The 72,089-nt window shown below is 31.3% G+C and overlaps 4 protein-coding genes across 13 annotated transcripts; 2 read left to right on the top strand and 2 right to left on the bottom strand.

Annotated features, from left to right (window-relative positions):
* The first annotated feature begins 14,713 nt into the window (after positions 1-14,713).
* Positions 14,714-15,495, top strand: LOC111305828 (uncharacterized). Its single transcript, XM_022903677.2, has one exon. It carries the CDS (start codon positions 14,825-14,827, stop codon positions 15,299-15,301), a length of 477 nt encoding a protein of 158 aa, XP_022759412.1. The 5' UTR covers positions 14,714-14,824; the 3' UTR covers positions 15,302-15,495.
* A 1,304-nt stretch (positions 15,496-16,799) lies between these two features.
* Positions 16,800-28,789, bottom strand: NBS1 (nijmegen breakage syndrome 1). Of its 3 annotated transcripts, XM_022903674.2 has the most exons (14): positions 28,373-28,788; positions 28,240-28,299; positions 27,887-28,118; positions 27,591-27,679; positions 26,575-26,705; positions 22,282-22,328; positions 22,083-22,191; positions 21,245-21,331; positions 19,421-19,592; positions 18,036-18,430; positions 17,580-17,641; positions 17,355-17,457; positions 17,214-17,272; positions 16,800-16,935 (listed from the first exon to the last, which is right to left on the bottom strand). In XM_022903674.2, the coding sequence occupies exons 1-13, from the start codon at positions 28,407-28,409 to the stop codon at positions 17,219-17,221; spliced, it is 1,578 nt and encodes a 525-aa protein (XP_022759409.1). In that variant the 5' UTR covers positions 28,410-28,788; the 3' UTR covers positions 16,800-16,935; positions 17,214-17,218. The 3 variants fall into 3 exon arrangements, with proteins under 3 accessions (XP_022759409.1, XP_022759408.1, XP_022759411.1); XM_022903673.2 differs by lacking the exon at positions 16,800-16,935 and having other exon boundaries at positions 16,998-17,272; positions 28,373-28,785; XM_022903676.2 differs by lacking the exons at positions 16,800-16,935; positions 17,214-17,272; positions 17,580-17,641 and having other exon boundaries at positions 17,356-17,457; positions 28,373-28,789.
* Positions 28,790-36,072: 7,283 nt separating this feature from the next.
* Positions 36,073-43,454, top strand: PAO4 (polyamine oxidase 4). 5 transcript variants are annotated; one of them, XM_022903668.2, is made up of 9 exons: positions 36,073-36,558; positions 36,664-36,752; positions 37,176-37,289; positions 38,171-38,258; positions 38,354-38,439; positions 38,525-38,627; positions 41,380-41,477; positions 42,389-42,818; positions 43,091-43,454. In XM_022903668.2, the coding sequence occupies exons 1-9, from the start codon at positions 36,433-36,435 to the stop codon at positions 43,409-43,411; spliced, it is 1,455 nt and encodes a 484-aa protein (XP_022759403.1). In that variant the 5' UTR covers positions 36,073-36,432; the 3' UTR covers positions 43,412-43,454. The 5 variants fall into 5 exon arrangements, with proteins under 5 accessions (XP_022759403.1, XP_022759407.1, XP_022759405.1 ...); XM_022903672.2 differs by having other exon boundaries at positions 43,081-43,288; XM_022903670.2 differs by lacking the exon at positions 41,380-41,477 and having other exon boundaries at positions 42,348-42,818.
* Positions 43,455-44,553: 1,099 nt separating this feature from the next.
* Positions 44,554-70,299, bottom strand: LOC111305824 (auxin response factor 8-like). 4 transcript variants are annotated; one of them, XM_089749714.1, is made up of 15 exons: positions 69,951-70,299; positions 69,700-69,812; positions 69,502-69,616; positions 69,368-69,424; positions 69,111-69,266; positions 68,946-69,030; positions 65,440-65,530; positions 65,112-65,276; positions 64,914-65,036; positions 62,220-62,295; positions 49,914-50,061; positions 46,456-47,105; positions 46,144-46,362; positions 45,859-46,049; positions 44,554-44,994 (listed from the first exon to the last, which is right to left on the bottom strand). In XM_089749714.1, exons 3-15 carry the CDS (start codon positions 69,505-69,507, stop codon positions 44,805-44,807), a joined length of 2,157 nt encoding a protein of 718 aa, XP_089605840.1. In that variant the 5' UTR covers positions 69,508-69,616; positions 69,700-69,812; positions 69,951-70,299; the 3' UTR covers positions 44,554-44,804. The 4 variants fall into 4 exon arrangements, with proteins under 4 accessions (XP_089605840.1, XP_022759400.1, XP_022759399.1 ...); XM_022903665.2 differs by having other exon boundaries at positions 69,502-69,600; XM_022903664.2 differs by having other exon boundaries at positions 46,144-47,105; positions 69,502-69,600.
* Positions 70,300-72,089: the final 1,790 nt, after the last annotated feature.

The raw sequence follows: 72,089 nt of genomic DNA, 5'->3' as shown, positions 1-72,089 counted from the left end.
AGTAAGAACACTAATAAAAACAAGCAAGAGGCAGGGATGAACATGTTTGGAATCCAAGCCACAAATAGTCCAAAGAAATACTTAGGCTTGCCAATGATATTTAGGGGAGGGAAGAAGAAGGCACTTAGAGGAATTGCAAACAAGATACAACAAAGGGTACAGTCTTAAAGCCAGAATTTGATTTTGGATAGAGGAAAAGAAGTCTTTGTAAAAGTAATCTTACAATCAATGGTTGTATATGCTATGTCATGCTTTATGCTACCAAGGGCTCTATGTAAACATAACAATGTAGAAGTAATATATCGTAATAAATTCACAGTAATAGATAATAATCAATAATCAACAATGCAAAAAATAAATAAAATACACCAAGATTTATGTGAAAAACCCTTCAATATAGAGGAAAAAAAATCATAGACCACAAAAAAAACATTCACTATCAAATAATGGATATATAAAGTTATTCTCTAACTAAAATTAGAGCTAATCAATAATTAGAGAGACAATTAGAGAAATCTCACCAAATAGATGACTCAACAAATACACATTAGATTTGTTCCTAAAAAGCTTCAAACCTAATCTTTACTGTTCAAAATGTAAAACTTTGAATCATAAACCTACTGATAAAATTTTAACTCAATTAGATCACATATTGATTTTCGTTCAACCAACTCTCCTTTCTCTTTTTTCTCTCTATTTTTTTGGTTTTTTTTTCCTTTTTTTTTCTTGATTTATGGCACCACCTTCTTTTTTTTCACCTTAAAATAGTCCCACCTCTTTTTATTAAGTAGTTAGGACTTTCTTAAAGAAGCCTAAAAACACAAAGCCCATGGCCTTTAAATAGTTAAAAAACCCATGAGGCTGACCCATTTTTCTAACAATTTTTCCCTTCAATCTCATTAGGAAGAAATTCATCACCATAACAGTTTTATTTAGAATTTACCTTGACCAAGGAACCCATTTCAGTCAAGTTACTGCAGAGCTTAAACTTCTTCCCGAAAAGTGTTTTAATCATCAGCATATGTATTATATTCTCATCAGTATGGATTTTTTTCAATAGCATCTGCTAACCAGTGATATCTAAAATTAATGTGCTTTATTTTAGAATGGTACATGACATTCTTACTTAAATCTAAAGCACTTTGGTTTCACAAAATATCATATACTCTTTCTTATTCAACTCTAATCCAAGAAAAAAATATTCCATCCAAAGTATTTATTTATCTGCTTCGATTGCTGCAATATATTCAGCCTCTGTAGTTGACAAAGCAACACACTTCTATAATTTAGACTATTAAGACAAAGCTCCTTCTATAAAAGTGAACAATACCCTGAAGTAGATTTTTTATCATCAAGATCACCTGCTATGTCAGCAATAACAAACCCTTCTAGAACTAGTTGTAAAACTCTATAATTCAAGCATATTTTTTAAATGCCTTTCAAATATCTAAAAATTTATTTCACTGCTTCCTAGTAAACCTTTCTTGGATTAAAAAAAAATCTGCTCACTACACTAATTGTATGAGCAGTGTTTGGCTATGTACAAATCATAAGATATATTAAAGAACTAACTGTAGAAGAATAAAGAATACTAGAATAGCTAGTTACTCTTCTTTAGTCATCAGACAAGATTTTTTACTCAGATAAAAATAGTTGGCAAGTAGATTGCTAACTGATTTAGCATGTGGCATGTTGAATTTACTAAGCACTCGTTTAACATATTTTTCCTGTGACAACTATAGCTTTTCAGCTATCCTACCTTCGATAATGTCTATACTGAGAATCTGTTTTGCTAGACCTAAATTCTTCATGTCAAAGGACTTAGACAATTGTTCTTTTAACCTGCAAACTATACTAGCATCTTGTTCGACAATTAACATATCATCAACATATAATAAAAGAATAATGAAGTGACCATCAAAAATTTTTTAATATACACACAAGGATCCGCTACCATTCTTTTATAGTTATGGTTCACCATAATCAAACTTTTTATACCATTATCGCAGAGCTTGTTTCAAGCCATACAGGCTTTTCTTCAGTTTGTAAACTAAATACTCTTTCCCTTTCACTTCAAAATCCTTAAGCTGATTTATATAAATGTCTTACTATAAGTCACCATACAATAATATAGTTTTGACATCAAGTTGTTCAAGCTTAAGATTTAAACTAGTTGTTAATCTTAGTGCCACTCAAATGAAACTTATCTTCACAACTAGAGAGAAGATCTCATCACAATCAATGCTTGATTTCTAAGAAAAACCTTTCACCACCAATCAAACTTTTTACCTCACTAGCTTATCACGATCTTTTTTCAATTTGAATATCAATTTATTTTTTAATGACCTTCTATTTTTTAAAAGTTTAACAAGATCATATGTACCATTTTTTTACAATGATTTCATCTCTTCTCTCATTGCTTTTAATCAGTATTCTCTATTCGAAGTAGCCTGTACATCTTGAAAGCTCTCTGACTCTTCCTCACTGGTAACTAAAATAAAATATAAACTTGGATACCTAATAGATAGCCTGTACTTTCTAACATATCTCCTAGATTAAAACTCTACATCATCTAATATCGAAGGTAGCTCTCCATATTCAAAATTGATTGCATCTAGCTCATCACTAACTGTGGCTGGCTTATTCATATTCTCAAGTTTTGTTTCTTACTCATTTTCACTGTTTATGATGTTTTCTTATGGAACCCCTATCGATATTGAAATATCACACTCAATAGTAACCCGTGTAGTCTTCTCATTTTTCTTAAGGTCTGCTATGATTTTTTTTCATAAAAGACTATATATCTGCTTTTGACTATCTTTCTCTTCACTGGATCCCAACTCTGTAGCTAAATTTTTTATCACCATATCCTATAAACACACATTATGTGACTTTATTGTCAAGTTTTGACCTCTGTTCTTTCGACATATGCATGAATGCTTTACATCCGAAAACTTTTAAGTGAGAGTATGAAGCATTTTCTTTGTCCACACTCTTTTTGAAATGTCAAAGCCTAAAAAAATTGATGGTAATCTGTTACGCAAATAATAAACTATGTTGATTATTTCACCCTAGAATAGCTTTGGTAATTTTTTCATTCTCAACATACATCTGACATTTTTCATAATGGTTCGATTCATCCTTTCAGTTGTACCATTATGCTGTGATATTTCAGGTTTTATCATCTCATGTCAGATCTCATATTTTGAACAATACTCTTAAAAGTTTTTGGATGTGTATTCCCTACCATTATCAATTCGAATACACTTCAAGGTTAGCTTTGTCATCCTTTCACCATGGCCTAAAAGTTTTAAAAATACTATAATATTTGGCTTTTTTTCAACATATATACCTAAGTCTTACGTGAAGCATCATTAATAAAAGTAACAAAATACTTGTTACCCTCTAATGACACAACTTTAATGGGATCACATATATCAGAATAAATCAATTCTAATATATTTTTTTCTCTGAGAACTCTTACAAAAAAAAACTCTGTGATTCTTACAAAACAAATAATGATCACATAAATCGAGAGACATACCCTTGGTCAACGAAATGAGAGGCTGCCTTGCCAAAACCTATAACCCATTCTCACTCATGTGTGCCAACCTTTTATGCCATAAGTTTGTTGAAACATCATTTTCAATGGTATTTATCTGGTTACCGTTTGATTGTATCCATGTTTTATACATTGTGTAACATAGTTTTTCTTTTGCAGCTACCATAGATCCTTTGAAAAGCTTTTACTGTTCATTCTTTTATCAACTCTCATATCTTTTTTTATTAAGGACATTAATAGCAAGTAAGTTTATTCTTATATCTGAAATGTGTTTGACATTTCTCAAAGTCAACATATAGCTTATACTAGTTTGTATAACAATATCACTAATTTTAACAATCTGTAATACACTTTTGTTACTTATCTTGGTGCAACCAAAGCCTCTTGCTTTATAAATTACAAACAACTCCCTTTTAGGAACACAATGATATGCCACTCTTGTGTTAACTATTCACTCAATGTTAGGATCACCAATATGATTATAATTATCATGTGTATAAATTAAAGTAACTGAATCACTATTTGTATTCACTACTACAACATTGCCATCATCCAAACTTTTACCTTTCTTATCTTTTCACTCTTGCTTTAAAATTTTACAGTATCATTTTATATGACTTACTTTACCACAATGAAAATATTTCACTTTATCTCTAGACTTGGATCTATATTTAGACTTATTATGGCCTTTTGAGTTTTAACCTCTATTGATGTTTTTATCCTTGTTCTCTATGACCAGAGCTTGATTTTCAGAATCTAAATCTTTTTGCCTTGCTTTTTCATTAAGTATATTATCCTTTACCATCTTTAATGTTACCTTGTAATCAGGAGTTGAATTAAGAATAGTCACAACTAGAGTATTTCAATTGTTTGACAATGAACCTAAAATAAACAACATCTTCATTTCATCATCCATCTTATGCTCTATTTATCAAATTAAATATATTTTAAAAATCACTCAAGTGCTCTGTAATCAATCATCCATCTCTATACTGTAAAGTTGCAAGCTTTTTAACAAGTATAATTTTATTCATATATGTTTTTCTCTTATACAATGCTACCAATTTTTCTCAAATAATGGAAGGATCTATCTCTTACGCTACATGATGAAACACGTTGATATCAATCGAATTTTTTATTATGGCCAGCGTCTTTTTGTCTAACTTTTTCTAGCTTTCATATTTTATATTTGTTGGTTTGGACGAATCACCCAATACCGGCTCATATAAATCTTTATAGTATAAATGATCTTCCATCATAGGCTTCCAAACTAAATAATTTAATGCTATTAATTTTATCATTGAATCTATATCACCCTCCATGATCTTAAACAGAATTTACTTTTGTCTTGGACTACTTCTGTATCGATGTCTTAAAAATAACCTTCGCTCCACTTGTCAGCTTGAAGCAATAAATACAACAACACATAAGCAATATATCATAATAAACCCACAATAATAGACAACAATCAATAGTTAACAATGCAAGAAAAATAAAGCACACCAAAATTTACATGAAAAACCCTCAAGTGTAGAGAAAAAAAATCATTGACCATCAGAAAAATCTCGACTATCAAATAATGTATGTACAAAGTTTTTCTCTAGCTAAAACTAAAGCTAATTAACAACTAAAGAGACAACTGGAGAAATTTCATCAAATAGGTGACTCAACAAATATACCCTGAATTTGTTCCTAGAAAGTTTCAAATTCGATCTTCATTATTCATAATGTAAAACTCTAAATCATAAACCTACTAACAAAATTTCAGCTTAATCGGATCACGGATCGATTTTCATTCAACCAACTCTCTTTTCTCTTTTTTTCTCTCTATTTTTCTAGCTTCTTTTTCTCCTTTCTTTTCTTGGTTTTGCGACATCACCTTTTTTTTTTTCACCTTAAAACAATTTTACCTATTTTTATTAAGTAATTAGGGCTCTTTTAAAGAAGCCTAAAAACACCCAAGACTTTTGAATAGTAAAAAAACACTAGGGTTGGACCCCACTTTCCTAACACTCCAAACAAAGAACTGAATATGATTATGTGTAGATACTAGTTGAGACCAGGAAAAGAGGGGAAAGGAATCCATCGGCTCTTACAGAGGAAACTTTGCAAAGGAAAATGGGAGGGTGGCTTTGGTTTTAGGGAGATGGACCTTTTCTACAAAGCACTACTAGCAAAGCAAGGATGACGCTTATTGCATAACTCATCCTCTTTGGCATACAGGGTCCTAAAGGAAAAATATTTCCCTACATGTTCTTTTTTCGATACTAAGGAGGGAAGGACGTCCTCATATATTTGGACAAGCGTTTGTGCTAGAAGGGAGGTGTTGTCTCTTCGGGTTCGGTGAAGGGTGGGTAATCAAAAAAAGATATATGTTTGGAAGGACCCATGAATACCTAGAAAGGTTAGCCTCATTCCAGTCCCAAGAGACAACGGTGAAGTCTCGGACATTAAGGTAAAAGACCTAATAACTAACTCGCCCAGGCAGTGCGATGTGGGTTTATTGGAAAGCTTATTCCCATGCAATGTAGTAAGAGAAATTAGGCCCATTCCGTTGAGCAACCTAAGGGGTTCAAGATAAGCTAGTGTGGCATCATAATAAGGATGGCTACTACAGTGTAAGGAGTGGGTTTAGGTTGCTAATGAGTAAGGGACCAGCAAAGTAGCTCTTCTGAGAACCAAAGTAACGGACAAGATGAAGATAGCGTAAGTACAATGCAATTATGGAAGTGGATATGGAGGCCAAATATTCCAAACAAGATCAGAGTCTTTGCTTGAAGGATGTGTCCGAAATCCTACCAGTGTTTGCAAACCTAAAGAAAAGGAAGGTCTGTAAGAAAGGTTTATGCCAAAGATGCGACCTAACCGATGAAACGGCAATGCATGCAATAGTAGAGTACCAGTATGCAAGAGAGGCATGGAAGGGGCAAACATGGGTAATGGTCAGATAGGGCAATAATGGCAGAATATTAGACAATGGATATGCACTATATAGGCGGTAATGATATCCATACAGTTGGAAGGCTTCTTACTGTAGCCTGGGCAATATGATCAAGCAGAAATGACGCATTTAGAAATTGGATACAAATAAGCTACCAGTCCACTGCTAGTTTTGCATCAAATTACTTGGAGGAATATCAGAGAGCACAACTTAAAAGCGGCGAGCCAGTAATAAGAAAACAAATGAGATGGCAAGCTCTCAAGAGGACACCAGCAAAATAAACTTTGATAGAGCACTGGATACAGCAGAAGGGAATGGAGGTATAGGGGTGGTAGCCAAGAATGATTCGGGGGAAATATTGGGCGCTCCATGCAAAAAAGTTGTTGGATGTTGGGACCCTGCAACCATTGAAGCAATGGCAGTAACTAAAGTAATGAAATGAGGAACTAAAGTCTCAAATCATTTAGCCTAACGATTAAAGAAGCTTGATTTCGAATCAGACGTTCCCATCCCCTTATTTATACCAAGATTTTGTCCTCTAAATATAACCAAAAAAAAAAAAGGGGGAATTAAGATAGGTTTTCGAAACATTCAGATAGAAAGGGACGCACAAGGGATCATAGGGTAGCTTAATCATAAAGGGAAAATTTTATCCCCAGTAGGACACATAATCAATGAGGTGCAGAATTGGCTGAACAAATTTCCTGAGTGAAGTGTTGCTTTGCAAGGCATGAAGTGAATATGGTCTCCCACTCACTAGCAAAAATGGCGCAGGGATATTGTGAAACTCATCATTGGGTTATAGACTTTCTAGAAACTATCATTGTACTTGCCACGATTGACAAATTTCCTACTTAAAAAAAAAAAAAACTATAATTTTTTCTTAAAAAAATTTTGGTGGCAGCTTATAAATATTAACTAGAAAATGGTCCTAGCTATCGAGTCAAAAATTTTAAATTTTTTTGAAAATTTTAATGGTAAGTATATATATATTCGTACAAAAATTTGAATTTGAATCTTTTTAATAAATATATAATTGATAAATTGAATATCAATATTTTTTAATTTTAAATTATTGTGTTTCTTTTCTATTTTTAATTTTAAAATATCACAATTTATTTTAGACTTTTGCTTAATGATAATCATGTTAATCAATATTATTTAAAGATATAAGTTTGAATATTTTCAATTAAAAATAAATACAAATAGCACTCAAATTTTTTAAATTTTGAATTAAATTCTATTTTGGTTCCTAATTTTTAAAAAATTCTAATTAAATCTTCGATTACTCAATAATGTATTATTTTGATCTTTCATCTATATAATCGTCTAAATTGACAATTAAATGCTAACTAGCACCACATGAATGGCATCCGGTCACATTTTACATGTAGGGATATAAACAAATCTAACAAGAAAGAATGAGTGTATATTCGTGATTTATTCATTTATTTTTAGAGTTGTTCATGTTCAGCACAAAAATTGTTGATTACGTTTGAGTTAAGTTGTTTAAATAATAAGGTGTTTGCATTCGGTTTATGTTCGAATCATTTAAATTAAATGAATTTGTTTATGAATATTAAATAAATATGTTCACGAACATATAAAAATAAATATATTTATTAAAAATAAATAAATATGCTCATAAACAATAAACAAATCATAATTAAATAAATTTAAATAAACATACATACATTTATAAAATTAAGAATAAACAAACAATAAATGAAAATAAACAAACAAGTTCTAAACGAAAATTAAACAAATTTGTTCACGAATATAAATGAACTAAATAGAGGTATGTTCATGCACAGCTTGTTTAATAAACGAACGAAAAATGTTATTCAAGATCATTGGCTAAGCTTAATAAACGAATATAAACTAAACATGTTCACAAATGTTTCATCAAAAGTTTTGTTTGTTTACATCCTTATTTACATAGCAGACTAAAGGAACCAAAATAGAACTTCACTCTGAGTTTAGGAACCAAAGATGATAATATCTCGAATTTTTTTTATATTTTAGATATGTTATAGATAATATTAAATTTAAAATAATATTTTTAATTTCTTATTTTAATATAATTTATTAGTTAAATAATTATCATAACGTATAGATCCGTAGACCTTTCGCTAGACATAATTTAAGGAGTCATCACTAATCTTTTTTGTTAAGGTATGATTGGTCACGTAAGTGAATCTATCCTCCTAAGGATGTCCTATGCCTGACTAAGGATCCCTAAAATAATAAGTTATGATCAGCGTTTCAGAACTAAATTTGAAAGTTCGATTATGTGTAATAAAGATTATAATACCCTCATAACGCCTATCTAAGGATGGTACTAGTTTAATTTCATGTTATCCATACCCTCAAATATTTTTGTAATTTTTCAAATAATTTAATTATTAGAAATTAATTGGTTTGAAAATTACTTTAATCATTTAGTAGTAATTTAAGATTCACCTCAGGAATATTCATGGAGACTCATGTCCTACTTTGAAGAGGCTCTGTCATTAAATTTATTAATTTATTTTTCCAAAAAAATTACATTGAAAACAAACAATAAAATCCTTCAATTATTTGATAAGATTTTATTTCGATGCATATCTCCCAATCGTTTGGTGAAATTTTATTTGAAATCTTTTTTTTTAAAAGAGTATTTAAATTTTTCAATAGTTTGGTAAGATTTAATGAAAATTGGAACCATCCAATCGTTTGATAGGATTGAAATAAGTTATTTTTATTTTATTTTTTACAAAATTCATTATGAAATTCTTCAATCGTTTGGTAGAATTTATAGTTCAAAATTAAAATCATCTAATTATTTGATAAGATTGAAAAATTATTTTTTCAAAAATTTATAAAATCTTGCAATTTTGTTTTATCCAATTAAAATATTATGCAAGCATGAAATATAAAACAAAATAATAACCAAATATGGAAATTACCTAAACAAATAGGGCTTAACTCCAAAATGAAATCCAATTCAGGCTTAATACAAACTTGGACTTGTGAATAGCAGAGAATACTAGGCCCTTATCAATTCAAATCAAGGCAATGATCATTAGCAACTTCAAACTCAAAAGCTAATGGAATGTCCCATTCTTTCATTGTGCGCCATTGCTATTAGTTCTTTGTTTTATACTTTTTTGCTTGTCCTTACTTTACAAATTTTTATTCTTCACTTTTGTGCCGTTACTAATTTTTCCTTCTATGTATTATGGTTTTGCCTTGTCTTTTTTTTTTTTTTTTTGCTGATTGACAGTCAATGAATGTTTGACAGGAGGTTGATGATGCCGGGTGCTTGCTATTAGCTATTTGAGTATTAGTTTTGTGGGATTCGACTCTTGTGTTATATAGGTCGATCTCGGTGAAGTCTAGGCTCTCTTCTATTTGGTGATTGGTAAGACTGGGTTTGTTTTTTGGGTTTGTTTACAGGGAATTGGAGCTGGTTTTTGAGTGTTTTATGGGATGAGAAAATTGTTAGAAAAAATAAATAAGAGAAGAGAAATATTATAAAAGAATTTTGGCTTTGAAGCATGAAAAACACTTTTTTAAAGGTAATTATGCCTTTAGGATACAACAAAGCCTTAAACTCTCTAATCAGAAATAGTGAAAATAGTTATGCTGAAAGATTTATTTATAATGAATGAACAGACATAAACTTCTATTCAGATAATTATGACCTTCTGTATAATCATGACCTTTATAAATAACAATCTATTTATATTTAAATAGTTATGACCATTTATCATATGATAATTGTTTATGTTCAAACATAATTATTTAAAATATGAAAAAAAATTAATACAAAAATTAATTTTATTCATCAATAATTAAATATTTCTATCCAATGTGGGATACACTACATTTTAAACTACCAACAATCTCCCACTAGTTTGAAATGTTGGTGCTTAATTTTACCTTTCATACAAATAAATATTATGAATACAAAAAGATATATCTCGATTTAAACCTTCAATTAGCATATATATTTTAGAATTCTAATGAAGTTTATGGTATCCAGAGATTAAACCTCAACTCCTAGTGTTAGAATTGAAGATATAACACACATAATACTTATTTATTCTTCTTTTAGAGATTTATAATCGCTTTTAACACTATTATGATCATGTGCTTATCCTATTCATAAACATTTACAAGAGAGACCATAATTCTTCTTGTTGAAGTGGCACCACTTCTATGTTTATATAGGTAAAGTTTTCATTATGTCTCTGTTGCTTTAGACATTTAAAACTCCATTAAGAGTATAAAAACTCATATGAAATATAAATTTTTAATAATTGCCTTTAAATTATTAGAAAAAATAAATAAGAAATGAGGAATAATAGAAAAGAATTTTGGCTTTGAGGCGTGAAGAACACTTTCTTAAAGGTAATTATGCTCTTAAGATACAACAAAACCTCAACTCTCTAATCAAAAGTAGTAAAAATGATTATACTAAAAGATTTATTTATAATGAATGAACAGACATAAACTTTTATTCAAATGGTTGTGACATTTTATATAATCATGACATTTATGAATAACAATCTATTTATATTCAAATAGTTATAACCATTTGTCATATGATAATTATTTCTGTTCAAACATAATTATTTAAAATATGAATAAAATTAATATAAAAATTAATTTTATTCATCAATAATTAAATTTTTCTAACTAATGTAGGATGTACCACATTTTAAACTACCAACAGGAACTAGGTGATAAAATGGTCGTGGGATGGTGAGAATATGGCTAATTTACAATGGGGTTAAGGTGGTGATTGACAACTGCTAATGATTACCTTCCTCTATATATAAATTGATTTTTGCTTGATTGTGTGGGTTTATTGCTCTATTTGTTGGGTTGTGGCGAGGATTATGCTTTTTGGGTGTTTTGATGGGATAAGGAAACTTGGTGATGAAATGGCCATGGGATGGCGAGGATACAGGTGATTTAGTGGTGGTGATAGGTAGTCTGTGTGATGGTTTCTGCTTTTACCGATTGCTTTTTGTTACTTTTTTTTATGTTCCTCCTTCATGAAACTAAAGTGCTGAGAATTTATAAGGATTTCATTTCAAATTCAACAGAAATCCCGATTTGTATTTTTAAATAATAAAAATAACTTTAAACTAAATACAATATCAAAAATAAAAAATTAAAAGCCTTCTATTAAAATATAAATTGATTACAAACTAAATGAGATATCTATAATAATTTTTCTTTTTAATTAAAAATATATTTTCAAAATTAAAACCAAATTAAAAATTTTAAAATCCTTTTGAAAAATTTCCCTACCGTTTTAAAAAATTAAGTAAAACTTTATATATTAATTTTAAAATTTTAATAAAAAACTCCATATCGTTTTAAATATTAAGTAAAAATTTTTATATCATTTTAAGAAATTGATTTATTAATCTATTCATAAATTCTTTTTCTATTGAAAAATTATTTTTAATATATTAGATTGGGGTGGATCCACCTTGACAACCTTGTATTATGACCTTGATGCTACTTGCCCATTGCCACAAACCACAACAAAAATAACAATGTCTAAGATTTTAATTTTTTTAGAGTCGTGGTGGTAATTTACATCAATTTTTCTTGCATATTTTAATTACCTCTCATCTTCAAATAATCATCAATTGCACATCATAAGTTCAAACATTAGAATGAATAGGCACCATTAGTAATTTAGTGTCAAATCCTAAACCAACAATATTGAATCAACAAATTTTTTCTCTCATTTTTCTTCTTCTCCACTTTTGCAGGCAAGGTTATTCATTTGATTAATTTTAAATTGGATTATTTAAAATCAAATTATGTTATTTTATTAATAAAATTGAATGCATTAATTTCAAAAATCTAACTAATTAAATTTAACTCAATGAATTTTTTAATTAACTAAATAATAAACTATATTAAAATTAAATTATATTTTAAACTCTTAATTTCTTATATTTGAAACAAATTAAATAAAATCATTCAACAAAATATTCAAATACTAAAGTATTAAGTTAAAAATGGTAACAACTTATAAAATTAAACGGTTCATTTCATGTGTTTTTAGTTTTATCTTTGAGTTTTTTGTTATATTTCAGTTGAATCTTTGATTAATTCAAGGGTTAACTTTAGAAATATACTTTGTGATTAAGGTCGAAATAAAAGTACCCCTTAGGTTTAAAATGTGACATTTAATTATCCTATGATTTGTTTTATTATTTTTTTTCTTCAAAACTGTTACTTTTGCTATTTCCTTTCATCTTTTTTCTTCTGTATCTCAATTCATATTCTCTTTCTAAAAATTTATTCTCTCTCTAATGGTTTGGTTTTAGAGAGAATGAATTTGCCAATCCAAAAACTTTGTCAAAGTTATTTCTAACAAATAGTATTTTTGATTTAGTAAAGCCCAGACGATTGAGCAATTAGGGGCAAAATGCAAAAAAACATAAAACCAAAAGAGAATAAATTTTAGTAATGAGTAATCTCAAGCAATTCAAAAGCAAATACTCATCTAAATTCAACAACCAAAAAAATAATCAGCAAGCAATTCAAAGTCAAAATTCATAAAACAAACAGTAAAAACTCCACCAACGAAGTCTCAACATAGATCAACAACTAGTGAACACAGAATTGGCAATTAACTAAACTTAGAAAAGACCCATTTGACAATACAAAATCAACAATCATCTATTGATAAGCAACCATAGAGGCACATATTAGTAGCAAAACACCCACACACAAAATTGAAAACAAAATAAAAGTTTTCATTATAAGAATTTTTAGTATTTGATCAATTATGGGGCCTTTAGGGTTTTAAAATAGAATAAGAAATATTGTTTTAAAGTTCTTAAGTGGTGAACAATGGCAAGGATGATTTGAAAGGTTTTGGGTTTTAGTCTTTATCTTAGAGTGCTCAAATAAAGAAGAAAGTAGCGTCATATTTTATCAGATATTGAGCTTTTGCTATGTATTGGAAAGAGAAGGAAAGAGAGACACGATGCCACATAGACGAGAAAGGAGGCTAAGGCCGACGATCAATGGTAGAATAGGTGGTGGTTTTTTACCTGATTTTCTAGGTTTTGTTCTTGAGTTTAAAGTTGGTAAAGATAAGTTAGAGAATGCTTAAGGGGTTTGGTTTGGTTAGAGAGAAAAGTTGAAGAGAAGTTAGAGAAAGAATTGGTTTGATTTTAGAAAGAGATAATGAATTTTTAGAGAGAGAATATGAATTTCTAGAAAGATAATATGAATTGAGATGAAAAAGAAAGAAAATAAAGTAACGAAAAAAGTAATGATTTGAAGTAAAAAATAATAAAATAAATCTTAAGATAGTTAAATATCACATTTTAAATTTCAAGGGCACTTTTATCTCGACCTTAACCACATGCTATTTTTTTTAAGTTAACCCTTAATTCAATTATCAAATTGAATTGATCGAAAACTAAAATTCTTCGAAATTATTTTGGTAATTGATCAAAATTAATTTGATAATTAATCAAATAAAATCAGCTTGATCGATTAATTTGATTAAAACCAAAATATAAATACTCATATCTACAAGCTAAGCTTCAAGATGACACTGAATATTTGTGCGCTTGAGCTACATCTTAGATTGTAGATTCAATTAAAGATTTTTTTATTTAAATCAACAAACTATCGAAATAATTGGAAAATTAAATCATTGTAATTTAAAATTTTTCAATAAATTATCAAATACAATCATACTCAAATTCAATTTTACATCAAACTTTGACTGAAATTAAGCTTGAGTTATATATGATAGCTCTATTCTTAACTTATGACATAAATTGTGTTTAGTAATTAGTGAATTTATAATTAACATTGCACATCAATTAATGAGGATACATTCCACTTATAATTTTTTATTATATTCATATAGTTATCTAATTATAATAAAAAATTTATGTAAAGAATCATCATTTATAAATATAAATTTCATATAAAATTTTAATGAATCGCATGTAATTATAAATTATAATTAATTAATTATACTACAGATAATATATTTCCATACATCACCCCGTATTGTCTACCTTGCCGTGCTTTTGTCCTACTAAGGTAAAATGAAGTAAAGTTCTAAACCATATAGCAAATTCTTAAAAGTTAAGCACGAAATTTGTACTTTTGTAATAGTACAAGGACTAAATTTATAATTATCCTAAAAGAAAAATGGAAATTGTGAAAGGAGAAAATTATTATCAGTTTGTGGTATAAATGTGTGGAAATGGAATCGAATGGTAATTTGAAATCGCAAATCGAAAATCGCTAAGGAGGAGAAATAGCAGTGAAGAAAAATGGGAAGGTGGAGAGACCATGTGGTTGCGTTGACAATCCTGGCGGTGGGCCTCCTCTCAATCTCAGCCATCGCAAGACCCTGCAAGACCTTCCTCATCTCCTCCTATTCCTTCTCTTTCCAAAACCCTAACGATCCTTCCTCCTCCGCCTCGTCCGGATTCGTCACCATCTTCACCGAAATCCGCCAATTGAAACCAGTTCCCATACCCTCCGATCCCAATCCCAAGCCGTCCTACGTATTGAGATCTCTCCGCGAGCGCAGCAGGGACATTCTGAGCGTGGTCGTCGCTCTCCTATTCGGCGTCGGCTGTGGCGCTCTGACTGCCGCCACCCTCTACTTGGTGTGGACCCTGTTCTCGGCCCGTTTCGAGTATCATCGCGCTTGTTTGGAGGAAGATGAGAGTGATGAAGAATTTAGCCCTAAGAAGATGGGGTATGTAAACATTCCTGCTGTTAACGTTGAGGAAGACCTTTGATCAAATAACATGGAGTAGTAATTAATATTAATAATAAAAGTTCAAGGATTGATTGTTGTGTGTTTCGGCAAACTTATGTCTGTGGCTATGTATTTTATTTTAAGGCTTTTTTAATAATATGTAATCTAAATACCACTACTACTGTATTACTTATTTGGATTGGATGCTACTTGCTGAGTGCTCTCTTCTGTGTCTCTTTAGATTTGCAATAGATGCATTTTCTTTGATTTCTTTGTGATTAATTAAAAAAAAATGAAAAAATGAAAATGAATTCCCTTAGGAATTGATGGAGGTGGGGTGGCTGATGCATCGTTTTTGGGATTATGTATGAAAAAAAAAAAAAGATAATATTGACTTCATTCAGGATTCTTATTAAATGTTTGTTTTGTAATTATTGGTTTTACTTGCTCTCTATTTGATAGTAATTGAAATGCCTCATTCAGTTTTTAAGATTATTGTTACTTGCTTATTGACCATATCTTTATTTGATTGTGTGGTAACTCCCCTTTATCTGAACCTTTTGTCCTATGATCGTGCAAATATATAAGATTTTTACTTCTTGTATGTTAATCTTATTATCATTTCATTTGACTGTGTGCTGATCATTTGTCCCATTAATCATGGACTGTATGAAACAAAAGAAGTTGCTACTATGCTGGTATATTTTGGTGGTGCACTTCATTTACTCTTAATTTATGAATCTTTTCATTTTATGTAAATATATATAAATCATCTTAACCAGTGTCAATAAACACTGATTAACATTTGCCTTTAAAAGATAAGAAGCTGATAGCTAGGTTCACAGATGTTCCGAGAATCTCTATTTTCAGCCATAAGTTTTATTGTCCAGTAATATTTTGTGTCCATTTTTGGTTTGCTTTTGCTCTTCATTTATTTATTGTTCAAGTAGCTGCCAGTTTTATTTTATTTTTCTCTTTATCCTTTTGTTTTGCTGTTTGATTTGGTTTGGTTTACCGTGATAACTTATTTTCGATTCTATAAAGGTTTGATTTTAGTTATGTGTTTGATTTAGGGGTTGCTTTATATGGTTTCCGTTTGTTGTGGCAGGGTCTCCTTTTTAGGGCATTTAGTAGTATTATTTGTTAAAATCAATCATTGGTGGTTGCCTGTTTAGATCTCAATTTATTTTGTTGATTTCGTGCTTTTATGATATAATGTCAAAGTTGATATTCTATTTCTATTTCCTGCTGCGCACATTAGTTAGTACTGCAATAGTAACTTAATGTTCTTCATTGCTTGAGTGTAAAATATTTAATAAATAGGTATTTTCTAAAGTCTGAGGACAAGAGGTTGAACTTTAAGGAAAACAGATGCAATTAGCCTCTTTTATATGAGAAATAAATATTACCAATCAAATTTGAGATTTCTACAGACTTAAAATTAAAAATAGAGGCATGTTTAGAGGTATCACACAATTCACAAAGTTACTACCCCCATTGGCTATAGCAATCCGTTGATGAACTCACCTGTTGGTTTTAAATCCAAAAACCAATAGCCATTTTCTTTGTCAAAAAACAAACTTTCCCACCAACACAACGCATGGTGACTAAGGTTTTCATGGAAGAAGCGGACTGCTCGAAAATTTGGGATATGCCAATAAGCAAAATTCCGGTCTATGCAATTAGAATAAAAAACGACGTAAAAATGATGGTAAAATGTAAAAAGGCTTGTCAGAAGTCAAGAAGTCAAACATTGCAACTTAGCATCAAAATATGAATCAGAAATACATATTTTACAAGTGCATTTTTGAATCAGGCTTTAAGCAACGCAGGAATTCACAAGGCAGATTTATATTACTAATATCCTGGTTAAGCAAAATGTGTGATATGTCCCTCTATCTCTACCGAAGGAAAATGCTAATAATAGAAAAAGGAATGCACCAATGCTTCACCTTTGTCAACCCCGAGTATGAAGTCTACGAAGAGAACCAGAAAAACCACGCTGTCTTCCCTACATTATTAAATTAGAGGCTGAGCTACTAGGAATATATCATCAAATTAAATCCAAAAAAAGAAAGAGTTGCGATCCTGACCTTTTCATTGTTAAACATGTCCTCTGCAATAGCTTCAATTTTCTTTCTCTTCTTCTCCTCGTTAACAGACTCAGCCATTTCTCCACTCCCAAACTCAAAATTTCTAGGATCCAGACAACGAAACGCAACAACCATGCACATATTCACATACAAATACATTACAAGAATATTTAAACAATTAAACATAATATAGAATCCAAATAAAGCTCTGAAATAGGATCTTACTTGTGAGGATACTTAGAAAATGGAACAAGATTGTTGAAGCTATTTCCTGACTGAATGCTTGCCTATATATATTCCCGAATATAAGGGGGAAAAAATATATATATATATATATATATATATATATATAATCTAAGAAACAAAGAGTTGGAACATTTAAGATTCCAACCATACATAGCATAAGAGGGGAATTAGCAGTCAAAATGAACCCTTATTTTCCAAGTTGTATGTACTGGGCAAGGAATTTCAAGTAGACAAACTACATGTAGTAACACAGTGATGACGTGAGAAATCAGTAACAAAAAATCTCAATTTTCCATGGTCAGACGGATCCAACAATAAAATAGAAGGAATAAGGCAATGTCTATTTCTCAACACAAAAGCCAGGAGAATTAGCAACATAAAATCATGATGATAACATAGAAAAATAGAACTTAATGCATGCATGAGGGTTGTTACCTTGCGAAAGCGCTTGTAGTTTATAACTCCATTGTCTGTTCTATAGCTACTAGTGGAAGTTATATTCACATCTCTAACTATTAAATCTTGGCTATAAACAATATTAGAACTTCCATCTTCAGACTTGTCAGCCTTATTTCTTCTTGCTATCAAACAACAATTGTCATCTTTGAAGGTCACTTGGCTCTCCGATCTAGTAGCGTCGTGATATGTGGATACTTCTGCTTTGCTCACACAGTTAGGGGCTTCCATGGAAATTTCTGCACTGCTCACATAAGTCTGGGCTACTTCCTTATGGATAGCAGCATTTGCATTAACTGGTGTAGCTGCTTCATTTTCCTCATCAGAATCTGCTACCACTGTTTCGTCTGTGGAGCAAGAAGAAGAAACAAGTACTGCAAAAAGATAACTCATTAAACTTAACCTTAATATTCATAAATTATAAGTAAATGCTATTTCCAAGAAACAGAAAAACAGAAAATAGTAGAGGAATGAGTTCGAAGAAAAAGTTAAAACAAAATATTCCACCAAGCCTATTCAAAATTTTGGGAATGAAACTGTCTATACGCATGAAAATTGTAGATAATAAAACTGCAAAGCTGATAAATACTACAGAGAAGGCAGTGGCACAGAATATTTAAATATGCAGAAAAAAAAAAGTTTATCCTAAAGCAAACTTCAAAATCATGGTTTTTGGTGAATAGAAAATATTAAAATAATGCAAAATCTTATGTCAATCCAAATCCATATCTAAACTCTCCATTCCATGCTCCAAATAAATTGTTACATGGATTTTAAATGTATTTACTTCAGTTAATACTTATCTTTATTATTGATTTGAATTGAAAAAAAATTATTAAGTATTCTTTCATTTTGTTAAGCAAACTGCATACCTTGCTAACTCCGTTAGTCAAATGAGTGACATGTCCAAAACACTCAATATGAACATACCCCATGTCTAAAAATGCCATGTAATTTTTCTTTTTAATATTTTTTCTAAATTGCTTAAAATTTTAAATTAAAAGAATTTCAAAAAAATTTCAGAAAAATAAAAAATAAAACAAAGAGGGAAATTGGAGAAAAAGAGAGAGAGAGAGGATGACAGGGCTGGCTGGAGTTGATTTGACTGACCCGAGGCAGATTAGCCAATCTTCAGGCCAGAAAGGAGCGATCGGCCTGTCCTGAGGCACCCTCCCCCTTGCACTCCGTTTTCTCTCCTTTGCTCTCCCCTTACCCCAATTTTCTCTCCCTGATTTTGTTTTTACTTTTTCTTCTTTTTCTTTGTTTTATATCGTTTTCTGATTTTCTTTTGATTTCAAAAATAAAACATTTTTAGGAAAAAAAGTTAGAGGTGCACTTGTCTAAAATATAATATGAGCACTTACCAGATGATGGTATCAATATAGACTGAACCAAATTTCCAGATAAAACAGCACGGATTAACGCCATCTCACTCACTCTATATGACAAACTGAGTCTATCTAAGTGATCAAACTTGTCTGATGATCTTCCAGGGATGACATATGTAAGACAAATATTTTCTCCACACTCAAAGACCTAGAAGAAAAATATTCATTAGAAAGCCTACATGCAAATAACAAATTTGCAGGGTCATCACTTCAAGCCTAACCAATAAATCAACAGTAAAATAATTAATTAATGTTTAGTTATTGGGATGCTTTAAAGATATTTCTATTAGCAGTATTAGATTAGCATTCATCAAATAAACTCAAGCCCTTCCAATTTTTAACTTAGCTATCCGTAACATAGGAGACTTGCTACACATGCATGCATTCTGTGATTCATGTTAACCAACTTTCTTGCAACAACACCCGAATGCCACAAGAACTACTCACTACTCCGTACTGTCCCCAAATTTTCTCCTAATCATTTTACTGCTTAAAGAATAAAGAATCAACTGTATTTTAACAAATCAGCTAGAAAGGTTTGATGGTTCAAGGATCTCATCAAGGAAAATATCCCACTAAATTACCTAAGCCATCCAACTTGTACCCTACCTTTTAGGAAATTGGCAAACAGACAGTAGGTTAAGGGACAAAGGGGACGAACTTGTATTTGGAACAACTCAATTTTTTTCACATTTAAAAGGCTTGCCATCATTTATTATTATGCACTCGAAATGGTTTAGGACCTTAAAAAATACCTTGGGTAATCTCAGGTAAAATACCAAGACCATTCTCGCAATGTTTTTAATCCCATAAATAAGGAAGCACAACATACGTGATGTAGAACAAGTAGGTGAAAGACATAGAAAAAGAAATTTAGAGGGAAAATCAGAAATAGACAGAAACAATTACTGAGGAATTGAGGAAATTGGAGGAGCAATAGAAGAATTAAGGGAGAACACCAACAAGAATCACTAGAGAGAGAAAATCTCAATATTCGATATCTCAAATATTCATTATCTAGAAACTAATCAAAACTAATAAGAGAGGTATTTATAACTAAATCCAAAACCCTAATTAAATGAAAATACCAAATCTAACCCTAGAATATAAAATAAACTAAGAATTCTAAAATATCTTTAATCTATATAATTAAAGCCATAAAATATAGAATAAAGTCCTAGACAAATTAATCTCTCAACTAGCATGCCTCCATTCTCCATTAACATTGTTAAAGCAGATTCCTCCAAATATAAATAACTAGTAGTCACCTAGAGTCACACTGCCACACTAGCTTCAACATTATATACTATTTATACAAACAACAATACTCTTATAGCTACTCCTGGTTCAATGCAAATATTACCACTATTAGAAGAAGCCTTATAACTTAGCCACGCATCTTGTTTATATTCAACCAAGAGACTAGTTCAAATGACCAAATCTAAATTTACCCCCCAAACCTTTGTTGGGGATCCTGGGGTAGGTGCCATGCATGGAAGAATAAAAAGGATAAATTCTAGGGTAGAACTTCTGTCCAAGGTGACTGATGATTAAGCTTTTAATTATAGTGTTTTCACATTGTGTTAAAATACATCATAAATGCGTGACCAAGAACTTGAATAATGTTCTGTAAGAGCTTGTACAACAAATCAAATAAGTTAGGACAAGCCAGAAAGAATATGTATGTCATTACAATGATACTGTGTAACCTTTTTGTGCATGCTATATTCCGTAATGTCAAAACAGTTGACAAAAGAAAAAGGAAATAATGAGGAAGAAGCCATGAAGTATGAAAGATACCTGGCTACTTGAACAAATGTCATCAACCAAAATAGTCCTTGAGCCACTCACTTCCAGCAGCGACTGCAATCTATCCCCAAAATTGTACTGCATCAGACAACGAAAAATAAACATCTGTAGCACCCATTTCTATGTCCCCAGATACAAATTAATCTTAGGAGTGCATGTTAAAATGCAGAAACTTTTATTTTACGAATTATATTAATCCAAAGCGATTCAACAATAAAAGCTGACATATGATAAAAAGGATCTCTAGGTAAGGGTTTCAAACTTTGAAATAAAGATGAAGTGCACCACATGATAACTCCATAAAACTCTAGGACTGAGGGACAACTATAAAAATGAGTTTTTATAACAATAAAACTACACTTTAACTAAATTTTTAAGAGCTGACAAAGAAAACCATAAATAGCAAGAATTTTGAATTATCACAATTTAAGTGCAAGCATAACACTTAAAAAGAACAAAAATAAATATAGGTGCCTCATAGTTCAACTTTAACAGGTTCTTTACATCAGATCAGTGAAATCCTCTTCTATTTGCTGATACAAGGTTCATATATGTGACGTCCTCAACTTTTCAACATGCCAACATAGCAACAAAGTGTCCAGACAACCAAATATAAGATGGAAATTGAAAAGATTAAATCGTTTTCCACAAGCAAGCGGACCAAAATCAACTTGTGCATATGAGAATTGGCAAACATAAAGTAAAATCACCAGAGCAAAAGATGCATATATAAATGGCATCAATGTTCTTCTTTCCCTGCCTATTTGTGGAAGATCTGGACAAAAGAAAATAAATATCTTCAGAGCAATTAAGAGTATGAAAATATCACCATGTATGTAGATTCTAACAGAAAGGTATATCCTCCCAAACAGTTTTCACGAGTTTTTGGGTCTGAAACTTCAATGGATACTCCATCCACCATAATTGTTGGAAAATGACTAAGGGAGAAAACAAAAAAGAGTAGTTATACTATGGAAAAACTTTGTGTAAAACTAACCCACCAGATACAAAACTGAAATAATACTTACGAATGGCAGTCCGGAAACTCAGTGCCGATGCTTTTGTCTGCAACAAGCTAAATAAAGTGCAGCAGTAATTATAATTATAGGGAATAAGTACGAGTAGACATGCAACAGTTTTGAATTTGACCCAAAATTAAAACAAAGTTATATTGATTTGACCACCAAAATATTCTTGATTGTGCAAAAATGGCAGGGCAATTCCACAACCAATCTACCTGCATTAGCTATAGTAGCATTTATTAGATTCCACATCGGTTGACACTAAATGACTGAGAAAGTTATAATCTTCATTTAGCGTCATCGTGGCAGGTTAAACACTCACTTTTACTTAATTTCTAGCTAACAAAGGTATAGGTCTTTCTAATTTCTTTCACTTTTTGCATTTTACAGCACATTTCAGTTATTTGAGTGACTGAAAATTTACCTCTTCATGTACCATCAATTTTGAAAGAGTTATAAAAGGCAAAATATTAAGTCATTTGAGTTGAGAGGATGTTTACTATATTCCATTTCAGCATTTTAGCGCTAAATGTCTGTCTTCGCAAAGTGACCATTGTTTAAGAACACAAGTATTGATAATGAATCTTGGTGCCACTCAACAAAATCAGAATTGACTACAAAGATTATATGCTAATAATCAAAATAATAACAAATATTTTTCTATTAAATTAACAATTTTGTATAATTGATTTTATTGTAGATTAGTTTACTTTTTCCATTGCAAAAATATAGAACAATTTACAAGCATTGCTTAAATAAGTTAAGCTTGTCTATCCTTCTTGCTGCTTCGATTCACAGCTTTTTATCTCTATTAGCGATCCAAACATAAATAGGCTTTATTTCAAGGCTCAAATGCCTGCCAAACATATCCAAAGTATCCACGGAGAAGTGGAGAAATCAGAACCCTCAAAACTAAATATTCCAATCATTTAAGTTATTTTCCATTAATAAAACCTAAAGACTATTGAGAAAATACAGGATATAAGCACCTTCTCACAGTTTTCCTTACTTGTTGACTAGTAGAAAGATGTAAACTGGTGACTTGAGACTTAAAGGTCAGCATAGCAATTCTTTCCTCTAGTTCTCTTTATATTCTAAACTTCCTTGTGTAGTGTTCTCTAATTATTTTGGGCTGTCTCAAAATAATGTCCACTTTCCCAAATTGAAAGCATCTCAATCTTGCCATTCATTGAAATACTAACTTTAGGTGCACCCCTCTAACTTATACGAAACTTTAGGGATATCATAAAGTGAGGAACAAAATGCCTCATTTTTAAACCTTTGAGCTATATGGAAATTAGACAATCAATTTGAACCAGAGGGAGTATGTACTGTTTGTTTATCACTTACTAAATAGGTTTATTATCAACAAGATGATAAAATCATTAATTATGGTTTCTTGAAAGTATTAGCTCTATATAAAAACTAAGGCTCTGATTAGTTTTTCTATTTTCATTTTCGGAGAACAATTTTTATTTTCTATTTTATAAATTTTGGAAAACATGTTTGGTATTTAAAAATAAAAAATATTTTCAAAAATGAAAATAGTGAAAATGTATTTGGTATATCCATTTTCAAATAAAATATGAAAAGTAATTCTTGACATAAAAGGTAAAGTGTTAGGAAAAATAATAAAAATAAAATGCAATAGCCATGTGGTCAAGTATTGGTAGAGTGTTGTACTCTTAGTTCCAATAATAAAATTCAATCTCTAGCAGCCTTAAATATAAAATAAATAAATAAAAAATAAAAATAACAGTTCATCATGTATAATCATAAGAAAAAGAACAAATGTTCTTTTCGCAATCAAACTCTACAAATATAATAACAAAAACCAAAACTATACTATATATATATATATATATATATAAATAATAGACCAAAATTAGATGTCAAACAAAGAAATAATAAAAAAATCTTGGAGCACTAGGGGTGGAGACGTGACTTTAGGGATTTTTTAGCTTTTACCCAAAAAAATAATAATAATCTTTCATGTCAGATGAGTTGAATCTCGGTCTTTAGATTGTTTACAATGACAACCAAAAAATTAATAATAATAATAATCTTGCATATTTGGTGAGTCAAACCTAGGTCTTTAGATGGTTTGCAATGACAACCAAAAAAATATTAAATGTACAATGTTTTTACTTTCTCCATTGGCTCCTACTTGCTTATCTGAAAACACAAAAATCATCTTTTTCTTTTCTCTAATTTTAGCCCATTTCATTCTCATTTTCCAAAACAAAAACATTTCCTAGTTTTCCAATCAAACATGTTTTCCCTCGCATTTTCTATTTTTTTATGAAAATGAAAATAGAAAACAACTTTGTTTTCTCAAATCAAACACACTAAATTTTCAAACTAGGCCTTTTAAGGTTAATTCTAAAAAAAATACCAGAGGTTGAGTTAGAACTCTTATTTTCAGTTTATACTCTCCTTGTATTTGGTACATATCAATTTGGTACTAAAGCATGAAAAAATGAAAAGTTATTGACTTATCAAGCTAGAGAGTACTGTCAAAAATTATTGGATTGCCCATTTCCATGATATTGCACTTAGATCAACCATTCTCCTAAGACTTTGATCAGAACGATCAATCTAAAATGGTGAAATATTCCTTGTTGAGCCAAGTAGCATAAGAAGGCAATCCTCAACTTTGTTACATGGACTCGGCATGAGATGATATAAGTGTCTTACTTGCCACTCCAAATCTGCACTCAGCTTCTTCACACAATGGTGCTTAAATAATTGAGCTAAGGAAAGAGGTGGTTAAAATAAGGGAGATTGCTAGGCTAATCTTTGTTGTTTTGCATCACTGTTGATGTCAGCTGAGCTTATGCAACATACTAGCTTAGAACGAAAATGGAAAATAGAAACTTTCTATGCATTGTTCTTTTAGAGAGATAGAGAGAGAGAGAGAGAGAGAGAGAGAGAGAGAGAGAAGGGCGGGACGGACGATAGATTAGGGTTTCCTTTTATTGTAACTTGGACTTCTAAAATTTCACACCCACAACCCATTACCTTAAGAAAACAATTAATCTTAGTCTAGCTCAAAATGACAAAAAGATTGTGCCTTGGGCCTTTTTATGTCTTCAGCTCTTGCTTGATCATATAAAATCCAACCTCAATTTGTAGGGTTTAAGGTTTCTAACACAAAGATATTAACTATTTCAAATTAATTTAAGTATCTAAAGATATTTGAAGAAAGTTTTTTTATTGGCTTCCACGTAGGGGGAAAATATAAAACAAATTTTATTTATACAAGAATCTATATTAATATATTTTTCCTGAAATTTTTAATTAAAATATTCACGTATAGTATCCTATTTTTGGCCACTTTTTAAACGACTCCACGAATCCATAACTTTGAGCAAATGACGAGTCCAACCCTTAGATACATACCTGTATCGGAAACCCACACCCAAGTCCATGTAACATATATCCTCAATCAAAGCCAGCCAAACAGTTGAGGAGTTCAACAGCTTGTCACTACTTGCAAGGCTACAAAATTCCTGAACCGGAAGATGTGGTCTTACCTATGTCCAACCTTATAGACACATGTAATTTCAAAAGATACAATGTGGAGAAAAAAAAGGTTAAAAACTTTAGGCTCTATTTTTTCAATTTCAACCTTCAAGAATACTAAAGGTTGAAGAGGAGTTTTAACATGCATGGCTACACACATGACAACATTGTATAAATGGGGTCGAAATGCCAAGGAAGATTGCAAGAAAATGTTCCTTGATGCCAACCTTGAGGACAAGGTAGATCCAAGGAATGAATGATGTTACAATCTCTTGTCAGTTAGATGTTTTCATCTTGGTCTAAATTATGATATATTTCCTCTTTGTTTATGATTTATCACTTAAAAGGAGATATGATCAACTAGGAAAAAATATCATACTTTTTTTAGTTTCTTGAGAGTTTTAGCTCCAAAAAAGACTAAACTATCCAATTAGGTTTAGTAAGTTGAATTCTAATAAAAATCCCAAACTGCTATCATTAATTTGGTAAACATCAGGTAGCGACTAAGATCCCTAACGATTGGAGTGTGGAAATCTTGTGATCAACTAATAGCTTCTCCATACACAAGATTAAGAAGCAAATCAAGAACACACAAAAGCACAATTCTTGAAGGCTTGAAAAAAAGAGATCTGAGAAACAAGTACAGGTATTTTGATCTTTGGCAGTGTCCTTTAAGCAAAATTATTTGCCTACATGAACTTTAATTTTGATTTTACAAATTAACATCATGATTAACATTAAAGGAGATAAGATAGGGTATTTCGCAATCTGTACCTCAAGCCAATTACTATGTAAAACAGGTTTCTTAGCCACAATTGCATCAAGTAGATCCCTTTGCAGGGGCACGTGTTGATCAATGAGAACATGCGTACACTCCTCACCAAAAACATGAGTAAGACGAGCACCTTCATAAAACAGAAATCATAGAGTTAACCAAAATAATAGAATAAAATTGGAGTTAAATATACAATAAGAACTTTCCTCTCCTCAGAAAAGCAAGGAATGCCTAAGTTTCTAATTGTTCACGTTCTTGCTAACATCAAACAATCAAATAATGACAACCTTTCCTAACACCAGATTTTAGAAGCATGATAAGCAAACTGCTCTCATAAAACAACTCAAGTAAAGGCAAATAAATAGGTAGCCTGTAAGGTCAGTTTAGGTTTAGGGTAGAACAAAGGAACTCCAGGTTCCCAATCTATCATGTTTAAGTATCAATACAAAGAATCAACAATAAAAATTTTATTTTCCTTTTCTTATATTTGGGAGCAACATTAAGTGCAAATAGGTGAAAGAATTAAAAAAAGAAAAACAAGTTTAAAGGTGAAATTGTAAGATGAAATCATTGTGTTTTAAGTATCAATAAAAAGAATCAACAAAACAAATTTTATTTTCCTTTTTCTTATATTTAGAAGCAACATTAACATTTGGTGCACCCGGTTAGGAGAAATGAGTTTCTTGATTTAAGAGAGACTAAAGCTTCTAATGGTAAACCACCAAAGAAGTGGATGCAAGTAATAAGAAATAATATGAGGCTTAAGAAAGATGAAAAGGTTGTTTTTTATAGAAGTGAGTGGCATAAGAAGAATCAAAACTATGACCTAACATGATTCCTTTTTTGGCATTTCCTACAGCCGACTCCAGAGTTATGGGATATAAGGCTTAGTTTGTTGTTGTTGTATTAACATTTGGTGCACATAGGTGAAAGAATAAAAAAACAAGTTTAAAGGTGAAATTATAAGATGAAAGCTTTGTGAAGATTGAAGCTAAAATGACACATTTTAACTAACCAATGGATGAAACTTTGTCTTGAAGATGATGATTCATCTGGGAGGCCTCATCACAGCAGATATAGAATACAAGTGGGACATAAGAGAATCTGCATGGATTTAAGCAGCAGAGGATTTAGATTGTTAATACGAATTGACTGAATTCATTGAAATAAGGAAATCATTAAATTGGCATAATTGCTTGAATGAACAATGTGAATGAATTATATGATTATATGAATAAATCTGCTTGTCGAGTTGGTCCGAAAACATGAAAGAATGAAAGAAAGAAGAAAATAAATTAAAAAAGAAAGTACCTGTAGTTTGCATTCCCAGTTCCAAATGAAATCAAGTCCCCATCTTCTAAAGAGGTTTGTTTATTTGGAAACTGATGTACTTTTTTGTTAGAAGTGAGATTCTTGTTAATGAATGTTCCGTACTTTGACAAATCTTTGATTCGAACTTGAGAAGATTTAGTCATTTCATCAACTATTATATGAGCATGGATTCTGGAGACTCCCTTGTCTTTGTGAATGATGATATCACAGCCTTCAATAGAGAAAACCCCAATAGTTAAAAAAAATAATAAAAAGAAAACAGAAAAAACCACAATAGCAATAATCATTTAACAATTTCCACCAGATAGAAACAGAAAGGCAAACAAAATCACCTTTTCGACCCACTTTATACGTTCCTTTCTTGAAAATGTAGTACTTATCTTCTTCCTCAACTGGCCATAGGGTTTAGGTTTTAGAATTGAGAATGTAATGCAAAAAATGAAGTGGAAATTTAGGGTTTAGTACCTGAGGAAGGACCAGCAGGAAGCAGAGCCCAGACCATAGTTTACTACCAATTAAATTAAATTTAAAACCAAATTTCCTCTCCAAACACAAGATGACTAAAATCTCTGCGGTTACGGTGTTTCAGGCTTTGATGGAGGGTAGATTCCGTTGTTTTTGCGGGCCGTTCACTGTCGTGATCTGAGTTTCCTCAGAGCTGGACACCAGCTTCCTTGGGTTATTTCCCTTCGACATAAATAGATTTTCAAAAACATATTTTGTTTAACTGAAAATAAGTTGTTGGTCAATAAAACGACTACTGAGGGTATTTTTTCCGAAAAGTGAATCTAATTTCACCTGGTTTTTTAAGAGTTTTAACAAGAAGAATAAAAAGTCTTTGAATTATAAATTCTCTTTTTTCTGAGGTTTTCGAACATTTATTTTGGATAAATAATTTTTATGATTTATTTTATCTTTTAATATAAAAAAAATTATATGTTAAATTGAGATTCAAACTGACAAGTATAAAGCATTCTAAATTTTGTACTTTGACACCTACAATGACATTGTTTAATTTTATTTTTTTAAAAATATAAAATTAACTCAATTTTTGTTTGTATTAAATTTTTATTTATTATGATCAAATTTGTATTTAGTTTGTATATTTTATTTCAATTTATTTAATAAAAATACAATAATTATTAACATATGTATATTTTTAAAATAGTATTAAATTATTTGAAATTAAAATACAATAATATTAAATTATTTGAAATTAAAATTATTTTAAATATTAATTGTGTTTAAATTTGGAAGATAAATTATATTTTTAAAATTTTAAAATTTTAATAAAAATCATATTTTTAAGATAAAAAATGTAATAAATGTCAAAATTTTAGAATTTTAACAAAAATTATGTTTTTAAGATTAAAAAAGTAATAAATGTTAAATTTTATTTTTAAAATTCCAAAATTTTAATATAAACCATATTTTTTAAATAAAAACGTAATGAATATTAAAATTTTATTTTTAAAATTTTTAAATTTTAACAAAAATCATATTGTTAAGATAAAAAACATAATGAACGATAAAATTTTATTTTTGAAATTTTATAATTTTAGCAAATATCAAATTTTTTAATATAACAAATGTTGTGGATTTTAAAACTTTATCTTTAAAATTTTTGTTTTTAAGATAAAAAACGTAATTAATGTTATTATTTGTAAAAAAATTAAAATAAAATATAAAATATCTTTATTTAATATTATTACATATAAAAATATATTTACTTAATATTATTACCTAACAAAGGTTGATCCACATATTTTTTTTAATTAAAAACAATCAACGTAAAAATAGTAATTATGATTGTAAAATTATTTTTGTTAAAAATATAAAAAAATCAAAATTCTTTAATTTCATCGAAAACGTGTTATTCAAGTATAACTTATTATGAATGTCATGTGTCATTAAATATAATATAATAAAATACTTTATTAGATAATTTTACATTTTTCTAAACTAAATACAAATATCTTTTATTCATTAGGTCAACTAAACTTAGAAATTACATATTTCTTTTTAACATCACTTTATTTCAAAATTCACTTTTATTCTAAAAGTACAAAAATCTATGAATCAAACGTTCTCTTAATGTAAGAATATCTTGATATATCGTAAAATATTTAATATGATATTTAAATTTTAAAAATTTTTAAAATGATATTTAAATTATAAAATTTTTAATTAATATGATACTTATTTTTAACTTGATCAACTCCAAATAATGACATGTAGTGAACAAACAACCATCAAAGTAATACATTAGTTAATAGTTTCATAATTTAAGTATTATATTAAAATTTTTTTAAATTCAAGTATTACATTAAATATTTTAATAATAAAAGTATTATATTAGTTTCATGATAAATAATAATATTAGTATAATAAGAATATTTTCATTAATGTAATATGAAAAGTTAACATAGCCATATTATTATTTTAATAATATTTCCCTAATAATCTAAATATTTTCAATCATTTTTTAATATTTTTAAACTTAAAATATATAACACTTTCAAAACGATAATGACAATGATTTTATATTTCTATTTAATAATAAATATATAATATTTTATAATTTAATAATAAATATTTTTAATATAAAATATTATTGTGAATAATTTTAATTATTATTTTTAATATTTTATATCAACAAAAGCAATATTTTATAAATAATAACAATAATACTGTTTTAGTTATTTTAAAATATTAATATAAATACAGTATTAAGAATAAATACTATTTTTCGAGTATTCAATGCTAATATAGTATTTTGATATTAAATATTATTATTGAAATATTTTTATTAAAATATTAATATTAAAATTTTAGTAATTTTCATATTTCAATGATAAATATTTCCAAGTTTTTAATAATAAATATTTTCTAATATTTTAATAATAATATTTTTAATATTTTAATAATTATGTTAATATTACTATTTAAAAAAAGAAAAATTTCAAAAATAATTAAATAACAAAAATCTGTTTCATTAAGTCATCGACCTTTTTTTGAAAAACAGTAACATTTTTCAAAAAATATTTTTTAAAATTTAATTTTCTTAAAACAAACAAAGCCTGACTCTTAAAAACTGTGTAGGTGCACTCTAAAGTACCATCTAATTGATCGTCACATGTCAACTTCTAGTAAACACATGACAATTTGTTTGCTTTTTATTTTTAAAATAATTATTTTTCTTTGCTTTTATGTTTAAATTAAACTAGATTTAAAACTGTGTCGCTGCAATTTTTTTGTACTATATAAGAAATTGAGATATAAATATCAAATATATAAAATAATATCAATTATACATAAATATTAATTAAAATTAAAAAGTATAAATAAAATTTGCAAATGCAATCTATTGTTATTGTTATAATAATTGCACTTTAAAATTTAATTGATATTAAACTAACTATAAATTTTACAAATTAATTAGTTAAGTGTAACAAAAAGGTAAAACTAAATTATAGCAAAAATTTAATGAAAACATGAAATAACAAAAATATTTAGCTTAAACCTATATAAAAAATCACAACAAAGGCTCAACATAAAAGCTTAAACAAATACAATAAAAAGATAAATTAAATTATAAAAAATTTTAAATTAACACATCAATTATTAATGTATATAATGCATAAACTTATAATAAAAAAGATTAATATGTAATTTGATATTCAAATTATATCACTTTTTTACAATTTTGTATTCAATAAATAAAAATTTACAATCAAATACTCAAATTTTAATTCAGTCCAATGCTTTGCTCCATTGATTAACATGGTTGACATTAAGTTGATGGGGCCTAAAAACCGCCAATAAAATTCTAACATGTGACTAAAAATGCTACGCTAGCATTTAAATTTTTTTTATTTTTGAAAAAAAATAACTTAAACTAAAATTAAAAAAAAAAAGCATAGGGGGAAAGAAAGGGAAAAGGAGGGGAGGAGGGTTGGCTAGCGGCATGTTCAACCGACCAAAATGTAGATCAAGCCAATTTGCCTTAGCCCAAGGCAGATTGGCCAGGTTTGTCCTTGAGCCGACAAGAACTTCCCCACCCCCTATCCATTCTCCCTTTTTCCCCTTTCAATTTTAGTATGTTCATGGCATCAACTAAAGTGTAATTTTCTCTCAAACAAGTTTCATGAAGTTACTAATGCTATTGCATATTTAGTCCGCACTTAAACTGCATTCACAAGTGCAGCTTGAAAAGCAGTAATCACTGTATCTTGACTTACCATGATGAGTTACTCATCACCTCTAGCCGATTAAATATCCTCAACAAGATTTTGTGTGTTCCTTAGTTATCTCTTTTTCTAATATTATCTCATAATCGATAAACTAATTCTTTTTTAGCGAAATTATCTTCAAAAATCATCCTACCTGGCATCCCAATTCTGTTGATTGGTTTTTAAAGAAGACCTTAGACGATCTGACTACTTAGACCATCAAGGGCTTCACCCTTGATAACCCAGCAAGAACAAGGATAATCGACAAAAAAATGAAAGTTTGATAATCTACTGAGTTAAAACTACTCCTATGTGCGTGAAAGGTAAAGAAAAAATATCGAAAGAAAAAATAAATATACTGACAGATAAAGTAAAAGTGCTTAAAAATTAAGATAAAATGTAATTGCATGTTGATTATGGTTTTTCGAATCTATTTTACATCGTTCTAACTCATAGTTATACAACCAAAATTAAGAAAAAGAAAACGAAAATCCTGACTATTTCTTATCTATAATCATTGTCATTTTTTTTTTTACCTTTACGTTGTTCTTTGCAAAAATTGTTTCACATGTTATTCTCCACTCCATGCAACTTCCACTTGAAGATTAGCCTGAACCGCTTCTGAATACTTTATCTTCAAGCGAAACATCCTCATTCTGAAACTAGTAAGTGTCTTAGACGATGGCTAGAATATCTCTATCATTTATTCAATTCTCTCTAATAGTAAGTCCAATTGAAAACCTCTAAGAATTCAATCTCTTTGAAATTACAAAATTTGTAATCCGTAGTAACTTACCATTTACGCTTGATTTTCTTCAACAACGTTATCATAAAGATCCAATTTAATTTGAATTTTTAATTTTACTTGTATTGAATTTGATCCATGGACTTTGTTAGTACAAAATCATCAAGCTTTTAACAGATTTGGACTTTTTTTTAGCCAATAACAGATAAAGACCTTTAATCTTTTTATATTTGACCCCAATTAATTCTAATCATATTTAGAGATGTCAATAAATAAAGTATTAGGTAGGTAAAGTATTCTTTAAGTAAGGTATTAGGTTGGTAAAACATTCTTCATCTTTCTTTTTATTTTTGAATTTTTATATTATACAAATTTTTATATTCATATTTAATAAATATTTTAAATTTATTCTAATCTTTTTAAGTAATTAATAAGTATTTTAAATCTATCCTTAACCTTTTCGGTAATTAATAAGAACGAAATTTTATAGCTTTTTTAAATAAACATAAAAATTAATTTTTTTAATTTTTTTTAACTTACTCATTTATTTATAGGTACGAGAATCAGTACAAGAACTTGTAACTTTTTTAATAAAAAATAAAATTAATTTTTTTTTATTTTTTTATCTTACATTTTTATTTTATTTTTTTATAAATATATATTAATATATATATATATATATTGTTAAATAAAAATATATTAGTTCCATTGATCTAAAATCAAAATTTATATTATTTAATAAAAATTTATTTGCTAAATATATATATATATAAATATATATAGGCTATGAGATGGATATTATATTATCCTTCTTTATATCCAATAAAAAATTTAAAATCATATTTATTATCATCTCAAAATTTAATATCCATCTTCATTTCAATTCGAATTAAAAAAATTAATTTTTTTATTAAATATAGATAAAATTGACATTCTTAATCATATTTGAACTTTAATAATATTTTAAAGACTTGGATTAAGTTTTAGGGTCTATTTAAATAGACGGTGAGATTGATTTTGATGAGATTAAAAAAAGTTATAGTAGCGAGATTAGTTACTATAATAGTAAGATTAGATGCTGTAATGGTAAGATTAAAATTAGTGGTGAGATATGTGTTTGAACATAAATGTAATTATGGTAATAAGATAAAAATGAAAATGATTATTAAAGACATTAATCAAAAAATAAATTAAAATTTTATTTTAATACATATTTTAATTTTATTTTAATACATATTTTAATTTTATTTAACATTTAAAATATTAAAAAATTAATTCTTTAAAGATATAAATAGATAAAAAAATATATAATGAGTAGAAATAAAATATTACTTTTAAATTCATTCATAATTATTTTAATTTTAATAAAATTATATATATGAATAAAATTAAATTAAAAAATATTAATGAGGATAAAAGTGTCCAAAGTAAGCTGTAGTGGCTCACTGCCACTTTTCCAACCAATGAAAAGTTTTCACCTTACTGGTGTCACATAAGCACAACTGCAGTGCAGCTGTGTAATCCAAACAATTAATTAAGATGCAATTACATCAAAAAGTTACTCCATCTCACTATAACACGGGTGTAATTGAATTCAAATAAGCCCTTAATTAATTAATAGATCACTAATTAATTATTAAACCAATATTCAACAATTATTCAATCTTGTGTTAAACTTAATTTTATGGGCTATAAATTTATTGCCCAAATATATGGACTGTTTTAGATGTCATCATTTATCCATCTCATTACTAGAGTGCAGACTTATCTCTTGTGTCTATTCTTGTAATGAAAAACCGTCCACATAAGTGATTAAAATATTAATGAAATATGAAATTTAAATTTAATTTAATTGATTTTTAAAAAAATTTTAAATAATAATATTTAATAATTTTAAATTTTAAATTTCAACATTAATAATTTATTTATTTTTTCAAATCACGATCTCCTGTATATTAAAAAAATTTGATGAAGTGATTGAATAAAATAAAAAAAAATTGCACCTATTGACAAAGTTGAATGGCTAAAACATGATTATTATCCTAATAATTAATTTAAAAAGGAAAAGTTTAGACGGATTTGATAAAAAAAAATAGTGGGACAAAAATTTGCAGTGGTATGATTGTACGGGATTAGAAAGGAGACAAAAGGATTTAAGGAGGAATGAGGTGGCGACTGGCAAGATTGGAATTACAGCGCAAAGCCGTTTCATATTTTTGTCTTAAAAAAATCTTCATACAATGGTTTCGGCCGAAAAAAATATCTTCATACAATGGGCTTACCGGCTTCCGCACTAATTGTGTCGGGTAAACTACATGACAACCGCATTTAATAGTGCCAAATGAACGGTTTTGCATCGAGTTTTTTTTTTTTTTTTTTTTTTAAAGCATTTTTTTGCCATCTTTGTTAGAAAAGGAAACAAGTAGTACTACATTCCAACGAAAGACGGATTGTTTAAATTTTGACAGAGAAGGTGAAAAAATATTATATTTTGAATAAATTAACATATAATAAAAGATGGGTAATTTTTTTTAAGTGGGTAAATTTTTTCGGGCATCCACCACGTGAGTTTTTTGAAAAAAATTTGTTTTTCAAAAAACAAGAGTTTGTGTGAGTAAAAACGGTGTAATTTTTGTATTTTTCATTTTTATAAAGAATTAAAATGCATAAATAACTCTGATTTTATTTTCTTCTCATAATTTTATTTTAGTTTTAAGTAAATTTTCTAACTAAGTTTCTAACACCAACTCTTATGAAGGTTTTATAATAAGTATAGATAGAATTTTGAATGATGTCATTACGTATGCATGTTGAAGGATTCACTTTTTTTTCTATTTTAATATAAGTTTAAAAAATGAAAAAAAATCTAATTTAATTATAAAGAGTAGGCATTGGAATTTTGAGGTTTAAGATGCAAGTTTGAATTTGGCTTGAATTTATTTTAGACACTCTTAATTACTCGAGTTGATTGGTATATTAATTTAATTGATTCGTTTGTACATGTAATTTAATAATAATAATAAATGCAAAGCCGTGAAGCAGTTGGGTGGGAGACGCCCCATCAACAGCGAAAAAGATGATAGAAAACGACAAAATGATGCCTTTCCACATTACTTAACGTCTCTTTTTGCTGCTGCTGGGCCGCAGCCGTGGCTGTATAAAAGGAAAAGGAAGGATAGGAGGAAAGTATTGTGATACAAGCGTCTAGTTGCGGGAATTGTGATTCATTGATTGATTTGTGTTAGTTGTGGAAGGAGAAATCACCATCTCCATCGGTGTATCGATCTATATTCTATAATCTTAATCTATGCAACAAGGCAAGCCAATCTCATGCTTTGGGTATTGTTCCATTTCCATTTCCATTTCCTTATGAATGCCTTGGACAAGTTGCGTTGCTCCTCTTCCTCCTCCAATCTCAGCCGCTTCATTGCCGGCCTCTTAATCTCCCTTCTCTTCCATTCTTTCCAATTGATTTCCAATTTCCTCACCCCTATACACCCTTAATTCTCTTTTTATATTATTATTATTTTTTTTTTCGTATCTGATTCATGGACATGGACAAGGACCCCAACAATCTTTTCTTGAAAGATTCGGTTGCTCCTTGTGTGATTGTGATTGGAGGTGGGATTTCCGGTCTTGCTGCTGCACGGATGCTCTCTGATGCATCTTTCAAGGTAATAGTTATAACACTTAATTGTTGTTTTATTCTTATTATTTGCTGCTGCTGTTACTCTTGGATTCGACTTGACAAAGCAAAAAAATTTATTCTTCTTCCTCAGGTGATCCTGCTGGAATCACGAAATAGACTTGGCGGCCGCATCCACACTGACTACTCTTTCGGTTGCCCTGTCGATATGGGAGCTTCATGGTCTTTTTCTCCTTCTCTTCCAAAACACCATTTATATCGAGTGAAATCAGGAAAATATTAGATTGAGATTGTTTAGGGTTTAAAATGTTTGGAAATTTCATAACATGATCTAAAGTGTGAATCATGCAAAGATTAAATGGTTATTATCTGTGCACGGAGCAAACCACTCTTTCTTACCTTGAAAGACTACCTAAGCTTACAAGAAATTCTCTTTCTTTATGCTTCTTTTATTTACTTGAGTTATGTTATTTAAGTTGAAAGAGTGTTCTCTAGAGTTTTTTTTTCCCTTTCTCTGCAAGCATTAAAATCACATTTCTCTCTATCATTTGCATTTTATTTGCCAAGATCTATGTATTTTGAGAAGCAAATATGAAATAATGCATCTATGACTTGTCTATTAATTATCTTTTTCTAATATTTCAGGCTACATGGGGTCTGCAATGAGAATCCCTTGGCTCCTTTAATATGCTCTCTGGGGCTTACATTGTACCGTACCAGTGGTGACAATTCTGTGTTGTATGACCATGATTTGGAAAGGTAATCTTTCAAAACTTTCTGCATATATTTCTAGCATGCGCTCAAGATCATATGCATGGTTCCTTCTAACAATATTGGTTATACCAATACCCAACTTTTGTTTTTCCTCAATGGGGCATACGGCTTTCATCAACCTATATTTTCAGCATTATGCTGGTCTTGGACCCTTTGGACATTATTGCATCCTGCCGAATGTCCCAAACTCTGATACTGAATGTTTCGATTAGACTGACAGCAGCATTTGGCTAGTGATGTGTGTTACTTTTGTGCATGGAATGATCAAGTCTTAACCATTGTTAAAGCAAACTCTAGTGAATATGGACGATGAAGTTGAACAGTACTATTCCATATAAATTGTTACTCAATGATCACAATTCTTATAAAACCATCAGTTAAATTTTAGCCGCTAAAAAATCAAAGAAAAACATGGATAGTTCTTTTTTTTGATAATTTAATTTATGAACATCTATGCTATTATAATCTCCTTGTGTCCTCGATGGGACACCTTAATGGTTAGAGTGAGTCTTTCAACCTGAAGGTATCAGGTTCGAATCTTGAGAAGGGGGAGGGAAGGGTTTATGATGTTATTAGAGAAGGCTATTCTTTCATTACTATCTCTGTCTTGCTCCTTTAAACAACTGGCTATTCCTATATCTTATTTATTCTATTTTTATATATTTTTTCTCTCACGTCTTTAAATGTGTCAACTAGCTAGTAGTAATCAAAGGCGATAGTTCAACATTTATTATTTCTTTCACGGGTCAAATCTCCACCATACAGTTTGAACTATTTTCTTGAGGATGTGAATCAACATGCAGCCATAGCTTCCTTTGTGCGTAGTTTGAACTATTTTCTTGAGAATCTGAATTTACTTTTATCAGTTATACACTTTTTGATATGGATGGCTGTAAAGTTCCACAAGAGATGGTTGTTGAAGTTGGAGATGTATTCAAGAGAATCCTCAAAGAGGTATTGTAGTAAATACATAGTTAGAGTTCATCTTGGCTATAACTGGGCATTCTAATGTCATAAGAAAGTCTTTTCATTCTTATTTATGCCTCTAGACAGAGAAAGTAAGGGATGAAAACACCGAGGACATGTCAGTCCTTCAAGCAATAGCAATTGTGTTAGATAGGCACCCTGAATTAAGGTATTTGTATTTGTCATCAGTATCTCATTACCTTGCTAATAATACTGGGTTTATTAGTGTCATTGACAACCCCTATTTTCTATAGACAAGAAGGACTTGCCTATGAAGTGATGCAGTGGTACATATGTAGAATGGAAGCTTGGTTTGCTGCAGATGCTGATATGATATCCTTGAAGTTATGGGATCAGGCAAGTATTAGTTATTTAACAGAGACTATGCCTCTATTAATTTGCTGTTCTTGGTGTTGGCACCTGACTATTGTTTATGGATGTGGTAACTACTACTTAGTAACATAATAACAATTTTTCTGTGCTATTTCTTTCATTTTAAATTTTGAGTTGTATGTCAAATAGTTTTCTGTGTTCGAAATTCATGAAGGAGGTGAAGATGTAATACTTTAAACATGTAATCATGTGAAAAATGATTTATAAATGAGCTTGAACCATATTAGATTAGAACATTGCCACACCAATCACCAAAAATTGTTGCAAGCATATTAACTGACCTTTTTTGTGAAAGGAGAATGAACGCTATGGAGCAACTTTTACATCAGTTTTCTTGCACTTGCATGATGACTTGAATTCGCATTTTATCATGTGAGTTTTACTTGAGAATATTATACCCCCCTAATGCTCCTAAAGAATCACCTAGCCGGCTAGCCCTATTACCTTTTTGACCTTTTTCCATTAGTCAACTGAACATCTTGTAAGTCCTTTTGTCTTATCTATTTTTTCCTTTTGTATTTTCTTTCTGGAAAGTTCCAGCTGGATGTCTTCTCGATCACAGCCCTCTCTATTCTAAGATTTGACCTGATCAAATCCAATTCATCATTAAACAAACACTAAATATTGCTTTCATTATTGCAAATTAGAATTTCAAATCCTTTCAACATTGGCCTGCATAAGGGCACATGTACTAATTAAGTCATGTTTTAATTTTGTACAAAACCCTAAAAGTTTGGACATTTTCAAATAAAACGCTAGTTTTTGTTTGGTTTGAGAAAATATTTTTTGTTTTTATTTTTTATTTTTATTTTCCAAAATAGTTTTTATTTTTTATTTTTTGTTTTTTAAAAAATGTATTTGATAAACAAAAATAAAAATTATTTTCTAAAAATGTAAAAAATAAAGAAATAAATAAAATATTCAATGATATTACTATTAATGGTGTCTAATTATAAATATAGTATATATTTATTAATTAATGACATTAAAAAGTGTTCAAATATGGGAACTTGCAAAACATAAGGAAAAAAAAGTAATGTATATCCCTTGTTTTCTCAATTGAAAACATCTTTTTTTTTTTATTATTTTCATATTTCAACTCATTTTCAATTTTGTTTTTAGATTTTTTTTTTTCATTTTCAATCACCAAATACATTTTCACTCTTGTTTTTCATTTTCCAAGAAAATAAAAACAAAAAAATGACTCTGTTTTTTGAAACCAAACGCTACCTAAAATTTTTAATGTTGCATTTTAAACCAGTAATAAAATTCAAAACATTTCATTTAAGAAAACATTTCTCTTCTCTTTTTGTTACATATCTTCTGCTTCTTTTCTTTCTTAAATCTCTTTCTTTCAGTGCTAGCTGCCTTCTCTCACCTCCTTTCATTGTTGAGGTAATCAATGGATGCCCTCATCAAACTTAGGTGAGAAAGGGTTTACTATTTGAGGAAAAAAAGAATAAAGAGAAAGAAATAGGGAGCAGGTGACATAGGATGCAAAGAAGCTGCTTGTAGGATTAACTTATTTAATGTTTTGTTTTCCTCCATTTTTATATGTTCTGAGTTCAATTATTATTTGCACACTTATTTATTAAATTTTAATTTTTGGTTTATTTAATATTTATTATTGTTTTGCTTATTTTCAGTTTTAGGACATTAAGGTTATATATATTTTTTAGTTTATTATTTGGTTTAGGCTTATAATTACCTATGTTGTTTCAATTCAGTAGTTTTTAATTTATTATGAATTACTGAGATTTAAGCATACAGTATTCTGTATTATTGAAACTTAAATTATTGAGAATTTGAGCATTGAGGCTTTTGGTAATTTAGATTTGAGATTGGAGCTTTGATTATTGAGAATTTAGAGCATTTTCTTGAGTTTTTTTTTATTAATTAATTCTACATTAGGAGGCTGGCTATTGGCCAGCCTACCACTAACGAAATAAGGCTCAGAGGCTGGCTAGAATGGAGTGAGAGTTGAGATTTACGATTGGAGATTTTGATTATAGAGTATTAAGCATGTTTTCTTGAGTATTTGTTTTGAGATCACTTGTTCTGGATCAGTACGGTGGCTATTGGCCTGGCTAGCAGTTACAGATGAAGGCTCAGGTGTCTAATAGAGAAGCAAAAAGAGAAAAAAAAAAATAGAAGCAACTCAACATGAGGGTTGGTAATTTGTCTTCATTTTCTTACCGAAGTTGGGTGGGGGGCAGAATCCTATTAGTTTGGAAAATTGAAATCCAAGTTGCTACATTTAAAGTTAAGCATCTAATGAGAAAGTGTACAGATTCTTTAAAGTTTTCTATGTAATTAGGACAAAAATGTATTCTGCGTCAGTGGTAAGCTGGTTGCTAAGTTTGAATGAGTTAAAAAAAAACTGATTATTTGTTAGAATTACCTTATAATTGCATTTTATCGACAATTTTAAACTTAGAGGTTGATGCTCTTTTTTGTATGCTTGTTATTAAGTTTGAATGAGGTATTAAAACAATTGATTATTTGTTAGAGTGGCCTTGTAATTGCATACTATTGACAATCTTAAAGTTAGCTATGGATTCTCTTTTTTGTATGCTTGTTGTTTTAGAAGATTTATTTCTTTTTCTTATTTGTTAGTGTTTTCGTCCTCATTGAAAATGTACAATGTTAAACTTTAAAGGAAAGGTTATCTCTATATTACCTTAATGCATTGTTGTGGCTGATTCCTGCTGTATAGGAACATGTTCTTTCTGGTGGTCATGGACTTATGGTGCAGGGTTATGACCCTATAATAAAAGCTCTTGCTAAAGATATTGATGTACGTTTGAATCATAGGTAAGGTTTGGTGCATCAAAATGGCCCACTGATCTCCTATTCACAATTATCAGTTAAGATGTTTAATGCATCTAAAAGAATAATCTGCACCTCACACCAAAGAGATTTGGTCTAGAGATGAAGAATAACTATTGTTGAATTTCTTTAAGAAGTATAGTATTAGATTCTGCATTGGCTCTCATATGAATCTCTTTTTCAAAGAGATTATGTATTTTGGTACCCAAACTATAGTCAAATGTTCGACTTCGTACCCAAAGTTATATATGTGCAATGTGGTACTTGAACATTGCTTCTGGTTACCTGATTGCATCTGCTAAAAGTGGTAGAGAAAGTGTGGCGTGTCCCCAACATCCAATGGCACTCTATGATGTGGCAATGATGTGGTAAAGCAATCCTCACTTTTTGCTAACAGTCATAGAAAATGCAATATGGTAAAGAAAAGCAAAATTTTAGTACCAAATTGCACATTTTTAAACTTTAGGTACAAAATCAATCACTGGGCTATAGTTCAGGTATTAAATACATAAATAATCCTTGCTAATAGTTAGAAATTTACTTTTCATTTGCTTCGTATAAAATCCCATTTATTTCTTTCAGTAATTTTCTTTGTGTGTTCTATTCATTTATCTGATATTAGACAGCTACAATGTGATGTTAGATGAGGCTTATGCTAGTCGAGCTTTCCAACTGTTTGAGCTGTTGATCATATATTTACCCCTTTTGTCATTTTATTTACTTGGTTGCCTGCTTAACTTCAGCAGCTCCAATCTCCATGTGCAATTAGTATGTTACTTTTATTCTCTGGAATTGTAAATATTTTCTTGGATAAAACATAAATTAAGAATGGAAATTGTTTATGGTGCTTGTCAGGCAACAAAGATTTTGATTCTTTTATGGATCTTGATGAGTAGGGTTAAGAAAATATCCACTGGATGTAATAAGGTGGCAATCGATGTTGAGAATGGGATGAGCTTCATGGCCGATGCTGTTATTGTTACTGTACCCCTTGGGATTCTTAAAGCCAATTTGATTCAGTTTGAACCGAAATTGCCGGAGTGGAAGGTTGCTGCAATTTCAGATATTGGTGTTGGTAGTGAAAACAAGATTGCCTTACGATTTGACACAGTTTTTTGGCCAAATGTTGAACTGTTTGGCGTTGTTGCACCCACCTCTTATTCTTGTGGTTATTTTCTTAATCTTCACAAGGCAACAGGCCACCCTGTCCTTGTCTATATGGCTGCTGGAAGATTTGCTTACGATCTTGAGAAGTTTTCTGATGAGTACGCTGCAAATTTTGTGACGTTGCAATTGAAGAAAATGTTTCCTGAGGCAACTGAGCCGGTAAATTTATGGTTTTTAGTTATTTATTTTTTATATTAACTGGATATATAAATTTCCTCCACAACTAAACTTGGTTTATTTTAAGGAACTAAAATTGCTAATCAGTCTGGTTGCTCTTGAATAGTAATTATTTAAATGTTGATAGAATAACAAAATAGCAGTACTATGAAGTATAAGTTTACATATGCAATTAAATATTTAACTATTATAATTCTTATTTTGTTAATGATAATTGATGTCTCCTAACATTTTAGTTGATAAGTATGAAACAGGTTCAGTATCTGGTGTCACGCTGGGGAACAGATCCAGATTCCCTTGGCTGTTATTCGTATGATGTGGTTGGCATGGCAGGAGATTTGTATGAGAAGCTTAGAGCACCCTTGGGTAACATTTTCTTTGGAGGGGAAGCTGTTAGTGTGGAGCATCAAGGGTCGGTGCATGGAGCTTACTCTGCTGGAGTCATGGCAGCTCAAAACTGTCAGAGCCATCTCTTACAGAGATTAGGTAACATGAACAAGCTCCAGCTAATGTCCTTTAGGGATGAATTATTGTTAGAACCTACATTATTTGCTCTCCAGATTTCAAGGATGTGAAGATTATCAAATTTTAGAAAGAGGGTCCGACCTTTTTGTGCCTTGTCTAATTTTCTAAGTAGATTTCATCCCATGCATCAAACTTAATAGATTATATGTTTGTCAAATAGAACAAATATGTTTGAAAGACACTTTAATTATCTCAAAATTTTCAAAAAAAAAAAAAGGTGTTCTGTTTTATATATATTATAAAATTATTTACATAAAACTAAACCTTTATTTATTTGGAGGGGAAACATTGACAGGTATAGCTTTTTTGATAGGTATGTGATGTAGATGGCATGGCATGGAATGTGGCGAAAGAATTCCACACCATCTACACTTCCTAGTAACCAAACAAGCTAACTTTGGTCAATGTTTTAAATTTGTTACCATTAAAAGACGGGATTCATATGATAAATTTGTTACCTAAACCTGTTGACCAAAAAGCACGTTTAGGTCTTATCTATACCTACTTAAATTATATTAAAATGTTAAAATAATATTTTTATATGATAATTTCAATATTTAAAATATATTATAATTAATATAAAATAAAATAACCATTTTTTTAACGAAAAGAATATATCGGGCCAAGGCTCAAAAATTCCTGCTCTTGATGAGCTACGCATCCCATATTGGTTTAGCATAAAGTCAACGAAACAACACCGCCTCAATGATAAAGAGGAGGTCTGATGCCTTTAAATCTCAAGTTAAGTTTCATAAAATATAAATTTATATATAATTAATAGTGCAAAAAAAATTAAACCTTGATAGTCAGAAATAAAAATCTTGCACGCTATTAAAAGAGCACATAACCATTGACAAAATTAGTATGAGCGGTAAATATTTTTTGAGCCAGTGTTCGAATTGAGGACCTCTCTAGTTTTTATATTGGATTGTTGATTTATTTTATTTGTTCGTTAATTTCTTCTTAGATATACTAATTTATATATTAAACTCTTTGAATTGTAATTATAATTGCTAGTTATAAACTTTTTGTTGATAATTATAGAATTGTTTATTTTCTTCTTCAAAAATATTTTTGCTATTTAAACAAATTGAAGATAATTTTTTATCTTTTTGATCCATTTAAAAATAATTCCTTGTGAATGATTATGCTCACTCAATTTAGAAAAAAAAATGAGAATGCGCGCCACACGTGATTAATGAATCATAAGAGTTTTCATTATAGGATCTTTTAATTAATTGGACACCATTTAATATAATATATTGAGATAATTTAATTCCTTAACCTAGGCTAGGCCTGGGCTGTGAACTTGATACACCGTACACGTATTCTCAAGGAAATAATAGCAGTCTGTGCCCACGTAAGTCTGATTCTGATGTACTTACTAACCATACCACAAACACACAATGTCGGGCTACTGGAAAAAGTTCATTGGGATTTGGTTCAGTATTCAAGTGAACCAACAGATGAGAGTCCAGACACATAATCTCGACCACCGGAGGCAGTAGCAGTGCCACTGCTATTCATCCTTTGACCTGGGGTTGGGCTAAAAGGCTCCACCCTTTGCTCCCCCATCTTCTGCACATCCTCCGCTGAAAGTATCTTTATGTACCAAACATTATTCACAAAAGCCCTGCATGTTTCGTTAACCAAACCAAATATTAACCAGGGCTTAAATGCCATAATGATAATCAATCAAATATCATCAAAAATCCAAAACCTCTAAAACAATCAATCAAATACTATATTATGGTAGCTTTGTTTACAAGGGAGAATTCTCACTACTTTTAACTCAGTCACATGATTCAGTCTTGTGATCCAGTCACCTCTCCAGTCACCTCTCCAGTCAAGTCCATCAGATTTTTTCCCCTTTACTATGAAATCAATTGTTTCGTATTATTTTCATTTTTTTCTTTTTCTATTTCAAAGGGTCTTGAAGATGAAAGAATTCAATTGCTTATATGATGCAACAGTGCTTAAGGTGTCAAAGAGATTGAATTTTTCCAATAAGTTTAAACTACAGCAGACATTATTGATCCGAATCCAAGAAACCCACCCGGTACTAATCCAACCAATTTGACCAGGAAAAGTCAACAATCCAAACTCGCCAAGCTCAAATCCGAAATGACAAGAATCCAAACAACTCAAAAGACTAACCCCAAACAATCTGAACTTAAATTTATTTGACTTCCAAATTAATAATTTAGACTGAAATGACCTGAACTTGATGATACGAATCAAACAACCCGTGTCAAACCCAAATCTGAAATGGCTAAAATCCAAGATAGAAAACATGTTCAAGGGGTTTGGACAAAAGAGGTTAAGTCTTAATAGCGTGACAAAATAAGATCTAATAGAGGTAGACCAGTGAGGGCAGGTTTGAAAAAGCTATTCTGCGTTTTTCACTTGAGACTCTGATCTTAATTAGTATATCATGCATGCATGTCTACCTCTGGATGAGGAGTTTGACCAATTTATCACCATAGAAATTACTTACTCCCATGGGTCATCTCCAAGGAGAAGAATATCATTCTCCCTGTCGACGAATACAAGCTGCCAGCCTGATCTAAGAGGGTCTTCCAACTTCCCCTCAATTCCAAACTTCTGAGCCAGCTCCTCTCGCAGCTCATGGTAGCTGCTGAACCTGGAGATGTCTACTGAGCGTCCCACCGACCCTGATTTATAAACCTACAAAAAACCAAAATATAGAGTCATCTCTATGATCTTATGCAAACTATGACCGATATGAAAATAACCTTTAAAAACAGCAGCTCATATATACCTTGACAAATGTTGGAGTTGGATTCAGTGGGTCAACTTGTCCAGTGCTCCGCAGTTCTGAAGAGTCTTGCATGCAACCATACAGAGGATTCTGGAATGAGGGATCCCCTAATGGAATCGAGGGCACATCAGCTTCACTTGAAGATGTGGCAAAACCAGGCATCACAGTGGGGAGTGGAAGGCCATATGAATTGTTGTTAACACCAAAAAGTGCTGAATTCTGGGCATCAGAGTGACCAATTTCTGGTTCTTTTATAGCATCTTTTCCAGGAAACACTTGTGGAAATGATGTTGAGCTAGCAAAGGTAATTACCTGTGAATGAGCATACTTTGGAGCCCAGGATTGCTGGGGTAACTGATCAGCTGGCATTGACTGACCAGTTCTAGAGAAGTTAAGAAGATTTGCACTGCTTTCAGGACACAATGAACCCAGCATATTCTGGACAGGGGGAACAGATCCTGAGACCTTTGCTGAGTCTATAAAATCTGTTTTCAGAAATGATTGAGGCATATTCGTCGGCTGCCTCTGTTGGAGCTGATCACTTTGAATTATGTTATGCTGTTGCTGAGCCTGTTCCTCTGGCAGAGTTCCTACTTGCTCCTGCCCAAGGACCGGGGGCAAGTTTAGAATTTGGGATTGTGCCTGCACAATGTTATGTGGAACCGACTGTGAAACAGCTAGCTGCTGCTGCAACAGTAAATTATGGCTGCCTGGCTGTTGAACAAACTGCAAAGATTGCTGCAGCGGCTGTCTCAGGGGATCCCCACTTCCTAGATTCTGCATCCCATTGGCCAGCATGGCTTGGTACTGCAGATTATGGTCATTTCCAGGGAAACTCGGATCTAGTCTCTGCTGCATCCATGAAAATGAGCTGAAAGACTGAAGATTCAGAGAGTGTAGTCCTTGCTCTCCAGATCCCCCTCTTAGCCACATTAACCCATTAGATATATCATCTCTGTTATCTACAAGGAGACAAATATCATGGTAAGATATCCAGGGAAACAGATAAAAGAGCCAACAGTAACAATTAAATCGTCCACAATTAAGGTAAGCAGTGAAAACCCATATATGCCCAAGTGAGGAATATACTACTCTTTAATTTTGTAAATCACTTGTGCTTCAAATAATCCAAGCTAATGAATTGTAATACTAGCGGAGCATCTGAAAACTCTCTAAATTAAGTAGCACATCACCCTTTCCTAAAAGAGAAAATACTTCCCCAATACAAGTTTAATCAAGAATTGGAAAGGAATTCCTTCGAAGATTGATTCCAATCTTGTATTTGAATGCATTTTGACAACGTTAAGTTAACAAGCTTGACCATCAAATTTAAAGCTTCATGTCTTACAAAATGGTTAAAAAGGGTAACTATAATTAATTGGTATTCATTACTTTAGATAAATCTAAAGGTCTATATACACTTTCCGTTTCTTTTTCATTTGCATATATTTAATGAAATTAGTTGAATAACCAACGTTCAAAACTTGAAACCCCTTTTCTGCTTTGTCAGAAAACTTAAAAACAAGACCTTCCAAATTTTAAGATTCTTGTTACTAAACTAACTTCATGAAATATAATTCAAGAAAGCATATTTTTTTCCTAAACATTGTCCACAAAAAAGTTAGTACAATTTAAACATATAATATATGGTATTGACATGTAATTTTGAAATGAGGGGAAAAAAAAAGAAAAGATAATAAATAACAGTAAAAAGGGCCTGGAAAAGATAAGAAGGAAAAAGAACAAGAACTTTTGGATCTTTTTCCCTCTTATATCAATTTCTTCTAATTTTTCTCATTTCTCATCATTTTTCCTTTTTTATCTTATTTTTCTAAGTATTATCAAAAGGTTTAATTACGTAATTGGTACCTGAACTATATATAGTGAAATTGTTAATTTGGTACCTGGTGAAAAAAAATTCATAATTAGGTAGATCAACTTTCAATCCGTCAAGCAAATTGCAAACGACACTAACTTCCTTACTCAAATGGACATGTCAACATGCAATCAGAATGTGCCACTGCCATGCCATTTTTTTATAAATTTTTTTTCTGTTTTTAAATTTTTTTAACTAAAAAAGTCCAAAAAATTAAAAGATTAAAAAATAAAAATAACAAAATTGGAGGAATAGGGAAAGAGAGGAATGGAAAAGAGAGAGAATGGAGGGGGAAGAGGAGGGAAAGGGGGACTTGCCAATGCTGATCTGGCTGGCCTGAGGCAGATCATCATCAATATGGCTGGAACAACCAAGATCAACACTGATCCGCCTAGGGCTGACCCCTTCCCCTCCCCTACACCCATCCTTCTTTCTCTCTCTTTTCCTTTCCCCTCTTTCCCTCTCCTTCCTTTCTCTCCCCCATTTTTCTCTCCTTGATTTTCTATATTTTTAATTTTTAATTTTTAAAAAAATTAATCAAAAATAAAAAATGATGTGGCATTTCTCATACACGTTACAACTGACATGGCATTTATAGGACAGTTGTTACATCCTCATTGGCCGTTTGACACTGTCAAATTTCAGTTAACAAAGCAAGTTTGCAATCTGTGGACTGAAAGTTGAAATACCTAATCATGAATTTTTTTTTTTTTTTTTTTAAAGATACCAAATGTGTAATTTACCTACCCTATCCCAAATTAGGCTTTATGACATTAGGTCAAATATTATATTAATTTAAAGATTATAAATTCATTAATCATTTAATAATATTTTATGATAAGTCAGGCAAACTATATGAATTGAAAATATCACCATAAAAACATTAGATTAATTAAATTTGTCTTTTTAAAGGAAATATAAGAGAATTCTGCAATGTAGCTTGGACCCTTTTCTAGTGCTGGACAAAAGTAACTTTTCTAAACCTAAACCAAAGTAACCTAGGTCAAATTGGTTCCCATTAGGATCAGGTTTAGTTCTATCTATTCCTAGTGTTTGTTTGGACAAGCGACGCATGTCCAATGCTGCATTGGGAGTGCAATGTGGTGGAAGGGACCAAACAGACATTTAGTCCACTGGATCTAAAAATTAAGCTGTCTTGTCCTAGATTATAAGAATTTGACCTCTCAACCTACCGCCAACTTGTTTTGGATCTTTTAGGTTGTATGCTTAACTAGATATCAAAGCCTAGAAAATTTTGTTCCTATTGGATGTTTGTTGTCTTGTCCCTAAAGAACATGTGAAACACCCACTTGTTTCAATTGTTAGTATTGAACAGACATTCGAGGAACAGCGTAAGTGATTTCATGTCAAATTGGTTATATCTAAGATTTGTCGTGGCCTTGAGCAATTTCTGCTCTGAACCTATTGCCTAAAGAAAGCCCAATACTAAGGGCATGTGGAATCCGGTTCCAAGACAACCAACTTATCCCAACTATTAGCAGCATTAGGTTTAAAGCTTTAAGTGGATTACTACAATATATATCATGCAATACGCCATGGTACCCATCTCTAGCAAGGCAGAGCAAAAATCCAAAGTTTCCTTTGAGACATTTAAACTTAAAATTCTGTATACGCATTAAAGATTCATGCCTCAACTTCTTATCGAGGCTCTTGTAAAATATGAAATATTTTATCTTCAGCCCATCCCCCCCACCTCTCTCTCTTAAAGGGTTATTAAACACTTGCCTCAGGCAAGCAACAGGTTCTTAATTTCACAGCTCCAAAAGAAGACAGGTTATCAATCTCAAATCCATTGAAATTAAAAAAAAAAAAAAATGTCCAGCCACATTTTTTGAAAAGGAGCTTAAGACTAGAACCTCAGAAAGAACAATACCATGCAAAGATGAGGAACCGGGATGCCAAGGGCGTTTCAGTCTGAGGGGAAACAGAGATGGATACATTGGAAAAGTTGTTAACGGCTCAATCTCCCACAATGATACCCTTGGCTGTCTCTCACCTGCTGTTGACTCATCCCAACCAACCTACACATAGGAGTGGGTGAGAAATCAAACTCCAGTCAATTAAAAATTTAGGCTACAGAAAAATTTCTTCGTGATGATACCTTGTGCAACTAAAACAAATTCATAGTCAGACAGAAGACACATGTAAATCGCCAAGCATTCTAATGGGACTTGAAGCAACTCTAATAGAGGTTGACGAACCTTAAGTTTAGGATTTTGCATGGATATTCTATTTTGAAAATTCACAGGATAGAAACATACAAATAACCGTAAGCCTAGCAAGGTAATTTTGGGCATAGAGTTGAAACTGTTAGAAACTTGGCACAAATAGATATAACAGATGCAGAGGCAAATAAAAAGTACTTCCGTGCTATCCCATCCGAGCCATTGATGACACAATACAATATTAAACATGCCAACAAAAAAAACCTAATGCTCCTTTGGACCCTAATTTTGGGGCCACTGCAGAATAAAGTGCATCTCTTGAAATGTTCTTAATGAGACACTGCAAAACATTTATAATGCATAAATGATATTGAACCTACAAGATTAACATGCTAACAACAAAAACATAATGCAAAACAATGCCCTTGGACTCTAATATTGAGACCACTGCAGAAGAAAGTGTCTCCCAAATCATTCCTGATGAAATGCTGCAAACATTAATAATATGTAGTTCAAAATTAACTAGCAATAACCACCTTGCCAGAAGCACATACTTTTAAGAGCACAGCATTGCTTTTAGTCCAAAGCAACCAACATTTCCAGCCAACAATAGAAACTTTTGAGAGAAACCAAATTCCCAGCATTGAAGTCCATGAAACAACAGTCAGAGACAATAGCATAGAAGTTTTCAATAGATTGAACACATTACTAGCCACCTTGAACTATTTTGACAGCTCCCAGCAAATAGGATCCTTCTTGTAAGAAAACAACATAAAGTACATATTTGTATACAAAATCCAAACAAAAACGGAAACCCTAGACCTAGTTCAAAATATAGACCTGGATTAAAGATGTTACCATGTACCTAAAAGGTTTGGTTAAGACAGTAAGACAGCAATGGACTAAGAGATTGGAAAGATAAACAGAAGTTTTTGGGGTTATAAGAGTAGATAAAACGTGAAGCAAGGGTTATAATGGACTTTTGACAAAAAACTGAACTGACAGAAAATCCAGTTTTTGAAAGTTTGCAACCTCACCCTTGCATGATTTACACTAGGATCTTATTGCATTTCTTTTTGTTTCTTTTTTAACTCTTTTTTCTTTGATTGGAGAAACAAAGCAATGGCAACAAACCATCATGAAGAAGGAAGAGACATGCGAGAGGAAAGAGAAAGAATATGGTAACATTTTTAAAAATAGATTTAAATTGTATCCTTAAAATTTTTTAAGCTTGAGACTTGAATTTTATTAGAATTGATAGAAATAAAATATTATAAATTAAGACGATTACACTTGTTACCGACCCGGCAATCTTTTGACACATCAACACCTTTATTTGAATGGTGCAGCAGGGCATACTTTGAACCCTGTGGTCAATTGGAATTATTGAATAGAAAATGGAAGTTATTATGCACAATGGATTAAAAGAAAGTTCAATCTGTGCATTGGCTTCTTTTAAAAAGTTTAAAGGCAACATTGAGCTTCTAGCCAAGAAGAAAAGAGGAGAACAAAGGATCGTGGAGTAAATGCAGCCCATTCCATCCAGAAATCTCTACCCAAAAAAAAAAAAGAAAGCTACATTATTCTCTCTACAGAAAAAATCAATATAAATTTCTCCTTTCCTATAACTAGTGGTGCCCATTGGCTGGGCTGACCCAGGCCAGTTGGCACCTCTAAATGCCAAGCCCAGCCTGGCCCACCCAAGCCCACCCAATTAGGCCCGGTTAAATTAGAAATATTAAAAATTTATTTCCACATCAATATTTTAATACTTTAAATATATTTTAGAGTAAAAATTAAATAAAAGTAATTTTATCATAAAATAATGTCTCAAGCTTGTCCAAGGCCCAATCAGCATCAGGTCTAGCAAGTCACCTAGCCCATGGACAGGTCTACCTCTAATTATTATTTTACTTTGAGCCTTAGACATTGCAATATCAGGTTTATCCTAGAATTTGGGTAGAGAAGCAAAATAAAAACTAGCTTCACTTGGATAAACAATAACGTGTCACGGTTCCCTCTTAGCAAGCAACAAAAGAAAATGGAAAGAATTGTCCAGCCTAAATCTTTAAAAAATGTGGATACTGCAGGCAAAGAAAAAAAATCCATTTTAGTTTGATGACACACTGAGACTAATTAAAGTCCACTTCAAAATGATCATTTTTACAACCAATGTTTAATCATAATGCCTATCTTGCATGCAAGAAGAAAGAATCCTACCAGCCATACAAGCTGTAGAATACTTAAAGAACAATTGTCCTTATTTCTTCTTATTCTATTTAGAATGAAGGAGTACATATAAATAAATAGGATCAATGAAGTTCCTTATTAAGAAACAACTTACATGAAACAGAAAACAAAAAATAATAAAAGGAGAATTATTCTATTCTAAAATAGAAACAAATCCCTGAAAACTTGACAATCAGAATAGTTAACTAAATCAAAAGAATAAATGAGAAATATTCCCAAAATAAATTAGGAAATCAAGCTGCACTAATGTAGGAGAATCATATCTGTACTAATGTCGGAGAATCAGATTTCTACACTCCCCTCAAGCTGAGTTATGAATGTTAATCATATTCAGCTTGGATTTCAATCCGTCAAAAATGCTTTTAGGAAGAGCTTTAGTAAGAATATTTGCAATTTGTGAACTTGTAGGGATATAGGCCAGTTTGACCAACCCATTTTCTATCTTTTCCTTTATGAAATCTCGGTCCAGCTCTATATGCTTGGTCCTATCATGATAAATAGGATTTTTGGCAATACTTATAGTAGCCTTATTGTCACAAAACAGTGACATAGATGTTACAGTTTGAACTTTTAATTCTCCAAGTAACCTTATCAGCCAAATTCCTTCATAAATACCATGGGACATTGCTCTAAACTCAACCTTAGCACTGCTCCTAGCTACAACAGCTTGCTTTTTACTTTTCCAAGTGACCAAATTGCCCCAAACATAAGTGCAATATCCAATAGTGGACCTTTTATCTTTTACTAATCCAGCCCAGTCAGCACCTGTGTACACCTCGACTGCCCTGTCCATTGACTTCTTAAAATATAGACCTTCACCAAGACTCTTCTTTAAGTACTATAGGATGCGATGAACAGCCTTGAAATGCTCCTTGGTTGGATTATTCATGTATCTACTCACCATCCTTACTGCAAACCCGATATCAACTCGTGTTTGGGAGATGTAAATAAGCTTCCCAACTAGTCTTTGGTATTGCCCTTTGTCCGCGAGAGAGCTTCCATTTCCACTTCCAATTTTATTAGTTGAGTACATGGGTGTATCGGCATGTTTGCATCCAATCATGCCAATTTCTTTTAGTAAATCAATTACATACTTACGCTGAGATACCGATATTCCATTCTTAGACAGAGCCACTTCCATCCCAAGAAAATATTTAAGGAACCCCAAGTCCTTTATTTCAAACTCTTTTGCAAGGTGTACACCTCGACTGCCCTGTCCATTGACTTCTTAAAATATAGACCTTCACCAAGACTCTTCTTTAAGTACTATAGGATGCGATGAACAGCCTTGAAATGCTCCTTGGTTGGATTATTCATGTATCTACTCACCATCCTTACTGCAAACCCGATATCAACTCGTGTTTGGGAGATGTAAATAAGCTTCCCAACTAGTCTTTGGTATTGCCCTTTGTCCGCGAGAGAGCTTCCATTTCCACTTCCAATTTTATTAGTTGAGTACATGGGTGTATCGGCATGTTTGCATCCAATCATGCCAATTTCTTTTAGTAAATCAATTACATACTTACGCTGAGATACCGATATTCCATTCTTAGACAGAGCCACTTCCATCCCAAGAAAATATTTAAGGAACCCCAAGTCCTTTATTTCAAACTCTTTTGCAAGGTGTTTCTTCAAATCATCTATTCCTTGCGGTCTCCGGTGATTATGATATCATCCACATAAACAATAAGAATAACTCTTTTTCCTACATTAGTGAACTTAACATAGTATGGTTAGATTGACATTGAAGGAATCCATACCTCTTCATTGCCTTGGTCAACCATTCAAACCAAGCCTGAGGAGACTATTTAAACCCATACAAAGATTTTTGAAGTTTGCAAACTTTGCCCATGTTGTCTTGCCTTTCAAAACCAGGAGGAATTTCCATGTAGACATCCTCCTCCGAGTCACCATTTAAGAATGCATTCTTAATGTCAAGTTGGTGGAGAGACCAATCCAAGTTGGCTACTAGAGACAATAGAACTCTAATTGAATTGAGTTTGGCTATCGGAGCAAATGTCTCCTCATAGTCTATCTCGTAGGATTGAGTGCACCCCTTTACAACAAGTCTAGCTTTGAACCTATTTATACTTCCATCTACATTGTGCTTTATTGTGAAGATCCACTTACATCCAACTAGGTTTTTCCCTTTGGGCAAATCTGAAATTTCCCATGTCCCATTCTTCTCTAGCGCCTTGATTTCTTCAAGAACTGCTGCCTTCCAATCTGTTTCATTGAGGGCTTCCTTTATATTTTTTGGAATTTGCACATTGTCAAGGTTTGGATTTAACCTGTCATATGAGATGTACTTGCAAATAAGGTACTGGGTACATGATCTCACACCTTTTCTTAATGCAATAAGAATGTCAAGGTCACCAGCTGGCTCATAAGTTTCTGTTTCAGATTCAATAAAGACATTACCTGTGCTAGTTTCAGGTTATTAGAGACTTAGATCAGGTTGATTTTTAGTGCTGGGCTATGTACAGTTGTCCATTTCTTCCTGCAGTTTTTGCTTTCTTGAGTAGACTATCAGTTCTTTTGTTATTTCTTGCATAACCTTAAGGTTTGAAAAGTCAAGAGTTGTTTGAACAAGTTGGGCTTCGGAATCTGCATGGTTGATAGGTTGGGTGGGTTGAGAATTTGGTATTGATGGGGCTAGTTGGGAAATTGGCAAGTCAAAAACTAAGAATTGATATTCCTGAGTAGTATTCTCTCCCTGAATATCATTCTTTCTGTGGTATGGAAGATTCTCAAAGAAAATGACATCCATAGAGCTATGGAATTTTTTTTGTGATGGATGAGTAACAGCTATAGCCCTTTCGGTTTGGGGAATAACCCAAGAATATGCATTTTAAAGCTTTAGGATCAAGCTTGTTGCAGTTTTGTTGGCTAATATGAACAAAGGCAATGCAGCCAAAGAGTTTGATAGGAATAGAAGAGATCAACCAAGTTTGTGGGTAAGATGCAATGAGAGTTTGACAAGGTGTTTTAAAGCCAAAAACTCAAAAAGGCATTCGGTTAACCAAATAAGTTGCAGTGAGGACAGCTCCTCATCAAAAATATTTAGGCACATTGAAAGTCAACAAGAGGGATCTAGTCATTTCTATCTGTGAGAAAACACTTATTTACAGTTGGTTGTAATCTTGTAATCTGTATATTTATATTTGTATCTCTAGAATTAAGTATTTGTATCCCTAGAATTAAGGAAGATTTAGTTTCCTAGTTTAACCCTTAGTTAGTTGTATATAAACCTAAGATTCTTGTATAATTGTAGATAAGCAGTTTTTTCAATATACATTCAGTTTCCACATGGTATCAGAGCTTTAGGCTCTTCTTGGGAAGAAAAATTTTCAGCCTTCATTGCTGACTTTTTTAGGCCTTCATTGCCGAATCCTGTTTAGGCCTTCATTGCCGAACCCTTTCAAAGAAATATATCACTATCACCCAATTTGAGGAAATGTTAACTGGGAAAATCACTGGAGTACTACAGATGTCTCAAAAACAAGGAGAGTTCAACAGGGAAGAGATTGAAAAGCTGAGAAACTTATTGAAAATCCTTGAAAAGCCTACTATGGTATGTTCTTTGGGTAAAGTTTCTAGTTCAGGTAAAGCTTTCGGTTCTCATGGATTAAATGTCTCGGCTAAGCCTTTTACGAGTTCTTGGGTCATTGACTCAGGAGCCACAGACCACATGACTCAGGAGCCACAGACCACATGACACATTCTCCACAAAAATTTAGTACATATAACCTGTTTCCTAGTAATAAGAAAATTGTTGTTGCTGATGGTTCACTTACCACAATGGCAGGATTAGGAGATGTTCAAGTTAATCCCTCATTTGTTCTAAAAAATGTTCTTCATGTTTCTGGATTGTCTACTAATCTGATATCTATACAAAAACTTACCAGAGATATGAATTGCAAAGTAACTTTTTATCCCTCTTATTGTGAATTTCAGGACCAGAGTTCGGGGAAGATAATTGGACTTGCTAAGGAAAAGGATGGACTATACTATCTTGAGACATCAAATAACACAAGTAGTATCAAAAATAGTTTACCTTTGTCATTTCTTTCTGAAAAATCTTCCAATAAAGACAAAATCTGGCTTTATCATTTTCGTCTTGGACATCCTTCTTTTGGAACCTTGAGAAACATGTTTCCTTCTTTGTTCAAAGAATTAAATGTTGAAGATTTTCATTGTGATATTTGCGAATTTGCAAAACATAGACGTGTGTCTTTTTCAATAAGTAACAAAAGAAGTTCTACTCCCTTTTACTTGATTCATAGTGACATTTGGGGTCCCTCTACAATTCCTAATATTTCTGGTGCGAGATGGTTTGTTTCATTCATAGATGATTGTACTAAGGTCTCTTGGGTTTTTTTACTTAAATCCAAATCAGATGTGAATAGTGTATTTTTAAGCTTTCAAAACATGATCCAAAATCAATTTGGAGTGAGAATCAAGAGACTTAGGTCTGATAATGCAAGAGACTACTTCAACCAGAGTCTATCCACCCATTTCCAAAAAGAGGGGATTATCCATGAGTCATCTTGTGTTAATACTCCACAGCAGAATGGAGTGGCAGAGAGAAAAAACAGCCATTTGTTAGCCACAACCCGAGCCTTTCTTTTTCAAGCAAATGTACCTAAATCTTATTGGGGGGAAGCTGTTCTCACTGCCACACATATTATAAATAGGTTACCTTCAAGAGTTTTGGGATTTAAAACTCCTATGGAACTACTCTCACAATTTTATCCCAACCTCAATACTACAAACAATCTCACACCTAAGATATTTGGTTGTACATCATTTGTTCATGTTCACAGTCACAACAGGGGAAAGTTGGATCCAAGAGCGATTAAGTGTATTTTTGTGGGGTATTCTTCAACTCAAAAAGGATATAAGTGCTATCATCCTCCTACCAAAAAATTTTGTCTGCAGATGTCACTTTTGAAGAAAATAAACCATTTTTTACTCAACCTTATCTTCAGGGGGAGACTTCATTCATGGAAGATAAGGATAAAGACTTCTTTTTGCTTGATTTGCCCCCTTCTTCAACATTTACACCCATTAATTCTTATGAGTCGAAACCTGTTTCTGCTGAGCCTAAGTCAAACATTGAATTTGAGTCTGAACCCATTCCAAATACGGAAGATGTGACAAAGGATAATATTGTTCTTGATTCTATGAAGGAATTACAGGTGTACTCAAGAAGGAAAGTTCCAGATCCTGAACCGGTGCCAGTCCAAGAACCTGATCCTAACTCTGGAAATGAGGTAACTACAGTTTTTGACTCCGTTTCTCAAAATGAGCATGAATCTCCTAATACTATAACTAGTGATTATGATTTGCCTATTGCCATTAGGAAAGGAACCAGAGAATGTACCAAGCATCCACTATACCCAATATCTAATTTTGTGTCATTTGAAAAATTTTCACCATCCCACAAAAATTTTCTTGTGAGCCTAAACACTATTTCTGTTCCAACTACATTATCCGAGGCATTATCCGGTGAGAAATGGAGGCAAGCCATGAAAATAGAAATGGAGGCCTTAAAGAAAAATCAGACATGGGAACTGGTAGAGTTGCCTAAAGGAAAAAATCCAGTAGGGTGTAAATGGGTTTTCACTGTAAAATACAAGGCAGATGGTACTGTTGAAAGGTATAAAGCCAGGTTAGTGGCTAAGGGCTACACTCAGACCTACGGAGTGGATTACCAGGAAACCTTTGCTCCAGTCGCCAAGATGAATACAGTTAGGATTTTGTTATCATTGGCTGCAAATTACAATTGGCAGCTTCAACAATTTGATGTAAAGAATGCTTTTTTACATGGTGATTTGGAAGAAGAAATATATATGAAGGTTTCACCGGGATTTGGAGGTCATCTAGAAGCAAACAAAGTATGCAGGCTAAAAAAGGCTTTATATGGCCTTAAACAGTCTCCTAGAGCTTGGTTCGGGAGATTTGCCAAAGTGATGCTAGCAATGGGATATAAACAGAGTCAAGGAGATCACACATTGTTTATCAAGCACTCTGATTCAGGGAGAGTCACAGTTCTATTAGTGTATGTTGATGATATAACTGTAACTGGAGATGATGAAAAAGAGAGAGAATCTCTAAAACAGTGTTTGGCTAGAGAATTTGAGATAAAAGAGCTTGGGAGATTGAAGTACTTCCTAGGAATTGAAGTAGCTCACTCAAGGCATGGTATTTTTATCTCACAACAAAAATATGTGATGGATCTTTTGAAGGAAACTGGGAAGCTTGCATGTAAACCTGCAAATACCCCTATAGATCCTAATCATAAAATTGGAGAAGCTAATGAAGATGCTGCTGTAAATAGAGAGATGTACCAAAGATTAGTTGGAAGACTCATTTATCTGTCACATACTAGACCTGATATAGCATATGCTGTGAGTGTGGTAAGTCAATTTATGCATAGTCCTAAAGAAGTGCACCTACAGGCTGTCTACCGTATATTGCACTATTTGAAGGCCAATCCTGGGAGAGGTATCTTATTCAAAAGAGATTCGGGGTTAGTTCTAGAAGCATATACAGATGCTGATTATGCAGGTTCAGTAACTGATAGAAGATCTACCTCAGGCTACTGCACTTTCTTAGGTGATAATCTTGTGACTTGGAGGAGTAAAAAACAGAATGTGGTGGCAAGATCAAGTGCTGAAGCAGAGTTCAGAGCAATGGCTCAAGGAATTTGTGAACTACTATGGTTAAAGATTATCCTAGAAGACTTGAAGATCAAGTGGGATGGACCAATGAGACTATTGTGATAACAAGTCTGCAATAAGCATTGCACACAATCCTGTGCAACATGACAGAACAAAACACATTGAAGTAGACCGGCATTTCATAAAGGAAAAACTAGATAGTGGGTTGATTTGTACACCTTATGTATCAACCAAGGGTCAACTTGCAGATGTGTTGACTAAAGGTCTCAGCAGTGCAACATTTCAAGAAATTATTTCCAAGCTGGGAATGGAAAACACCTATTCACCAGCTTGAGGGGGAGTGTGGGAAAACACTTATTTACAATTGGTTGTAATCTTGTAATCTGTATATTTATATTTGTATCTCTAGAATTAAGTATTTGTATCCCTAGAATTAAGGAAGATTTAGTTTCCTAGTTTAACCCCTAGTTAGTTGTATATAAACCTAAGATTCTTGTATAATTGTAGATAAGCAGTTTTTTCAATATACATTCAGTTTCCACACTATCAAATGTCTATTGTTGCATTCGGCAACCCCATTTTGTTGTGGAGTGTTAATGCAAGAGCTTTGATGAATAATTCCATGATTTGTGAGGTAAGGGCCAAGAATAGAGTTGAAGTATTCCCTTCCATTGTCAGTTTTTAAGACTTGAATTTTGGCTTGGAATCGGCTTTGTGCCATGCTATTGAAGTTCTAAAAGATTTGGCTAACCTCAGATTTTTCTTTCATAAGGAATACCCAAATGAGTTGAGTATGATCATCGATGAATGTAACAAGCCAGCTAGAACCTGTGATGTTGTTAACTCTTGATGGTCCCCAAATGTCACTATAAATTATTGAGAAAGGCTTAGATGATTTATAAGAAAGGCTAGGGTAGGTATTTCAAATGTGCTTGAAAAGTTGACAAATTTCACACTGAAAATCTTTAGAGATGTTATTGAATGATGAGGGAAATAGCCTTTTTAGGTATGAAATATTTGGATGTCCTAATCTATAATGCCATAACATGATACGGTCATCCTAACTGGTACTAGGGGCTAAGGCTGAACAAGAGCTTTGTGCTCTTTGAAGTGCATAATCTTGAAGAAGGTAAGAGCCCTGCACACATCCTAGCACTACCAATAATCCTCCCCAAGCCCAATTCGTGAAATTCACACAAGTTGGGAAAAAATTTAGTGACACAACATCTAAACTTCGTAAGCTTACTGTTGGAAAATAGGTTACAACTTAAATTAGGGACATGGAGGACAGAGTTAAGTGTTATATCTTTCGAAACTCCAATAGAACCTATTCCTACCACCTTTGAGAGAGAACCATCAGCAATTTTTACAACAAAACTATCATAGCAAAGTCTATATGTGTTGAATAAGGATGCATCTCCAATCATGTGATCTGACGCTCCTAAATCAACAATCCAAGATTGTGTATTTTCCTATTGAACACGTAAGGCATTTAGGAAATTACCTCTTTGTGCTAGTAAACTAGTTCCAAAGGGTGCGAACTTGTTTTTAAGGATTTATTAGAGCATCAGCTCTTTGTAACTTTACTCATGCCATACCTTTGCAGAAGAAGAGTTCTCACTCCTGCTAGCCACAACGGAAATTCATGTGGCTATAGTCTAATGGTTCAGGCCAACTTGCTCTAATACCATATTAAGCATCCCACTTACTACCAATTGACAATAAGTGGAAGGGCCCAACTTGAACATGACTACAGAAAATTAAACATTTATTAGATGTGGGATAACCCACTTTAACAAGCTCCCATTACGTGTAGGTAAAAATGGAAGAAGCCTATTACATGACAAATTTGAAAATGGCAATAGAAAGAAATCTTGGCTCTGATACTATGTAGAATACTCATGGCATACCTCTACAGAAGAAGAGTTCTCACTCCTACCAGCCACAATAGGTGTGGCTACAGCCTAATGGTTCAAGCCAACTTGCTCTGATGCCACATTAAGCATCCAACTTACTACCAATTGATAGTAAGTGAAGAGGCCTAACTTAAATATAAAACTACAGGAAATTTGATATTTATTAGATTTGAGATAACTCACTTTAACAGGTCCCCATCACATGTAGGCAAAGATGAAAGAAGCCTTTCACGTGACAAATTTGGAAAGGGTAACAGAAAAACATCCTGACTCTAATACGATGTAGAATACTTAAAGAACAATTGTTCTTATTTCTTCTTATTCTATTTAGAATGAAGTACATCTAAATAAATAGGAACAGTGAAGTTCCTTATTAGGAAACAATTTACATGAAACAAAAAACAAAAAATAATAAAAGGAAAATTATTCTATTCTAAAATATAAACAAATCCCTAAAAACTTGATAATCAAAATAGTTAACTAAATCAAAAGAATAAATGAGAAATATTCCCAAAATAAATTACGAAATCAAGCTGCACTAATGTAAGAGAATCAAATTACTACACAAGTATCTTATGATCACAAATGAATAGAAAAGGATTTTAACTGGAGACTCATATTTAGAAGTGGTGAAACCAACCCAAACCTGAATTGTCAAAAAAATCAAAGATCCTAACTCAAAGAAACCTGAATCTGAAATGACCTACACCCACTATTAGTTGAATCCAAAACAAAGAAACTCGAAATGATCCGAACCCAAGATCACTCAAACCCTAAAATCATATTGAAATGGTTACGTACCACATAAAATATAAAGTTGCCAAAAACTAATCTAAACTTGAAATGACCCAAACTCAAAATTATTGACCCCAACCGTTTGCCACCCCTACTCATATTGGATAATCCTAAAACCCAAAACACCCACCATTATAGGTCTCCCAAACAATTCCCATCCTTAACCTATCTTTCTTTCAAGATTCTAACTTCACATATTCATTCAACTAGCATTGAATCCCAAAGAAATCATGGACATTAAACACAGATGAATTTTTTCAAACATGCATAAATAAAATAGTATTTGACATTGTACCATCACAAACAACAAAAAATGCGCCGACCACCATCTATTACGAGACCCATGTAAAAATATGTTAATAATTACCTTCACAGACCGCCAATGGGAATTTGGCCAGCGAACAGGATCCAAATCACTTATACCAGTTATTGTACCCATATACCTAGAGAAGGAAAAAAAGAAATTTACATATGAACAAAAAAATGGTGCAACATATAAACAGTAGCTCTTTGGTGCCATTGTTTTTTCGCCAATTGGTGCCAAACTATTGAAATACACATTTAGGACAGCACTTTCAACAGCAAGTGACAACAAACACCAACTGGCAGACAAAATCAAATAATCTGTTGAAACCAGTATTTGAATAAATCAGAGAGTAAAATTTATATTCATGGTTCTCTAATCAATGGCTGTCAGAATAGGGGATTCCCACGACATTAAAAGGTCCCACCTGATGCTCTCTGCTCTAGTACACAGGCAGCTTCCACATAATAAACTTTTTAAAATCATACCAGCATTCCCAGTTAGCACTTTATGCAAAATACCTATAATCACTTTTAATAATTCCCTTCTTTTTTCCTTCAATCATTTTCCCTTCATAATTATTTATTGTCTTACTTTCTCCCTATCACTTTTTTTTTTTTTTTTGTTTCTCCTCTTATCTTTTCAATTTCCTTTTTCTTTTTCTTTTTCTTAAAATCAACCTATGGTTTACTTTGCATCATATAAGCTCCATTTGTTTCACAAAAAATGATTTTGGAAAAATGATTTCTATATTTTCAGGTGTTTGACAAAAAATGACTTATTGGTCAACAGAAAATAAAGCAATTATTCTGGAAATTGTCTTCCCCTTTTAAAAAGGAGAAGACAATTTTCGAAAAAGAGCTTTTTATAAGTAGAACTATTTATCAATGTGTTTGAATATAATTTTACTCAAGTCAAACATTGTACATGATTTTTTTAGCTCAAAGTTAATTTAACCCGACCCAAAATATTATTATATTAATAAATAATGTTTTTATTTAATTTTACTCTTAAAAAATTAAAATAATAGTATTAAAAGACTTTTAATAATTAATAACATATATAATATTAGTTTTATTATTTTAATAATTAATGTTAAATAATATAATATTATTATTTTCTTAATATGCATTTTTTAATAATTTCTTAGTATTTTTTAGTTTAAAATATATAATTTTATATTTTATTTATTATGATATTTATTTTATTATTTTAATAATAAATATAAATAAAAATTTTTTGTTATAATTTAATACTAGGTACTTTCAATATAAAAAATATATATTTTAATAGTATAAATATTTTAATAATAAATATTACTATTTTAATATTAATAAAAATAATATTTTAAGAATAATAATACTATTTTAAACATTTTAAAAAATTAATATAAAAAATAATAAAGAGTTTTATTTTAAGTATTTTTATATTAATATAATATTTTAATATTAAATATTATTATTAAAATATCATTATTCTTGAATATTAATTATTTTAATAATAAATAATTTCAATATACTTTAATAATAAATAATTTTTAATATTTTAATAATTATATTATTATTATTTAAAAAAAAAAAACAACCAAATAACAAAAAATATTTTTCACTAACCCATCCAAACAATAAAAAATCTTTACTTTTTTGTTAAACATTTTCTAAAAGTCAATTTCAACGAAATAACCGAAGCCATAGTCTCATTTTCCTCCAAAATGTCAAAACTATCTAAACATAATTTTGTTTATATTAATCTGCATCAATACAATATTCTATTAGATACTCCATGTCATGTGATGCTAAAATTTGCATTCGCTATCATTAACCCTATCCTTGTCACTCCCTTTACATTTATCTTAATACTTTGTTCTCCTTTTTGTCAATATTATCCTAAAACATATAGCTTGTGTCAATATTTACTTTTACTAATTTAATTATTTTATCTATAATTTATTCATTCTTAAAAGTTTCAGTATCTACGTAAAAATGTTTTTTCAAAAGAGGTTTAATTATATGATTTTCATACCCAAAGTATATCCTGCATTACCAAACAAAATCATTACGAGTTCTCTCCCAATGAAAAAGAATTAAAAAAAAAAAAAAAGAGAGAGAGTAGCTCTTCTAATCCAATCTCACTGTCAAACAGCCTTGAAACTATAATTTAATAGAAAAAAAAAAAAAAAGAAAGAACTACTCTAATGTGTATTTTGGTCAAAAAAACCTACTCTTATGCGTATGAGATGTTTAGATTTGGATATAATCCATTATTGGTTAAGATAAATTTGTATGAAATACTTGTCCTATAACAGAAAATTTTAAACCTTGACCAATTATGCTCCATTTCTCATAATCTTGAAATTCAAATAAATGACAAAATTGTGGTGTGGAAGAGGAAAGCATGGTGCAAGTCCCAAGTTTTATCAACTGTTACTACACTAAAACTAATAAAATCCAAGTATTTTACAGAAAAAGAAAATATAAATAAAAGTTTCAAAAATTAAACCAAGGACACCACTTCTGCACCATGAAACTTTTACCTAATATTTGAAATCAGAAGAAGCATAAGTGATTAACATGGTGGACTATTGTTTCAATATACACACAAGTTATTTGCCACAATATCATAAAGTCAGCAAAAGATTTTAATAAAAATATATAGATGGCGTTCAAAAACATGATCAGATAAACAGAAGCAATTCATAGAATCACACGAGATAAACCACTAAAATAATACTATATGAGAGGTTAACAACCATAATACCTACGAACACTTGATTCTTCTGTCTCAAAAAGCATCCGAAAACGCATCCCAACTAAGACACGTGTGTGGAAAACAGCCTTAACGTATTTTGAAAGGGGTATAACAAACTCAGATGGACTAGCCCTGCATATTAGAGAACAAGCATGTTATCAGATAAGACATAAAGAACAAATGAAAGAGATAAGAAATCATCACCACCTTGGATTATAAAATACTGTAAAGCAGCTATTAGTTGCAGCAGCATGAGCTGCAGCTGCAAGGAGTCCAATGTGCATGCTATCACTAGATAAAACTGATGATGGCATTACAGTTTGTGGACGAGTGGCATGACGAATTCCCAAAAGAAGCTGATTCTTTTCATTCCTAATGACAGGAATTTATGAGATATGGTCAATAACGCATATTTAAGTACTCTTCCCTTGAGTCTAGCTTTCTCTCTGGCTAGGTTACCCAATAAACCGCATGTACCAGGTACAATTAAAAAAACATATTCAGCAGAATAAGTAGGAAAAAAGAAAATGAATACCAAATAAAAAGAACAGAATCCCCAGCAACAAGTCTCTTGGCACTAACAAACACACTCCAGCCTGTCGTAAGAAGGTGGCGTTTAGGCTGTCCTGCAAGTTGCACGACATCACGTCAACTTAAATAGAAAATCAATAGTTGTACTATTAGATGGATCATTTTAATGTGCAATAATAGACAATCTAATTGGTCATAACACGGTTGTATAAAGCAGTTTATATAAAGATGTCACAACCACAGTTCCGTCAATTACAGGCACAAAAGAACCAGTAGAGAAAATTTAATACACTAAACAAGTATCTCCAAACATATAGAATATGTAAGTCAATCAACTCAGAAGAAAATTTAGGATATATAAACTTCAGTTTATATGTTTTTGAGTTTTGAAGTTCATATACCCTGCCAAGTTAAACCAATTAGTAACAGGATTTTCATTATATATGGTGAAAACTTATACCTAGTTTTAATTACAGTGATGACTAAACACAATAGCAGTAACACCCACGACCCTTTAAAGCATTCATCAAAGCTGGTTCTAACACTGAAAAACCTTAATTCGAAGCACATTAATCATTTGAGTCTGTAAGCATTCTTCAGTTGATCTCAGATCTGGCTTCTACGTTCCTCTACATTTGAAAGTAAAGGCTTTATCATGTTTGTGTACCTTATAGATTCAAGCAGGAAAAAAAAAACCTAGCAAGTTCATGTTTCGACAATGTGGGCTCAAAGAGCAACATATCAGTCATTATTTCTGTGAATCATTACCAGGATTTTACACAAGATCCAAATATGATTTCAGCGCCAAAGGTTCTAAATTTAGTTTAGACAGCCAAGTCAAAAGCATTTACCTCTAAAATAAGGATTATGTTAAATTTTAAAAGCAAAAATTTTATATTAAAAATTTTAGAAACTAAAATGAATTGACAAAATAAGTAAAAATCTCAATTTAAGAAACTAACATGAATTGACAAAATAAGTAAAAATTTCAATTAGAGTCCTAGTAAATTTTATATTAAATAAAAAGAATTTAGTTGAAGTAGGGACTCTGTCAATGTAAAAAAATTAAAAACTACAACCTAACATGATTTTTTTTTTTAGCCTTTCATAAAGCCAACTTCAGAGTTATGGGATATAAGGCTTGGTTTGTTGTTGTTGCTCTTGCTGTTCATAATTACGACCTAACATGATTCTTTTTTTCGCCTTTCATACAACCGACTTCAGAGTTATGAGATATAAGGCTTGGTTCTGTGAATCATTACCAAAATTTTACACTAAGATCCAAATAAGATTTCAGTGCCAAAGGTTCTAAATTTCGTTTAGACAGCCAAGTCATAAGCATTTAACTCTAAAATAAGGACTATGTTAAGTTTTAAAAGTAAAAATTTTATATTAAAAATTTTTGAAACTAAAATGAATTGACAAAATAAGTAAAAATCTCAATTTAAGAAACTAACATGAATTGACAAAATAAGTAAAAATTTCAATTAAATTTCAATTAGAGTCCTAGTAAATTTTATATTAAATATAAAGAATTTAATTGAAGTAGGGACAATGTTAATGTAAAAAGATTCAAAACTATGACATAATATGATTCTTTTTTTGGCCTTTCATACAGCCAACCTTAGAGTTATAGGATATAAGGCTTGGTTCTCTATTGTTGTTGTTGTAGGGACTATGTTAAGTTCAAGGCTCTTGAGTTATAATTAGCCCCCATCACAAATAAACCAGGAGGGTTGCATTAGGTAGTAAACATATATAAGAGCTTTAGTCAACATCACTGGGTTGTTGAAACTAATCCATTAAGTTTAAATTTTGTACTTTAAGAATCATTATTTCTCATAATTATTATATATCCTTACCATGCTTTCAACCCAATAAAGAAAAGCCTTCTTTCTAATTTAGTAGATATACAGGTAATATGCCCATTCTGAGTATTCTAAAAAAATCCTATATTTGTATAAAAAGATAAATCAAGACATTTTTAGAATTTGAAATTTGAAATATTTTCTTGAAGTACGGTAAAATTATTGCAAGAACCAAAACACTTTTTATAAAATTTCTACAGCCAAACATCTAGTTGGTTTGATAAATCCTTGAAACAAAAAATACTAGCAATTAATACAAATCCATGCAGATTGCATAAATCTTTTGAAATTGTTGGATGTGGTACTGAAATCGTGATCTCTAAAACATATTATTTTACTCATTTATACATGCAATTGATAAGTTTTTATTGAGTTATGCTTTTTGCATCTTCTTGGATCTTGTAAAGAAGATAGTCAAAAACTACAATATCGGTCTTGTAACTTGGACTAATGAGTCATTGACATGTAATTGAAGGATGCATTTGAGGCTAACATGAAGAACTAAGTTCATCCAACAGACTACGGTCAAGGATCTTGAGGACTCTAGCTTCAAACTTTGATGTTCACGTGAGAATAGAACAAAAACTGATAGGTTATTATCAATCATAGACAAGACCAACAGTGATACCAAGAATCAAGAACGTCAAAAGGATGAGTTAACTCAATATAGTGATTGTATATGCCCCTCAAGTGAATTAGATAAGTTAACTCAAGGTAAGCTTCTGGGAAGACCTACCTTATTGATCCAAAGGACCTTACAGGAGGGAAAGATTATCAATGTAGAGGTTTCAATGGGAATGTCAAAAAGGAGGCCAAGGAAACAAAGGTTTATTCATGCAGGTCCAAAGAAACAAATAGTGAAGGAAAAGCCGTCATGTTTAACAATATGACCTTTGATAGCTAACACTTGTTATAGAAATGGGATTTACTTGTGAACTATCTGAACAGGATTTAATAAATACTTGAGTTGGACTCATTCACTGTATTTATCAAATCGATTTGACAAACTTGCCAAAATGAGAGAACCAAGGACAAAAAAGTATATATCAAGTGTACTAAGGATGATAGTGAATATATGTTTATTTTTGAGAAGGCTATGAAGGACATATGAAGAAAGTTCAGGGTTTATTTAATGAAAACTAGAATACAATATGGAAGAAAAGAGAATTATGATGCTATCAGCAAATTCAAAAAATAGAAACAGAAACTCTTAACACTTACCCAAAAAAACAAGAAAAAGAAATGGCACTCTTAAAAAATGATAAAAAGTGAAAAACCAATTGGATTGGATGATGTGCCCATTGAAGCACAGAAGTGCATAAGGACAAAGGACAATCATATCTCAAACTTATTCAAACACTATAATCAAACATGTTCCTTCAAAAGTCGATTTCAAGCAACTATAACATTTCTTTTCTATTAGCAACTTTAAAAGCAATAGAAAAGAAAATATCAGCAAGTCCACTATAAAACTATGATTTTGCCAAATGCAAACTACTAAATCTTCTCCAGTTGAAATATAAATAGCAGTAACCTTAAAATTAAGATAGCATGGCAAGATCCAATAACTTACAATTCCAATGAAACAAGAAATGATTATAACCTATGAGAATGCTTGATAGGAGCGGCATTTGAAACTAACCTCTAAAGATATGTCTAAATTTCCACTCAACGTCATGGAGATCCCTTGCAATAAGTTCTTGAGCTGGTGGCTGCTGCGAGAAGTCCTACAAAACAAAGAAGGAACACGTTACTACGTTAGCACTGAGAAAACAGTTGGAAGGTAGAAATATAAGAAAGAGAATACCAGTGGAGGAAAGACTTTCTCAGCAGCACGACGAGGAACAGAAAAACCACCATGGGTACTAGTATCACTTGCTGTCAGTGTCTTGCAGAAATAATTGGTTGGCTGCTTGCTTGGAACTCCCAAGTCCATTGGAAGAAATGTATCCTTCTGCTCTTCCTATATGAAAACATAGATGAGGAAAAGAAAAGAAAAACATAAAAAAGATATATAAAACCCAAAAAGCATATTCAAGCGAAGAAGAAAGCAATGCTTCTTACTGGGGTCAAAGGCTGCAATGTCATTTGGGCATATACTTCATCTGTCTCAACATCAGCCTGAAATAACATGCATAAACTGTTTCAACTCTGAGGCATTCTATGACTGAAAGTGAAGAGAAGACGAAGGAACTGACATGCATGGTAACATTGTGGAGTTGGCATATCAACTGAGGAGGCAAGTTGGGGTAATTTGGAATGTGGGCGTCAACCTCCTTGTTAGTGGTGGCTGCTACCTGCGAGTTGATTTCACTTTTCATTGTATTTGGAGCTAAAAACGCCACTATGACCCAGAAAGAAAAAGGGAGAGATCTGGTTAAGCAAAGAGAAGAAACCTGCTCGCTATGACCCTGAGGAAAGTAGACCACACGGCTTCCCACGGTGGGTAGACATACCAGTGGCCCAGCGCAGGCGTGCCATAGCTCTGAGTTCAAGCACTTGTTTTCCCCTAATAATCATTCATTAATTACAATTAATTGAGCAATTAAATGAAATCAAATTTACATGCAAATGTATCAAGATTTAACTAAATGAAAAATGACACTTGTATGTTTTAATTTTAAAATAATAACAAAAAGAAAAATACCTTCATAAGCCTGCTGTCCCAGGCCTGATGCTGAAAGCTTCATATCAAACTTAGTTTCTTGTTTGAAAGAAGAGAAGACAAGAGAAGAGAAAACGGAATTGAAGTGTTGTTATTCTGAATTTAAAAAAATCCAACAGAAATCCCAATCCTCGCTCATACTGCAATTATTGCACTGGAAAGGCAAACCCTAAACTCTAAAGCAAAAGATAGAAAAAAGGGAAGGGAAACCCATTTTTAGAAGTTGGGTTGAAAAGAAGAAGGAGACGACAGAGTTTCCTCTTCTTCTTCCATAACATCACCATATGGATATAAACGGTATCACTCAAGACTCGGCAAAAGAACGAAAAACAAAAGAAAACGGGTAGAAAGGAGGAGGAGTGGTTTTATAGGGTGAGCCGGCCAAAGCTGAAATTGAAGAAGTAAGTAGAGAGAGAAGTTGGCGGAGAAACAATCTCAGCCGTTGGCTCATCCGTACGGAATCATCCTCAGCGTCCATTACAGGTCTGATATGACAGCAAGGCATGTGCCACCATACTTCAGTAGTCGCTGTCACAAGTACGGATGCGTCCAGATTATAAGTTAGGGTGAATTTCAGAAGAGAATCAAGACATGGTGTAATGAAATTTTTATTAATGGATATAATGATAGAAATAATTAATAAAAATAAAATAAAATTTATTTTATAATTTTAATATTTAATGAGTGTGAATTTAAAATTATAAATGAATACCACGTGCACATACAAATAAAACATACGTATATTTAGTCAAGATATATATACAATTAACTTGTAACATATATATATATATACATACATTTAAATATTGAAGTCATAAAAATACTTTTAATTTTTTTAATAGTTTTACATATAAATATTTTATTTTCACTAATTATTTTCATAACAATATCAAAAAACAAATATTTATGATAAATCATTCTATTTTTTATTTCTTTTATTTTTTTCTTTTTTCAAGTAAAACTTTTTATTTTTCAATTTATTAATTTTTTTAATTTTTAATTTATTTTTAAATTTTTTATCACTAAATTTATTTGGCTTAAAAAGATTTACTCATAAACTCTTTAATCCATAATACACGAATACCGTTTTCATTCTTAGGGTTGGTAGTTTTATCCATTTTCGACAGGTTTCGATTCAATTTTATATGATCGATTTTTTTTTTTAAATTGAATTTCGGGTTTGGTCGAAATCGAATTTTAAGTAAACTCGACTCGATCTGATATTATATAAAAAAAATTTAATTAATTATTTAATTATCTATTTATATATATTTATATATTTAAATTTTTAAAAAATATATTTTATTAATTTCAGATAAGATTGGATCAGGTACGGTTTATACAATATTAGATCGGATCGGGTTCGGATATGAAAAAAATTAAAAAAAAACTTTAGATCAAATTCGAGTTCGAATTATATGATTATAAAATCGAATCGAATTCGGGACGAGCTAAAAACTCATCCCGACCTGATCCATTGCCAACCCTAATCATTCTAACTGATTTATCAAAAATTGAATGACAAGAGTTAAATCTCAAAATTTTAAAAAGCTATCACAAATAGAATTTAATACTCCTTTGTCTCAAAAATTTTTATTCTTATATTTTAGAGTTTTTTAAATTATTTATTTTTTTCATTGAAAACTTAAATTTTATTTTTATATTTTAAAATTATTTTTGTTATTTTGTATTTTTTATCATTAAAAATTTTAAAACATCAAAATTATAAAAAAGAAATTCAAAATCTCATACTATATAAATCAAAGAAATTTAAAAAATAAAAGATGAAAATCAACGAGGAAATAACAATGTCAGAGGAAGAGAATAGTGAGGAAGATGGAAGGAAGAGCCTCAACGACAGGTTATTAATCCAATTTAAATTTAAGCTCAAAGTTAATATAAACGTAAGTGGTAGATAAAGTGCATTGTGCTCACAGGACATAGTCCAGAGATATATGTAAGACATAACAGTTTAGTTTTCACAGATGGTAAAAGGGGTGCAACAACCTTAGAAAACAGCTTTCTAAAACAAAAGCGTTTGTCTTGATTCCTCGATTGTGAAATTGTTCTGTTGAGCAACAAAATCTTAATTTTGACCAAACCAAAGTGAAGACTGGATAA

This window comes from Durio zibethinus, chromosome 21 (assembly GCF_047325235.1).
Source record: "Durio zibethinus cultivar Kanyao isolate XHJ-2024 chromosome 21, ASM4732523v1, whole genome shotgun sequence".
Taxonomy (NCBI): Eukaryota; Viridiplantae; Streptophyta; class Magnoliopsida; order Malvales; family Malvaceae; genus Durio; species Durio zibethinus.
The sequence above is the reverse complement of the archived record's forward strand: the minus strand, read 5'-3'. Positions and strand labels throughout refer to the sequence as shown.

Coding starts and splice junctions, on each gene's coding strand:
- LOC111305828 (XM_022903677.2), top strand. CDS start 14,825: ATGGGAAGGTGGAGAGACCATGTGGTTGCGTTGACAATCCTGGCGGTG.
- LOC111305824 (XM_022903664.2), bottom strand. CDS start 69,993: ATGAAGCTTTCAGCATCAGGCCTGGGACAGCAGGCTTATGAAG. Junction 65,277..65,439: donor GATTCTGTTCTTTTTATTTG/GTATTCATTTTC, acceptor TCCTGTCATTAG/GAATGAAAAGAATCAGCTTC. Junction 44,995..45,858: donor CTTGGAGATGACCCATGGGA/GTAAGTAATTTC, acceptor CGAAACATGCAG/GGCTTTTGTGAATAATGTTT.
- PAO4 (XM_022903668.2), top strand. CDS start 36,433: ATGGACATGGACAAGGACCCCAACAATCTTTTCTTGAAAGATTCGGTT. Junction 36,753..37,175: donor GTCGATATGGGAGCTTCATG/GTCTTTTTCTCC, acceptor CTAATATTTCAG/GCTACATGGGGTCTGCAATG. Junction 37,290..38,170: donor TATGACCATGATTTGGAAAG/GTAATCTTTCAA, acceptor TACTTTTATCAG/TTATACACTTTTTGATATGG.
- NBS1 (XM_022903674.2), bottom strand. CDS start 28,409: ATGGTCTGGGCTCTGCTTCCTGCTGGTCCTTCCTCAG. Junction 28,119..28,239: donor GTATAAAGTGGGTCGAAAAG/GTGATTTTGTTT, acceptor TCTCTATTGAAG/GCTGTGATATCATCATTCAC. Junction 18,431..19,420: donor TATATTGATACCATCATCTG/GTAAGTGCTCAT, acceptor ATCTTTTTGCAG/TACTTGTTTCTTCTTCTTGC.